A 72,089-nucleotide genomic window follows, 5' to 3' on the forward strand; every position below is an offset into this window, starting at 1 on the left:
TTGGGTTCTTCTGCCTCCAACAGCAGCCAAAACTTCAAAAAAGACGTTACTCTTCTGGACTTTTAGTCTCCTCACCCATAAATGAGGAAGTTAAATTAAATCAATCAATGTTTTCCCAAAGTTCATTCATGTACATAGTCATTTATGGACTGTCTTTATGATTATTGCCATATCCAATCACAACCTCTTTTATTTACTTAATATTTTTTCTTACATCTCATCACTTAAAAATCTATTTGAAAAGAAATCTGTTTTGTGCATCTATAAATGGAAAATCAGCATCACATGATGTAAATTTTAAAAAGGTTATTAATTTACTACATAAAGATTATTGTCTTTACACCAGTGGTAGGTGTGCCACACCCGACACATTGGCATAATAGATGTACAGTCATACCTTGGCATCTGTGGGGGATTGGTTCCAGGACCCCTCTGAGGATACCAAAATCTGAGGATGCTCAAGTCCTTTATATAAAATGAAATTGTATTTGCATATATCCCATGTACGTACTCCCAAATACTTAGTCAACTCTAGATTTCTTGTAATACTTAATACAATGTAAATGCTCTGTGAATAGTTGTAGCACTGTATTGTTTAAAGAATAATGACAAGAAAAACAGTCTGTATATGTTCATTGTAGGTCCAATGACATTTTTCATTTGCAGTTGGTTGAATCCATAGATGAAAACCCCCCGGATATGGAGGGCTGACTGTATTACACTTAACCCTCTAGATTCACTCTTCACCTTTGTCTACTCAGAAGAGCCCAGACAACACTTTCTTCACTAAGGCATTAAGAAATGAAGATTGTAGTTTTTCTCTGTGGGCCAGATATGACAATGAGGGATGCTGCTTCTGAATTTCAATGGGAAAAATAGGAGCCTGAAATAGTAGACAGAGGCCAGAGGGTGGTGCTTATCTTTCAGAGACAAGGATGCAATGACCAATAAGCCACAGGATGGAATGCTAAGCAGCATGTTTTGACCAATAGGGTTCTGTATGATGGCTACTTGATCACAGGTCTATAGGAAAAAATAGATGGACATCCTATCCTACATTGATTGTCCACTTTCCGCTTGACATAAAGGTGCTGCTTGACACAAAAAGACAAAAAAAAAAATTCTATGTTCACTGAGCCTAACTCAAATCGCTGTGGTGGGATTTATAGTTTCTTACCTGGTTTCCAGACTTAAATCTCCTCAACTGAGGGGACATCAGGTTCCTGTGAGGAAGTAACCTGAAACGTGGCCAAATTGTATACCATGACAGTTTCCCTAAGCCACTGCCAGAGGGATCTGAAGCAATTAAGTAGGGAGAATGTGTAAGGTGGGGTGGGGGAAGGGAAATACCCAGACTTTCTGGGGGGTTATTAGGAAGTGATTCTGAACCTTAAAAGCCTTCATAGTTTACTCGGTAAAGCTTATAGAAGTAAGATGAGAGAGAGATTTCTTTTTTTTTTTGAGATGGAGTCTCGCTCTGTCACCCAGGCTGGAGTGCAGTGATGCGATCTTGGCTCACTGCAACCTCCACTTCCTGGGTTCAGGCAATTCTCTTGCCTCACCCTCCTGAGTAGCTCGGATTACAAGCACGTGCCACAAAACCCAACTAATTTTTGTATTTTTAGTAGAGATGGGTTTCACTATGTTGGTCAAGCTGGTCTCAAACTCCTCACCTCAAGTGATCCACCCACCTTGGTCTCCCCAAGTGCTGGGATTACAGGTGTAAGCCACTGCACCTGGCCTTTTTTTTTTTTTAATTGAGACAGGTCTCTCTGTCACCTAAGCTGGAGTGCAATGGCGTGATCCCAGCTCACTGCAACCTCCACATCCTGGGCTCAAATTATCCTCCTGCCTCAGCCTCCCAAGTAGCTGAGACCACAGATAGGCACCACCATGCCTGGCTAATTTTTGTATTTTGTTGCAGAGAAAGGGTTTCACCATGTTGCTCAGGCTGGTCTCTAACTCCTGGGCTTAAGCAACCTGTCTGCCTCAGCCTCTCAAACTGCTGGGATTACAGGTGTGAGCCACCACATCCAGCCCAGGAATAGATATATATGTAATAATCCTACAATGATTCTTATACCAATGGAATGAAAGCTATAGTAGGAAGAGCCAAGTGTAAGGAAGCCCCTGGAACTGTACACCTTCTTCTTCACTCCCAACAAGATAGCAAGTCTTGTAGGGAGAATTGCAGAGATTAGCATTACCATAGAAAAATTGGAAGATATAGAAAAGGTGTCCTACCACCTCCCCATTTAACTCATCTGTCTGACTGGTGGAAAAGCTAAATAGGTCATGAAGAATTACAGTGGATTGTTGCAAACTTAATCAGGTGATGATGCAAATTTATTTCCAGACGTGATAACTTTATTGGAGCAAATCAGCATAGCCCATGGCACCTAGTATATAGCTATTGATCTGGTAGCTGTTTCTTTCTGTTCTAATCGGTAAGAAACATCAGAAGTAATTTGCTTTTAAAAAACAGGAACAATGTAAATTTATATTCTCTTGCCCTAGGACTATGTCAACTCTCTTACAATCTATCGTAACAGTCCTGAGGGTCCTGGATCATCTTTATATTCCATAGAACACCATGCTCATCCAGTACATTGAAGACACAATGCAACAAGATTTGATTAACATGAGGTAGCAAGCCAGACTGTAGAAGATAAACACCAAAACATTCATGGTGCTAACAACATTTCTAGAGGTCTAGTAGCATAAGGCATATTGGGATAGCTAAAGTTGTTTGCAAGTTATTGCATCTTGCACCACCTTACAAAAAGAAAGAAGCACAATTCTTGTTGGACTTCTTTGTGTTTTGAAGGTAAAGTATACCACATATTGTATAACTGAGAAGGCTGGACATTTTGAGCAGACAGAGCATGAAAGGGGTCTATCCTTGTCACTTGGGCATTATGACCCAGAAGACTCAAATGTGTTGGAAGTATCTGCAGCTGTATGAGACTCATGGCAATCCCTGATAGGAGAATAACAGCACAGAACCTTTGGGATTTCTTTGTGAAAAGTAGTTTTTGCCTTGCTACTGGATTCCAGTAGACACAATGTGCCTGACTATGGGATGCCAAACGATTATGTTATTTGAGTTGCCCATCTTGAACTGTGTGATATATGATCAACTGAACTGTAAAATGAAACATAACAACGTTTTATTTTAGATGGAAATATATATGATATCGGGCTCCAGCAGGTCTGGAGGGCTTAGTTAGATTGTACTAGTAAGTGGTTTTGACTTCCATGTACTTCCTCTTGATGAGTATATGCCTGGCCCATGGATTTCTGTATGGTATTCTGGCATTGGCAGAAAGTAGACAATCAATGTACTACAACCCCACTCAATGAGGAGAACTTTAAGTGGAATTTCTGGTTGTCTATTTTGTGTGGAAGGAGATGATGGCCTGTGATACAGATCTACACTGACTCAGGGTTGGTACCAGATGGGTCACCTGGTCAGGGACTTGGAAATAATAAAACTGAAAGATTGGTGATAAGGAGGGTCTAGAAGACAGGTTATCTGGATAGTCTTCTCAGAATGGGACATAGTATGAAGACTTTTTTTTTCTCATGTAAATGCCTGGTAGAAGAAAACCAAAGTAGAGGAAATTCTCAATAATCAATATGGCTTCTTCTGAGAGTGACATTTAGCCTCTTTCCCTGGCCACCTTGGGGTTTGCCCAATGGTCCAGTATTTGAAGTGACAACGGTGGCAGGGATAGATGTTATTCAAGGACTCAACAACATGTTGTCTCCACTGCAAAGTTGACCTGGCTATTGCCATTATTATTATTATTTTTTGAGATGGAGTTTTGCTCTTGTTGCCCAGGCTGGAGTGCAATGGCACGATCTTGGCTCACTGCAACCTCTGCCTCCTGGGTTCAAGCGATACTCCTGTCTCAATCTCCCGAGTAGCTGGGATTATAGGCGCATGCCACCACTCCTGGCTAATTTTTGTATTTTTAGTAGAGCCGGGGTTTCATCATATTGGTCAGGCTGGCCTCAAATTCCTGACCTCAGGTGATCCGCCCACCTTGGCCTCCCAAAGTGTGGGATTGCAGGCGTGAGCCACCATGCCCAGCTGCTATTACCTTTGTTAAGTGTCCAGATGGTCAGTAAGAGAGACTAACTTCGAGCCCCTGCTACAGCAAGACTCATCGGGGAAACCGGCATGTGTGTCTCACAAAAGCATGCTCCGAATTACAAAGAAGGACAAGCAGGGCGATGGTCGGAGTGTTAATGGAAAAACACAAACTCATCAGATAATGGGAACAATTCCATTCTTCCACTGTTGCTGCTGCTATTTTGCTTAATTCTCTTTACCAAAAGGATCAGTTGGAAAAGAAGGAAACTGTTATGATTCAGCAATTTTATCTGTGAGCTTTATCTCATTTCATTCTCATAACAACTCTCCATGCTAGGTCATAGCCCCATTACAGAAATGAAGACACAGGCGCAGAGAGATTAAGTTTCACATCGAAAGTCTCATGGATAATAAGATGTGATACCGAAGTTTGAACGCAGATCTGTTTATATGTATTGTACCATGCTGCTTTTTAGGAAACTGTCTGCGATGCTAAGATAGATCTCAGTGGGTATCTTCTGGCTACTGTGGAGGTCATTCTACCCTCGCACCTTTGCCAGGGACACTCGGGGAGGCAAACTGAAATTTTTCTTCTGTATCTCTCTTTCAGCTGCAGTCAATGGAGTGAGGATGAGCAGAACCCTGCTTGAAGAGAGGGAGGCAATAGGTGGCAGCTACATGCTCCTGGTAAGGCTCCTGAAGTACCCCAGGTTGGGAGGCATCTCAGGGCTCTTTTTCCTGGGTTGCATCTACAGAATCTCCATCAACGGTTGGAGAGAAGTCTGAGTGTCATTGAGTCGAAGACCTGGGTTGAGCCACTTAGGAGAAGGTGAAGAGAAGGGGGTAGGAGCTACTTTGTAGGAGTGACCAAATCTGGGCTGGGAGCCCTTTAATTTAGGTGTATAGCTCTGCTCCATACACACCTAGCTCTGGTGACAAGCAAGGGTCATTTTCTGCATCCCCCTTTCCCACATTATATTTCACAGGAATGAGCTAATTCTCACATGACACCCACATGGCTCTTTTTCTGTTTCTTCCTCTTGGAGAGTGAGACCTCTCACTCTTGAAATCGTTTCTAGAAACTGTTCTGAGACAACTTGTCTGATTCCTCCTAGACCCTCCGATGCCCCTCAGGCTGGGTTAGGTACCTCTTCTCTGTGGCTCCAGGGGCACCCTGTGCTTGGCCTTTTCATAGCACTTTTCACGTGTGCTGTGGGTTGAGTGTATCTATTTTACATTATTGTTGTGGGATAATACATGTAAAGTAATTGAGCTTGGTCTAGGGTTTTGTTATGGTGATTGTCTACTTGTCAGTCATGTTCATCGTAAGCTTTGAAGGAAGGGACTATATCTCTGATACCTTGCACTGCACCCAGGACATGAATATTCAGTAAAGTTCTGATGAAAGAATGAATGAATTGAATACAATGAGTTAAAGAGTAGCAAAGGTAGAGGATGAGTATGCTTTTCTTGAACCATTTAAATATATATAAATAATAAGCATACAATTCCTGAAAATTTCAGTGAGAAAAATTCTTTATTTAAAATAGGCTAGAATTTTTATACTAGATTAAATAAAATACTCTATAAATGAGACTTTTAAATTCAATTATACCAAACCCAGTAATACCAGTCAGGAGTTTTCCACCAATCCCCATTTAATAAAGTTTAAATGAATTAGCTTAGAATTATGAGGATATTTGCCTTTGCTTAGAGAAAAAAGCAGTACCACATTTCCTGAATATAATAGTGTCATGCTAGTAAGAGAAATTCTGTAATGCTTAAGACAGCTAAGAAAAAGTGATGATTAAATGCTGAGACCCTTAGACCCTTGCTCTGATGTTATTAATAGTGTTTCTAAATCACAGAGACAATTGACAGATTTTATTTCAACAAGATATTGAAAGCAAGAAGGGGACCTACACTACTTCTAGCCACTTGTATTTATTAATATATGCTTAGCGCTTTTAATGCCTTTGCTGCAGAAGGGTAATAAGTGTTTTAGCAAAAAGGTACACTGTGGGGACAAAGCTGGGAAGCTTGTGCATACAGAAAGTAGCTAATATCTTAGAGCTGTCAGGGCTCTTGGAAATGCCACGCATCATACATCATCTCGGGCTCCTGGGCTCTGTTTCCTGGCATGGATGTTTGCAGAGAGTTTGGGGCCATTGTGGTATCCATGGTTACTTCATCCTGGAAATCCATGGATGTGGTCATGTCAGCATCGTAGGTCCTATAAACATCAGCTAATTCAGGGGTCATCAGTGGGTCAGCACCTGCTGGGGTGACGCTGGGGAGTCCCTTCATCTTCCCTGAAGGGCTCCTTGGCAGGCTGGGAACATCATCCTTAGGGAGAGCAAGGAGTCCTGCATGGGCAACAGGTTCTAGCTCTGCAAGGAAAGCTGGGTTTTCTGGATCGTCTGGGTTGGCCTCCGGCATAGGGGAGCCTTGTGCACCTCCTTCTCCCTTCTCAGGGCCTTTAGTTGCAGCCACTGGGGAGTCAAATTCCAGAGTGAAGTCACCGCCCATAGCTGGCTTGTGCGGCATTCCCCCCAAGCTGGACCTCATGCCTCCAAATCCTGGAAATATGGCTCCATAGGCCATTGGGTCTCCTCTCCCGCCCTGGAAAAAAGACATTCGTTAAAGATGCCATTATCACATGCTATTAACTATACCATGCAACTCTACCTGGTCACATTCACCAAGGATCTCTAAAAAACTAGTAGAGGATAGGAAGTTGGCTGATAGCTTTGTGTAAGCTCATTTCTCACTAAACTGGCTTTGAAACATAATGAAGAGGATTCTGCACTTATCTGGGTGGATCTTGGCGTGATCTCCACAAGAGGGAGATAACAGGGCAGAAGTAAGACTTGAGGCAAAGTGAGTTTGAATTTAATTTTAAGAAAACGAGTAGTTGAAGTGAGTACTACCATCACAAAACAAATAAGAACTGAAACTCATAACTGCATTTGTTGAGGGAGAATCTTGTCAATGGCATTTTTCAGTGTACCCCAAATGAAGTTCCATGTACGTTTTTTTTTTTTTTTCTTTTAGGGGCCTCATTATATGGCCCAGACTACTGGTCCAGAACTCCTAGGCTCAAGTGATCTTCCTGCCTCAGCCTCCCTAGTAGCTGGGATTACAGGGGCGAGACACTGCACCCAGCTAAGACTTAACTTTTTTTAAAGCACAAAGTTTAAGAAAAAAATTTGGCTTCCATGGAGTAACTAAAATATTTTCTTCCTGTGGACAAACAGAATTCCAGAACTGACCATGTTTCTTTTTCTACCTTTGCTGCCAGAAATATGGGGTCCAAAATCTTAGGCTGTTGGTAGCAATTGAGCAGGACTGTGTGACTTGCATATCTGTATTCTGATTTTCTTGAAATTATGACTCATTTTAAATCCTACCTTCAACTTTTTGGTTATATTTATTGTGTGTTTTTCATAAGCTCTGCAAAATCTTTTGGGAATGAGGCAGAATAGAAATAATTAATATTATATGATGGCAATTAACACTTACTTGAATTTTGAACTTCCAGTGACTTGTATTGGTGTTATATAGATACAATACTCTTTCCTTCTCCTTTCTCCTGACTCTTCATTCTTTCTCAGCTTTCACATCATCTCCTCCAGGGATGATACTGTGAATCCCTGGACTGGGCTAACTGCCCTTCCTCTCTGACTCTTTCTCTGTAATAAAACTGTTATTGCTTTTATCCCACGATTTTGACATTAGATATCTGCCCTTGTACCTATCTTTTCCATTCATTAGACTGTAAGTTCCTTGAAAACAAGATTTTTTTTTTTTTTTTTAAAGCAGGGTCTTGCTCTGTTGCCTAGGCTGGAGTGCAGCGGTGTGATCTCAGCTCATTGAAACCTCTGCCTCCCAGGCTCGAGTGACTCTCCTGCCTCAGCCTCCTGAGTAGCTGCAACTACAGGCTTGTGCCTCTAAACCCGGCTGATTTTTCTATTTTTAGTGGAGACGGGGTTTTACCATGTTGGCCAGGCTGGTCTCAAACTCCTGATCTCAGGTGATCCACCTGCCTTGACCTCCCAAAGTGCTGGGATTATAGGCGTGACCACTGCGCCCAGCCGAAAACAAGAATCTTACCTTGTTTTGTTTATAGTATTTTCCTATGTGTGTGGCACATGGAAGGCACACAAAAATACTGATATGTAATTTTTCTTTCACAGATAATATGTGTGTTTGTTAACTCGAAAGAATCTGTAGTTGACAATGATTTGTTAATTCAATATAGCTTTTGTTTGTCTTGCCTTGTGCTCTAACAAATGTAACAGATAAAAAATTTCTTAGGAAAAGAGTTGTACGACTTTATTGATCTCAAATCCTAAACTTGCATGGATAATGATAACATAATACTAGTATATGCTCATTGACAATGCACGTTGACATTTAAAATAATCACATTTTAAACTTGGTTTTCTTTTGCTTTTTGATCTTTCAATTTTGAGATCTGAAGTACTTGTAATGCTGTTGAATTTGATGTTTTGAGGGACCAAATGGTCCGAGAAAGAACAAGAACTCTGTATGAACCACATGTATCTTTTTGGTTTGAAGTGTTTATAGTTCAACGACGGCCTTTCAAGTGGAGGTTTCTCCTCTGTTCATCTACAAGCAATGGGCAAAACTCTATGCTCAAGAATAGTTATCACCCAGAAATGAAAGACTACATAGGAAACATGATGAAATCTTTGGATACTGCTTCAGACTTAAGCTTAGTTTTTGGAGTGGAAAAATCTGAGTCCTATGCTCATTTGGTGACATTCATGGCAGACGTCTCTTGCAGCCAGTCATAAGTGACTGTTCTTCCCTGGCCACTATTTTAAGAAGAGTTAGAAGACATTACTCACTGCCATTTCTTCTGAACTCATGATGCCAAGTCTGGCAGGGGCATTCTGTTCAAAAAGAAATATTGCATCAAAGTACGAACCAGCTACCTTCTTATCTACTCAAGACAAAGTTAAAAGTTATTTAGTTTTCACTTAAACCTTAATACTAATGCTGTGTACAGAGGTAAAGTGGAGAGGTGAGTCATTATGGAATAAATGTAGTCAACTTGGATAATTCAGATCTAAAATTTATTTTTTCTTTAATACCCTTGTGTGCATGTGTGTGTGTGTGTGTGTGTAGCCAAGATTATCCAAATAGGAAACTTGCCTCCTTAATATTTCAGTTACTAATGTAGGCGTTCAGAGAATGTTTATTTGGAATCTCTTGTGTGAGACCTAGATTTTATAATTGTAGCTCTTAAGATAAAATTTAATTAAAAACAATACTTTTTATAGAATATGGACTTACCAGTTGATTTGCTCCAAAAGGCATGTAAAACATTCCTGGATAAAGCTAAATAAAATATAATCATTATCACAAAATGCATTTTCCAATGGAAAAACTTTTAAGTAAATTGCAAACAGAGATGTGGTATTAAAAAAAAACTTACTGGAGATTGTTTATTTTGTGGCATTGGTCCCCGAGAAATCAAACGGGCTATTTGGAAAATCTTTAAATGGTGGAAAACAGAATAAGTAATTCACACAGGCAAATCCCCATTACAGTAATTTTTGAGTTACATGAAACACATTTTCAGATGGATTAGTATAGAAATAAGTATTAATATTTAAGAAAACAAAGGAATCCATTATACTTCATATTCATGGATTAATGGGACAATGAAAAAATTCACTCTTCTTTTTCGAGATATAGAGACAGTTTTTACGACAAAGTGTCCCATTGAGATCTGTACTTACTGATGGACCTTGTGGATCAGGAAAATCCAATCCTGGGAGCTATGTTACAGATAAATATTAAAATTATCAGTCAAAAAATGAACAAAATAGATAAAAGCAAATAAAAGATAGACAAAGTGAACAAATAAAATAAAAACAAAAAATAGAAGTGTCTCATTGAGATCTGTACTTACTGATGGACCTTGTGGATCAGCAAAATCCATTCTTGGGAGCTATATCATAGGTAAATATCAAAATTATCATAAAAATGAATAAAATAGATAAATACAAATACAAATAAAAAATAGACAAAGTGAACAAATAAAAAAATACAGAAAGTGTCTCATTGAGATCTGTACTTACTGGTGGACCTTGTGGATCAGCAACATCTGCTCCTGGGAGCTATATCACAGATAAATATTAAAATTCTCAGTCAAAAAATTAACAAAATAGACAACGAGAAAATAAAAAAATAGACAAAGTGACATTAAAAATAAAAAAATTGACAAAGTGAACTGATCACATGATTATCTTGTTTGCAATTACGGTAAAACAAAATGAGTTTCATTATTTTACTTTCTTTCAGTGTTTTGGGAGGTATGACCCGAGAGTTTGCAATGGTCTTTTACTAACATTACTCAAATGTACCGGCAGGGGAATGAGGTACATCTATCATGGCTTTGCTATCTCTTGCAGATTAGAAAGTAATGAATTTTGGAACGGGAACATACCTGGTTGGTTTGAACCCTGGCTCTGCCACTTAGTTTTTGTGTACTCCTGGGCCAATTTTGTAACTTCTCAAAATCTGTCTTCCTTTCTTTAAAAAGACTGATAATATGTATTTTTATAGGATTGTAGGCAGGATGATATGGGGGAATGACACATGCCCACAACATACTGGTTACATGGTACCTTCCTTTTCTTTCACCCATTACACTTTTCTCTACATTATTACAAGACACTTTTTGCATAGTTGTCACCTTTCTGTCAGACAGATAATAATGGAAAATCCTACTTGTTATGCTGAGGGATCAATCACTTTTCTCAGTCTTTCCAACACCAAAAAAAGACCAGTGATAGGAAACCTGGACTTCTCTGGGGTTTTATTCTATTTCCTATGGAAGTTTTCATCTTTTGTAACTAAGAAACCCAGTTTTATAGGCACAGGATCTTTTAGAATCCATGCCCTGTCTCTGATGGCAAAAGATAGGAACGGATATTTATGTTTTACTCAAAAAATAAATCTCAGATATGGAAGACTGATTAAGAATATATTTATATCATGTATTATGCCTGAAGGCTACGATTATTTAAAATTGCCCTGCAAATTAGTTTTCTTCTATTAGGTTAGCTGGTGATTCTGATCTGACTTCAAGAGAAAGGAAGTACCTCAGGCTTTGGTGGCTTATCTGATGGTGCCACCTGCTGCTGAACCAGAGGCAGTTCTCCTTCCTGCAAGAGCAGCTGTCCCAGGTGAATTGGAGGCTGAAGTGCTTCTTTCTGTGCTGTGGCCTCGTCGGCGGTTGCCGCAGCGGCCTGGAGGAAAGGTTTCAGTCCTGGCTGTTGAGGCTTCAAGGATGGCTGTGATGGGAGAGGTGGGGGATGCACAGGCAAAGAATATTCATACTGCAGAGAAATTTGAAAAGAGTGTCAGGAAGGGATGGCTCATTAAACAACGGTGCTTAGAATTTCTAAACAAAGGGGCTTGGGGCACTTTCTATCTGGAAGGGAGGCTAGGGGACTTGTCTTGAAGTTGAGTTTACATAGGAAGCACCAGTTAGTGTTAATGTTGTTTGGGGAGGTCTTGCGTGTGCCTCCCCTACCTGCTTTGGGACCACCATTGCTCATGAAAGTGAAGCTACATGAACCTCCTGGTAGGATGAGACATGTCCTTCTCTAAGTTCTCATAGCTGTCTGTATGTATCTGTATCTTTATTTTACCACTTTCTCATTGGATGGTAATTATTTGTTATAAATCTTTGTCCCCCAGTCAATGGAGAGAGAATGATATGTCTTGTTTCTCTTTATAGCCCCTGTACATAACATAGCTCCTAACAAGTGCCTGGCCCATGGTGAGTACCTAGTATATTTTTCAAATTAATGAAAGCATAAAGCATAATTAATTAAAATGCCAATCAAATTCTTGCAACATGGAAATTCACTTTGGAAACAAGTGAAGAAACAGTCACCATTAACATAATTTATTGTCCTACTAAATGGGACCTCGTGGTAATGCTTCTGCTGTGGAAGACCACCTGGAACTAAAATTCCCTGTTAATCTTGGTTCTGAGTCCATATATTAAATGAAAAAATTCCCTGTTAAAATCACCATGTTTTGTTGCTTCTTCTAGAAATTACTTGTGGCGAATGGCTCCCTATTGTTTGTAGAATGATTGCAAACTCCTCAGATCAGCAAGGAAGTCTCACAACAATTCGGGGCTCTGCTTTGCCTCTCCAGTCCTCACCCCTCTCTGAGCTCACATCTCACAAGTCAGCACTTTGAAATATGTTGTCTTGTCCTATCTGAAATTTCACAATCCTTGGAGCCATTCGTAAATATCTTCACTTTTACTACCAAATCACAATTTGGTTTATGTATTTATTAGGCACCTAATCAATAATGGTTAACAGATTGATATATTTATTGACTTCTGTAGGGTTCATGATGTTTTATTTTTTTAAATTTCTTAATTTTTTTTTGAGACAGAGTCTCACTCTATTGCCCAGGTTGGAGTGCAGTGGCACAATCTCGGCTCACTGCAGCCTCTGCCTCCTGGGTTCAAGCGATTCTCCTGCCTCAGCCTCCCGAGAGTAGCTGAGATTACAGGTGCCTGCCGCCATGCCCGGCTACTTTTTGTATTTTTAGTAGAGACGGGGTTTCACCATGTTGGCCAGGCTGGTCTTGAACTCCTCACCTCAAGTGATCCATCCACCTTGGCCTCCCAAAGTGCTGGGATTACAGGCATGAGCCATCGCACCTGGCTATGGTGTTTTAACCAGGATTATTGTCATCATTTGAAATTAGCCTTTGAGTAATTATTTAGGAAATCTTGATTCAAATGAAAATTGTCCAGGGTGTAGCCTGCTTCGATTTTTGAGGATTGTTTGCTGATATCTTTAACATAGGTCTCATATTTTGGAGGCTGTATCTTCCTATTTTAAATAAATATGCAAATAGTTTCAAATTTAAAAATATTTCTTAAACACTAAAAGCAGTTATAGGCTTTGATTTATTTGGCACGAGAATAATTTTTTGTTAATGCTAGGACTTGGCTATTGCTAATTTATCACAACTCAAGGAAGGCAAGTAAGAAGAGGTTTTAAAGCCTGAGGTTTCAAACATATTGACGCTATTCACTCACCTGTTGAGTTTCATGTTCCCTTGGCCTCATCCATGGAGGAGAGGAATGTGGTGGGAGGAGGCCGTGCATCCACAAAGAATTAAATGATTTCCCAAAGCCAAATCTAGAATACTAAAGACATGGATAAAAAAGGCATGCTTATATTTAAATGTTAAATATAACATTGGTTATATTTGGTTTTCTTTTCTTTTCTTTTCTTTCTTTTTTTTGAGATGGAATCTCGCTCTGTCACCAGGCTGGAGTGCAGTGGGCGATCTTGGCTCACAGCATCCGCCTCCTGGGTTCAAGCAATTCTCCTGCCTCAGCCTCCTGTGTAGCTGGGACTACAGGCACGCACCATCACGCCCAGCTAATTTTTGTATTTTTAGTAGAGACGGGGTTTCACCATGTTGGCCAGGATGGTCTTGGTCTCTTGACCTCATGATCTGCCCGCCTCGGCCTCCCAAAGTGCTGGAATTACAGGCGTGAGCCACTGAGCCCAGCCTGGTTTTCATTCTCTAAAAAATCAACAGATAGTGTAAATATAGCAAAAGCAAAAGTGGTGTTGCTTAATTTAAAATGGATAGGTATGGTTGGACATGGTGGCTCATGCCTCTAATCCCAGCACTTTGGGAGGCCGAGGTGGGTGGATCACCTGAGGTCATGAGTTTGAGATCAGCCTAGCGACATGGTGAAATCCCGTCTCTACTAAAAAATACAAAAATTAGCCTGGCATGGTGGCAGATGCCTGTAATTCCAGCTACTCGGGAGGCTGAGACAGGAGAATAGCTTGAACCCAGGAGGCGGAGGTTGCAGTGAGCCGAGATCGCACCACTGCACTTCAGCTTGGGCCACAGAGCGATACTCTGTCTAAATAAATAAATAATAAATAAAAATAAATCAAATGGATAGGTAAACTGTTCCTTTCAATGAACTTAAATTTCATTTTGAGCTAGTCTGCAATATTTCCATAAACTTGTTTGAGATTTAGATTTTTTAAGCACTTATGTTTTGTGCCATATAATAAAATTAATAATGCACAAAAATATTCTTTTTTTAACTAAAGAAAATTCAATACTATTTTTATTTTTCCCTATCACTCTATCTTATTTTGTTTTAGGTTCTCATTTACTTCTTGGTTCTTCCAATATTTAGTATATTGTCTATTCATAAATAAATTTGATGAATTATAATGCTGCTGCTAATATTAACACTAGCACCACCATGAATACTTGCAATAAGAAATATGATTACCTGAGAAAGTGTGTTTAATCCTTGCAGACTTCCCAACTGTCTCATTGTCTATCAAGAAAAAAGTGGGTTACTGTTTATCACATATGCTGTGTTTGACACAACTGATTTCTCGTGATATTTGACATTATCAACACAAAGTTTGATGTGGATCAGTTTAACAAAACGAAAGTAGACACAAATCATCATCGAAAGGTGGAAATATTAAATTTGGTTCTGCCATTGTTATTATTACTGCTATTAAAATAATGCAGTTGCTTTTATCATTAATTAAAGGAGAAAAAGTATTATTTAAGTGGAGGTTACATTGAAACATAGGAAAATAGCTCATTCCACTGAAATATAAATGTAATTGTGAGGAATTTGCTTCATTGACTCTTTTCTCCCCATTTAATTTACTTTGCCCCTTACAAGTTCAGCCAGAAGAGGAATTTGAAACAAACAAATAAATAAAACTTTTACCTCTTTCTCAAACAATAAATCTTTCAAAATATTAAATATAGAAACTATTGAAAGAAATGTTAAGTATCTGGATAGATTATCGAGAATTCCACCATTTCAACAGAAAGTCAATTTCACTTTTTTCATGGGAAGAGATTCAGAACGCTTTGGATTGAGTTTAAGCTAAAAAAGAAAAAAAACCCTCAGTGCAATTAGTTTCCATGTGAAGTAAGCATCTAGCTCAAATAGGTATTGATTGCCCCCAGCTTACCATGACACACGGGAATTTCACAAGACCTTGTGAAAAATTTTTAATCTTATAAATATCTTTCTATATATAACTGTCAATATTTTTCATTGACATGACTAACATTTCAGTTTTGCTGGGGTTTTCTAAACAGAATATATATTACATGAGAACTGCAATAAGACAAATACACTGTACAACTTATACAGGAAGTATCATAGTACAATGTTAATGCTGTTTGCCAGACTTATAAAAAATTAAATTTTGTACAGGTACATTTATTTCATGAGAACTTTGTCATGTAAGATAGTATAAGGAGCAGGACTAAAAATAAACTGTGAGTAAAGAGCAATGTATTTTAATTAATGTAGTAATTTTATTAATATGTATATTCTATATAAGGCATTAAGTATTAATATTGCTTTTGTTTGCATAGAAATAATGTTCTAAAAAGTAAAACACCTGAGAGTTTAAAATTGCAGTAGAATTATAAGACAAAGCTCTAGTAAATGTCATAATTTTTCTAGCACTCCTCAGGATAACAGCCACAAACTTCTGGCTAGGAAAACTGAGAAACACACCACCATATTTCTCCTGTATCGCAAATATACCAATGTAAAGTTAATACGTAAAAAACTCTGGCAATACATACCTCAAGGCTCAAACTAGCCATACCCGGTGTTCCAGTTTGCTGAGGAAAGAACTGAATGAAAATAAGAATAATTTTGAGTCTCATTGGTACAAAACTTCCTTCAATGCCCATTGGGCATAGGATATTGCTCCAGTACATAAGGGCTACCTGAGGGGCCACCATTTTGGTTTATTATGCAAATAACTTGAGTGCTTGGGCAGAATGAAGAAGAGCATAAGTTATTTGGGAGAATCAACACAGTATTTAAAAATTTTGCTCCCACCTGCATCATCTATCCTTTGTCTGCATCTTAATGCTTTGTTGCTTTAAAAGCAAAATATGATTTAAAGTTACACACAAGGAGAAGTAGAATAAAGCAACAAAATAGAAAACTACTAGTATTTTATATTCTTAAAAAATTACCACAGAAAAAAGTAAAGGGGACAAACTCAAGCTGAATTTTCATGTGCTTTTGACAAATCTACATGATTTTGGTTTACCAGATGTGGCATGGGATCATGACATTCAGAAAAATCATATGCAAAATCCAACTTGACTCCCATTCAAAGGACTTCAGCAAATTCTCTATGATTTTTAGTGAAAGATTATTTTATGTATAAACCTACTATATTTTGGGATCATATGAAATATTTATTTTTCCTTAAATAAAAAGCATTCTAGCACAAAATACTATTATACTTAACGTGTTCACTTAAAAGTTGTTCAAAAATATACCTATCTATACAATTAGTTTTTTAAAATGTAAGATATTTTCCTTTCCTTTTTTTTTTTTTTTTCCCCAAGACTAAGTTTCACTCTGTCACCCAGGCTGGAGTGCAGTAGTGTGATCTCGGCTCACTGCAACCTCTGCCTGCCGGGTCCAAGCGATTCTCCTCCCGCGTAGCTGGGATTACAGGTGTGCGCCACCAAGTCAGGTTAATTTTTGTATTTTTAGTAGAGACAGAGTTTCACCATGTTGGCCAGGCTGGTCTTGAACTCCTGAGCTCAAGTGATCCACCCACCTGGGCCTCCCAAAGTGCTGGGATTACAGACATGAGCCACTGCACCTGGCTTCCTTTTTTTAAAAAATAGAGACGGGGGTCTCACTATGTTGCCCAGGCTTGTCTTGAACTCCTGAGCTCAAGTAATCCTCCTGCCTTAGCCTCCCAAAGTGCTGGGATGATAGGCATGAGTCACCATGCCCAGCCTTTTGCATTTTTTTTTTGTTGTTGTTAAAGATATTTTTCTTTAGAAACCAATCGTTATTACTTTACACAAATACCAGTAGAAAACATGGAGAATGGAAGAGTAGGAATTAGAGTAAATTGGATTTTGAGAGTCTCTGGTTCTTCGGATACTCTCACTTTCTAAGACCAAGGGGTTGTAATGCCATCTTTCCTTCAGTTATACCACAAGGATTTATGGAATGTTTACTAAACATAGTGGTATTATTTTTCCTTTATGAGTAAGAAGTTAAAGAATTACACCCCCTGCTTTTTCACCCCCCACCTTTTTCATATAAGTAAAATCCCACCTTCTGGGTCATGGTGATAATTTCCTTACATAATTCAGTTTTGGACAAGAATGGAGGGAAAGGGCCAGGCACGGAGGCTCACGCCTGTAATCCCAGCACTTTGGGAGGCTGAGGTGGGCAGATTATGAGGTCAGGAATTTGAGAACAGCCTGGCCAACATGGCGAAACCCTGTCTCTGCTAAACATACAAAAATTAGCTGGGTGTTGTGGTGGGCACCTGTAATCCCAGCTACTTGGGAGGCTGAGGCAGGAGAATCGCTTGAACCCAGGAGGAGGAGGTGGCAGTGAACTGAGATCTCAGCATTGAACTCCAGCCTGGGCAACAAAGCCAGATTGTTTAAAAAAAAAAAAAAAGAAAGAAAGAAAAAGAATAGAGGGAAAGGCATTATAAATGTGTAACAAATACTCTGGGTAGGAAAGAGGTTAGCTGTATAGACAGGAAGGGTGATTGTGCATGTACGTGTGTATGTGGTGGGTAGCTTGTTGAGAATTTGGGGGAATCGTGAGAGCGGGACTTTCCTCCCCACTATTTGCCAGTGCATAAATAACACATCTTGGATTGAACCACAGAACAAAGTGTACTTTGCTTTCCATCCGCTCTAAGTCATGAATTAAAGAATATTTACACGAATGTATACAGATAGGGGATACATTTCTCATGCAGAATTAACAGGAGAAGAACATCTGATCTGACAAGCAATTGGTTGGCAATAATAAGCAATTGTTCTGTTCCTCAGAGCGGACCCAGTTGATTCAGGTGTGGATCATTACAGGTTCAAAGAACACCAATGTGTTAGACCGATGGTGAATGACTGAGGCTGATCTCAACGTCAGTATCATACAAAGGTAAGCTAGGGTGGCACCCTCAAGTTTTCTTTCATTTAAAATTCACCTTGTGTGATGAAACAGGGACTCTATTTTTATTTGTGGAATTAAGGTTTTCATCATTATAATCAGGTTTCATCCTCTTTCTCCATTTCCATTCTCTTTCACTAAAACACTTTAAGAAAACCAAATAGCTAACCTTTTCTTTCAGGGCATTAAAATATTCTAAAGTTCATTTGAGGCCAACTATGAGCTCCTGGAGATAAGAGATCATGTCTTATTTACTTTAATTTTTCCAATGCCCAGCACATTGCTGGATGCATGGCGGCTGCTCAGTATATATTTGCTAAATGCATATAGCAGCCAAATAAAGTTTTTGTGATAACAGAATTGCATGCTGTTGGCTGGAGTAGTTCAGTGTTCAAAAGATTGTGTTTGTATGAGATCATTTCAGTATATACTAGAATGGATCAGGTGTGGGACTGTAATACACAGTTAGCCCCATCACTATGATATGTTTTGATTTATGAAACTTCAGCTCTCAGTCACACAATTTTTGCTTACAAGGTAAATTTGCTAGTTAATTACTAGCTTCAAATAGAATTATCTAGCTGAGTTTTGTAACCACAGAAATTTGGAGATGGTTCTTTTTGAAATGAAGAAAATGTACTTTTCTTTTTCAGAGAAATTTCCTCTTTCCATTTCAACTTTATACTGATAGCAAGAAGTTGATAATAAAATTTCGCCATGCATTGTACAGACTAAGTCTTTTAACTTTGAATGAGTGGAATAAGATCTAGAAATTGTTTTGGGACTATTTTAAATAACTTTTCCGTAGAAATATCATAAGCCTCACTTACTGCTTTTTTTTTTTTTTTTTTTTTTGAGATGGAGTCTCACTGTGTCGCCCAGGCTGGAGTGCAGTGATGCAATCTTGGCTTACTGCAACCTCCACCTCCGGGGTTCAAGCAATTCTCCTGCCTCAGCCTCCCAAGTAGCTGGGATTACAGGTGCACACCACTATGCCCGGCTAATTTTTGTATTTTTAGTAGAGATGGGGTTTCGCATGTTGGCTAGGCTGATCTTGAGCTCCTCACCTCAGGTGATCCGCCTGCCTCAGCCTCCCAAAGTGCTGGGATTACAGGGGTGAGCCACCAAGTCCAGCTATCACTTACCGCTTTTGGATTGCAAGACTGACATCTGAGCGACTATGGCTTTTGACTCAATGGGACTACACCACTGGATTAAATCAAGTGAGTCTATGCGTGGACTCTCAGTCCAAATCCCTTCAGTGTTGTCTGGAGTCCAACAATCAAGAACCTCTTCTGGGACACACTCTAAAGACTGACTTACCGGCACTGCAAAACTGATTTCCAGGAGGCATAGGATCAGTATCAGGTCCTTCATTTTGAAAAGTGGAATCTAAAACATAATTAAGTTGGAGAATTAAATCAGATTAATTTTTATTCAGAATGGTTAAAAGACAATTTTTGAAAATGAGCCTGAGTCTCTGCTCTTCCAAAAACAATCAGGATAAAGGTTAGAAGAACAAAATAAAAAACTAACTTGTATGTAGTAGTTTCTGAAATAAATTGACAAGCAATTAAAAAATATCTAAGCACTTTTTAAATGGATCTACAGCCTGAATAAATATGTAGGAACAACCTCCATCGATATCCTATAAGTGCTATGTTTCATTTCATAAAGTGAATTATGAATTTAAAAATCCTTCCCGCTAAGTAAAATATTGGTCTACCAGGTATTATTCACAGAAGTTTATACTTTGCTTACCCTTTGGGATACATTTTGAAATGCATGTGAAATGTAATGCACCTAACAGTCATTTTATAACAAACCTTTATTTGCAGGAATAGAGGGTATATCATTGCATGTTTAGTTTAGGTAATGTACGTAACCATTCCAAAACTTATCTTTTCAAATGAGAGTAAATTGGCTATCTTAATTTCCTTTGATGTTAGTGGAAAATATGTTTCAAATTTAGCTTTCCTCTTCCTAAAATGAATTATCTTTTAAAATTTATTCTATAAATTCAAAAAGCTCTTTATTCTTACATGAATAGAGATCTGAATAGCCAAGAAATTTACTCATCTTCTAATATTACAAAAAATTAGGCAGTATAATAAAAAATAGTTAAAAAAAATACAGTCTATAGATAAAAGTCTTTTTTTTTTTTCTTAGTTGAATGGGTGTTAGGCATGTCATCTCTTAACATGCTAATGGATTACAACAAGCAATAATTCAGCTACTGGTGACAAATGAAGATAAATCCTCTTTATAAAAGCTGTCTGGAGATAGGAAAAAAAGAATTTACAGGAAACACACGGAAATCATAAAATCCCATTTTACCTTAGATGCTGACATGCACTGTGCTCTCAGGGCCTGATGATGCCAACCAAGATAGTTCTAAGAAAAGAAGATTAAAATTTTTTTCAGGACTGTGCGTGGGACTTGCTCTGTACTTCTCATTCAGGGAAGATTAGAAACCTTTATTTAAAGTGCCAATCCACCAATCAAAGTGAAGCAAAATGGCTGGGGGGCGGGGGCGGGGAGGTTGGGGGGGCGGGAATCTCTGCTCCTGCAATTAGTCCACAACCTTTTATTGCATGCAGGGACATTGGCCCAGTAGGGTCTCATTATTTTTAATTGTACTGCAGCCCCTGTACTTATTCAGAGAACTTGATAGCAGGGAAGGCAGTAAAGGAATAATGGACATAGGCTCTGAAGACAATTATTTTGGTGAGCTGGGGGAAATATATGTAAAATAGATGCAAAACAAGCCATTATCTGTTTTGTGCTGGTTTTATCTGCAGATAAAGCTAGTGACCCAATGCTAGCATTATTCAGATTTTCACCCTCCTGTTTGTTGCAGTAAAAGTAACTACCCTCCTTCCCCCTCAGCACACACAGAGTCTGAAAGAAAACATTAAAATGTTAGATGGATAATGAATGTGTGTGATTTCTTTCTTGAATTTCCTAGATATTTTCATATCTGGAGATAATTGATTAGAGACAGCCAACCTTTTGTAAGAAACTACAATTGGACCCTCTGCAAGAATCAGGTTTACTTCAGGTAAAACTTTGGTGCATTTAAAAAAAAATTTGTGGGGACAGGGACATAAATCAGAACATTCTCTATGAACCAAATCAATGGGCACAAGTGTCAGTTCACACTTTAGATAGACACATTTCCAGGCATTAGTATCAAGCCAGGTTAATAAGACATATTTCGATCATTTAAAAGGTTAACATCAACACAGACTGGTTTTTCTCCATGAACAGATAATATCTTGAATGTGGATTGTATATCAGCTGCTTTTGTTACTTCTCTGCCCATCCTTGTCTTTCCAAAGTTGTGATTTCAGATATGGTAGGGATAAGCATTTAAGATTAGTTTCTGAAGAAGGGATGAGTCAGTACACTCTTTAGAGAAGCAGGGATCTTGTCAATTACAGGGAACATTGAGGAAGCTGGTATTTTGAGAAAGGTGTATCCATACCCAAATGTAGGCCTAACAGCTTCAAATAATGTTATCTTAGAAGCTGCTCCTGAAAACCTCTGTGTTCCACTGATACCAGAATTATCTTTAGAATAAAAAGAAATGAAGAATGTGAATGTGTTTTGCAAACAGCAAAATGTTATTGTTAATGAAAAGTATTATTTTTGCATGCTCTCTACGGTGCTTGATGCAGTCCCTTAATCTCTTTCTTTCGAGCCCCAGTTTCTTCTTCTGTTATGTACGGATAATAATTAATGACCAGAAGGTTGTCTTTTTTTTTTTGAGATGGAGTTTTGCTCTGTTGCCCAGGCTGGAGTGCAGTGGCGTGATCTCAGCTCACTACAACCTCTGCCTCCTGGGTTCAAGCGACTCTACTGCCTCAGCCTCCTGTGCAGCTACGATTACAGGCCCGCGCCACCATGCCCAGCTAATTTGTTTTGTATTTTTAGTAGAGACAGGGTTTCCCCATGTTGGCCAGGCTGGTCTGAAACTACTGACCTCAGGTGATCCGCCTGCCTCGGCCTCCCAAAGTGCTGGGACTACAGGCGTGAGCCACCACGCCCAGCCTGAGCTTGTCGTAAAGATTGGTGAGATGGTGAAGATGCAGCAGCTGCCATTTATTGGGTGCTGAATGAATGAGTTGATAGTCCTTTTGGTAGGAGAAACTACATGAAATATGAGACCGCAAGAACACTATGTGTGTGTGTGTGTGTGTGTGTGTGTGTGTGTGCATGTGTTGGAGGAGGAGGAGTGCTGGCAGCTAGGTTCATAAGCTCCAATGAGGTAGAGAAGGGACCTGATGGAGGACATTTTCTCTGCGTGGAAGTCGATGCTGAATCCATAGGAACGAGCTTCTTCGTTGGCTACAAAACAGGGAAACTGTGTGTGTATGTCTTCTAAAGTTTATAAACATGATCATGACACACTAATAACGATGTTTTGGTAGGATTCTTATGTTGTGCTTTGCTTTTAAGTCAAATATCCAGTATATCATACACACTGTTGCTTCTTCCTTTGTTAAATGTCACACTCCATTCTGGCTTATTGACTTCCAGGTGTTTATCTGGTAGTTTATTTCTCCTCCAATATCCTGCACACCAACACTAGACTTATCTTCCTAAAATACCGGTTTTGGCATTTCACTGCCCCACTCAAAAACTATGTAAGGATCTCCAAGGCTATCAGATAAAGTTCACGCTCTGTACTTAGACAGTCAATTTAACATTTCAGTTCATCTTTCCAATCTTGTTTCCCACTTTGCATGAGACAGTGTGCATTCATATTGTAATAATGATTGTAATCAGTTGGAGTTGGTTTCATTTCTTCAGCTAATAAACAGTTTTTTTTGTCTGATTTTATGGGATGTATGTTATTGGGAAAGTTGGTAAATATAGTACTAATTTATCCAATGAAAAATTTTTCTATTCCAAGGAAATCTGGAAATTAGTATGAATGTATGAATGACTTTTTGACAGTGATTATAGGTATTAAGGAAATTACCATAGCTGATGGAAACCATGTTATGTTGGCCAAGACCATACCTGTATGAAGAACAATCAGAGAGTCAGTCTTAAGAAAATGCTTGTGTCTGGAGTACAGCGAAATAAAAAAAAAACCTCGAGGTGACAAAAGATGTGAGACACATGAAGAGACATAGGCCGTAGAAAAAGTTACAATGAAAAATTTAGAGCAACAAGATTTGGCAGAATATGTTAGTAAAGTGGTTGAGAGCACAGCTGTTTAAATCCCCTCTGTAATACTCACTGGTCATATGACATTGAATGAGCCACTATATAATCTTCATGTAGTTTTTTTTTTTTTTTAATTTTTTTGAGACAGAGTCTCACTCTGTCATCCAGGCTGGAATGCAGTGGCACGATCTTGGCTCACTGCAACCTCCGCTTCCCAGGTTCCTGCGATTCTCATGCTTTAGCCTCTTGAGTAGCTGGGACTATGGGCACGTGTCACCACACCCAGCTGATTTTTGTATTTTTAGTAGAGGTGGGGTTTCACCATGTTGGGCAGGCTGGTATGGAACTCCTAGCCTCAAGTGATCTGCCCACCTTGGCCTCCCAAAGTGTTGGGATTACAGGCATTAGCCACTGTGCCTGGCCTCCTTTTTTCCATGTGTGTATATATATATATATGGGGGGAGAGAGAGAGAGAGAGAGAGAGAATGAGAGAGAGATGGAGTTTCTCTCTTGTTGCCCAAGCTGGAGTGCAATGGCGCGATCTTGGATCACTGCAACCTTCGCCTCCCGGGTTCAAGTGAGTCTCCTGTCTCAGGCTCTTGAGTAGCTGAGATTACAGGCGTCCACCACCATGCCCAGCTAATTTTTTGTATTTTTAGTAGAGATGAGGTTTCACCATGTTGGCCTGGCTGGTCACGAACTCCTGACCTCAGGTGATCCACCCACCTCGGCCTCTCAAAGTGCTGGGATTACAGGCATGAGCCACTGCACCCAGCCTCATATAATATTTTTATTTGTGAAATGTGGTCTACCATAGGTCATCATTAATTTAATTTAAATACAAAATATAAAGTGCTTAGCACACTAGCTGGTAGCCAAGAAATGTTCAGTGATCATGAGTTATTATCATTCTTGTGGAAATGAAATATGAAGGCTAAAAATCTGCTTCATGTTAAAATATTTTCTCAGCTTTATTGAGGTGTAATTGATATACAATAATTGCACATATTTAATGTTTACATCTTGATGAGTTTAAACATATGCATATACCCTTGATACCAACATTACAACTAAGGTAATAGACATATCCATTACCTCCAAAAATTTCCTTGTGTTCTTTTGTGTGTGTGCGCTTTTTTATTGAGTAGTAAGAACATTGAACAAGAAATCTATCCTCTTAACAGATTTTTAAGTGCACAATATAGTATTGTTAACTATGGGCATATTGTTGTCCAGCAAATCTCTAGAACTTATTCATCTTGCATAACAGAAATTTTATACTCATTGAAGAACAATTCTCCATTTCTACCTTCCCCCAGCCTCTGGCAACCACTATTCTTTGCTTCTGTGAGTCTGACTATTTTAGATCCCTCATATAAGTGGAATCATGCAGTATCTGTCTTTTTGTGACTGGCTTATTTCATCTGGCATAATGTCTTTTAGGTTCATCCAGTTGTCACAAATGGCAGGACTTTCTTCTTTTTAAGGCTGAATAATATTCCATTGTATATATATTTTCCGTTTTCTTTTCCCATTCATCTGTCGGTGGTTATTTGAGTCATTTCCATATCTTGGCTTTTGTAAATAATACTACAATGAACAGGAGGGTTTTGTCTAGACTTTTTTCTTGCCTCTTTATAACTTGTTTTGCAAAGTCATAGTCAAATTTGACCTCTTCGGTGACTCCTTCCCCTACTTTCCTACTTTCCACTCCACTGTGATTTTTCCCTTCTCTGAATTCCAACTATGTGTCATTCATACACTACATTGTGACACCTTGCTCATTAAAGATCTTTAACATTTACTTTGTATGTGGTCTTCTAACTTTTTGGATATGGCTTTCATGTCTAACATTCCTGTGAGGTAGAAACCACCCAGTCTTCTAATTTGCTTCATTTGATGTTCTATGTGCATCATAATATTAATAGCTGATACATGGGTAGCACTTACTGTGGACAGGTGATAATTTGACTGTTTTACATATATTAATTTATTTAATCCTCACAAGAACTTCAGGAAACAGTGATTCTTCCACTTTCTATCCACAATACAACAAAACTATAGAGAGGTAAAGTAAATTGCCTGAAGTGACACAGTCAGTAAGTGCTAGAAGTAGCATTTAGACTCAAGTATCTGGCTTTGAGTCTTTGCTTTTATGCACTATGTCAACATGAATTAGTTACTCACTGGCAAATGACATGGACCAATCAATCACTGACAGATGCAAAGGAGAGTACCACATACACCTTGTCTATAGAGAATTTATCAGAACTGCAGATAATGTTAGAAGACATTGTTTTTAATTAGTTTCCATTTATTTTGTAATAAAGATCAAGAACCAGAAAAACAACATAGTGATGATGATATAAATATAAAAGAAGACAAATTAGACAGAATTTTACTACCTCATCAACCTAAAAAATTATTTTTTCTTACAGTACTTACTCATGTTAAATTCATGTTTAACATAGTTATGATTATAGTGTAAATATGATTTTGTATTGGTCTTTATGTGCTTACCATTATGTCATAAATATTGACATGTTGCTGCAGAGATAAATATTATATTTTTAATTGTCTGGATAATATATCTTCAAGTCGATGCTTAGGACTGCTGTTTTTTTTTTTACTATTACTATTATACTTTAAGTTCTAGGGTACATGTGCACAACGTGCAGGTTTGTTACATATGTATACATGTGCCATGTTGATGTGCTGCACCCATTAACTCGTCATTTACATTAGGTATATCTCCTAATGCTATCCCTCCCCCCTCCCCCCACCCCATGACAGGTCCCGGTGTGTGATGTTCCCCATCCTGTGGCTTAGGACCTTTGTTTTTCAACCTTTGGTTGTTTCTAATTTTTTACAATGAGTTTTTTAATTAGTAAAGATTCAAAACAATTTTTATATTTTGAATTATTTTCTTGGTATAATTTACCATGAATATGATTTCTAGTTAATATGTGTATTTTTATGACTTTTGATAAGTATTGCTGAATTATCTAAGTTTATAGCCTACTAATAATTCATCTATACCAGTTTTACCACAACTTTGCCAGAATTTGTTCATTTAATTAATTTTTCCCCTCATAAATTAATTGGTATTATGCACTATTTCATTGGTGTTTTAATTTATATTTCTTTGATCATCACCAAGGTTAAATATTTTCTTTACATATTTATTTACTAACTATATTTCAATTTTTTTGTAAACTGTTAATGTTTTTGTTTATGAGTCACAAGAGAATTTGTATGTGTTTTCTATATCATTGAGCATATATTATACAACATTTTATGTAACATATGAATGGATCTTTTATCATGTTTGATGTACATTTTTTGATAGACATTAAAATAAAAATTTAAGTTAAAATACCTTCCTTGGAAGGCTTCCTAGTTCACAGTAACTTCTCAGGTAGTATACTTCATAAATACTTCTTGGAGTCAGGCTGATGTCATTTTTTGCCCCTGCTGCCTTTCTTTCATGGTGGATTCCAAAGTCACATACCTGGAAACTCTGACACTGAACAAATCTGGCATTGGTCCTTTACAAACAGAGGAGTTTTTAGCAGAAATGTATGCCATTGATACAGTAGCTCTTGGCGGCTTGTCAAGTAAAACACCCACTTGCTTTGTGTGTTAAAATGATGATTCATTTGTTTCTGTCCTGGATTATTATCTGCTGTTTGTACCTGTAGTAAGCCCATGTAGCAGGACTTTCGGAAGAAAAGAGTTGACCACAAGCCAACACAAAATGACTTCAGCTTTTCACACATGGACCCTTCATGATTACAACAGAATCAGTTTTATAGTAGAAGTGGTATTTGGGTTTGCTCGGCCCAAAAGTTTTTGGTGTAAATAACTGAAAAGCAAGTCAGGCACATGTCCTGTGCTGTCACTTAACTGCTGAGTTTGTTAAAGGAGCATTTACTAAAGGCTATGAAGAGACCATTATATTAAGTTTAATGGAGGTAAAAAGAGAAATTCAGACTCATTAAAAAAATGTTATAGTCTAGTTGGAGAAACAATACATGACATTGACACATGAGCTGTCATGAGACTTATTACGGAAAAAAAGGTGTAAAAGAAGATAGGGTATGAATTGCTTAATTGCTAAGAGCATGAGTTTTGGGGATCAGACTGCTTAGTTGAGATAGAGTGTCATGATTCTCTAGCTGTGTGTCCTGGACAAGTTATTTTATCATGTAGTACCTCAGTTTCCTCATCTGTAGAAGGGTATTAATAAAGGAGCCTACATAGGAATAAATGAAATAATACACTAAAGTGCTTAGAACAGCTCCCGATACATTAGAAGCATACAATTAATGCAAATGATTATTGGTTTAGTATAAATATTGGAAGGGTGTCAAATAAGGAGGTTACTAGAATGAAATAGACTTAATTATAGAAGTATTCTTGTAGAAGGTGTTTTAATACAGGATTGCCAGGGATGAAAAGTATATACTGATATGTATAAGGTAAAAGACTCTTCCATATTGAAGGAATGATCCATGAAAAGAAATGAATTGGATACATAATGGTGACAGAAAAGCAAATTGGCTGAGTTTAAGTGCTAATAGGAATTTAGTGAAAAATGTATCTAATTGGTAGGACATGATACGATCACAATGTCAAACATGCTGAAACCTCAGTTTTTCCTTTTGGAAGATGGATATGGTAATAACTGCCTAGGAGAACATGAAGCAAAGAAGAGTATCTTTACCTTTTTTTTGCATGTAAGCTACATGTAGACAAATAATAGTACCATGAAAATTAAAAGTTTTATTCTAACTTGTGGATTTTTTTGTTTCCATAACGTAAAAATCTGATATTTGGATATATATATATGTGTATAACATATGTAATTTATATGAAAAATAATAGATTGTATTTATCGAGTCTTTTCTATGTTCTAGGACCTGGGCATTTATTTCGCCTAATCCTTACAACAATCCCATAAGGCAAGTAATATCGTTAAATCATACAGCCAGTAAGCAGTCTGGATTCAGCCCAGATCTGTCTGATGATGGAACCAAATTGTACCAAATGGTTTAAAATTTCTCTATGGGAAAAAGCTAAATGTATAAAAGGAATTAATTGGATGTTTGAATTTCGGTACAACTTAAATGAGAAGTAGAAGATCAGTAATGGAGGCCAGTGTGGTGGGAGAGGACTGAATGGGAAAAAGCCATAGGAGATGGAATTGTGTAGAATCTCAGAGGCCACAGTAATGGCTTTGGCTTTTACTCTGAGTGAGGTAGGAAGCCATTGGAGGGTCGTGAGCAGAGGAGGAACATGATTTATCTGACCTAACACTTTATTTACTTACATTTATTTATTTATTTTGAGATGGAGTCTTGCTCTGTTGCCCAGGCTGGAGTGGAGTAGTGTGATCTTGGCTCACTGCAAACTCCACCTCCTGGTTCAAGTGATTCTCCTGCGTCAGCCTCCTGAGTAGCTAGGTTTACAGGCACTGCACCACCACACCCAGCTAATTTTTTTTTTTTTGTATTTCTGGTAGAGACAGGGTTTCACCACATTAGCCAGGCTGGTCTCCAACTCCTGACCTCAGGCAATCCTCCTACCTTGGCCTCCCAAAGTGCTGGGATCACAGGTGTTAGCCTCTGCGCCCCACCGGACCTAACATTTTAAAAGGACCATTCTGGCTGCATTCGATAGACTGAAGGAGATCAAAGGAGGAAGCACAGAGATGGGTTAGGAGGGATTGCAGTGATTCAGCTGAAAGATGATGATGGTTTGGGCTAGAGTGGTAGCAGTGGGAGCACTGAAATATGATTGATTGCATTCTGGATATTTTTTCTAGAATTTATTGATGGAGTATATGTAGGGTGTGAGGGAAAGACAGAACCCAAGGGTGGCATAGTATTTATCAAGTGTGCTTATACGTCACTAGTATGGATGTCATTTATCTTTAAATGCAGCTATCTGGAACATATTCAACTTAGAAATAAGTCTCTGAGAAATAAGCAAAACAAGTCTCTTCAAAGCCAGCAAAACAGAGCGCACATTGCACTAACATTATGTACTCATAAAAGACTTGGTTCCTCTTCATTCATATCTGAGTTACAGTTCAAATTAATGTCATCATTTTATCTTCTCTTATAAGATATTAGAAACAGTAAATCAGAAGGGAAAGAGAAGTGTTTCCAGATTTAGAAAAACTTCTAGTCACCAGAAATAATAGCTGATGCCAAGAATAAAGACAAAAACAACTAAAACAAAATAAAAACATAAAAAGCAGAGAGCCCGAGGATACTCTGTACAGGACCTAATGTTTCTCGCCACCCTAGAAGCCTCTGTTAAAATAGGAATGGGTGTTTGTAATGGTCATTGTGCCATTAAAATCAGGGTAGATTATATTATGAATTTTTTGGTCAAAGAGGCAGGGAGGTAACATTGTATATGTTTTGCCTTTAAAATAATGAAATGTGTTGGAGTTCCTTCCCCTCATCAATTTCTAGGGCAAGCACAGTCAATATTCTGCTAGATGTACAGAGGTCTGATTCTGAATTATGATCTCCTTCTCCACCCTAGAGAGCTGGCTTACAAACCAGAAGAAAGTATAGAGGGCCTTTCCACTTCATTTTCTTTTAAAATTGGAACATAGCTCAAGCCCCATCAATGAATTCTGTTTTCTTTTTTTCTGGAGTCTTTCTTAACACATTCCAAAGGCCTACAGATGCCCCCAAAGCTCTCAATAAGCTTCAAAGACCCCTAAGACCGAATTCCTTCAAATCTTTGTTTTAAGTCAATACTGCAGACTAAAAAGCCATACATTTTATTTTTTTAGTCAGATATTTCATACCATTTATTAAATAATCTATCATTTTTCCAGTGACTTTTTTTTCAACCAAATATTTATTATTTTTTTTAACTTTTAAGTTCAGGGGTACAAGTGCAGGTTTGTTACATAGGTAAATTTGTGCCATAGGGGTTTGTTGTACAGATTATTTTATCACTCAGCTATTAAGCCTAGTACCCATTGGTTATTTTTCCTGATCCTCTCCCTCCTCTCACCCTCCAGCCTCTGAAAGGCCCCAGTGAGTGTTGTTCCTCCCTATGTATCCAAGTGTTCTCATCACTTAACTCCCACTTATAAGTGAGAACATGCAGTATTTAGCTTTCTGTTCCTGTGTTAGTTTGCTAAGAATAATGGCCTCCAACTCCATCCATGCCCCTGCTAAGGACATGATCTTGTTCTCTTTTATGGCTGCATATTATTCCATGGTGTATATGTACCACATTTTCTTTATCCTGTCTATCTTTTATTTTTGAGTCTCACTCTGTCTCCCAGGCTGGAGTGCAGTGGTGTGGTCTTGGCTCACTAAAACTTCCACCTCCCAGGTTCAAGCAATTCTCATGCCTCAGCCTCCCAAGTAGCTGGGACTACAGGTGTGTGCCACCACACATGGCTAATTTTTGTATTTTTAGTAGAGACAGGGTTTCACCATGTTGTCCAGGCTGCTCTCGAACTCGTAACCTCAAGTGATCCACCTGCCTCAGCCTCCCAAAGTGCTGGGATTATAGATGTGAGCCACCAGGCCAGGCCTTTATCTAGTCTACCATTGATGGGCATTTAGGTTGATTCCATGTCTTTGCTATTGTGAATAGTGCTGCAGTGAACATATGTGTGCATATGTCTTTTAATAGAATGATTTATTTTCCTTTGAGTTTATACCTAGTAGTGGGATTGCTGGGTTGAATGGTATTTCTGTCTCTAGGTCTTTGAGGAATCGCCACAATGTCTTACACAATGGTTGAACTAATTTATACTGCCACCAACAGTGAATAAGTGTTCCAGTTCCTCCAAAACCTTGCCAGCATCTCTTATTTTTTTGACTTTTGAGTAATAGCCATTCTGACTGGTGTGAGATGGTATATCATTGTGGCTTTGATTTACATTTCTCTAATGATCAGTGATGTTGGGCTTTTTTTTCATATGTTTGTTGGCCGCATAAATGTCTTCTTTTGAAAAGTGCCTGTTCATGTCCTTTGCCTTCTTTTTTATGTTTTTTTTTTTTTTTCTTGTAAGTTTGTTTAAGTTCTTTATAGATGCTGAATATTAGGCCTTTGTTGGATGCATAGTTTGCAAAAATTTTCTCCCATTCTGAAGGTTGTCTGTTTACCCTGTTGATAGTTTCTTTTGCTAGGTAGACGCTCTTTAGTTTAACTAGATCTTATTTGTCAAGTTTTGCTTTTCTTGCAATTGCTTCTGGTGTCTTTGTCATGAAATCTTTGCCTGTGCTATGTCCTGGATAGTATTGCCTAGGCTTTCTTCCAGAGTTTTTATAGTTTTGGGTTTTACATTTAAGTCTTTGATCCATTTTGAGTTAATTTTTGTATATGGTGTAAGGAAAGGGTTCAGCTTCAGTCTTCTGCATATAGCTAGCCAGTTATCCCAACACCATTTATTGAATAGGGAATCCTTTCTTCATTGCTTGCTTTTGTCAGATTTGTCAAAGATAAGGTAGTTGCAGGGGTATGATCTTATTTCTGGGTTCTCTATTCTGTTCCATATGTGTCTGTTTTTGCACCAGTACCATGCTGTTTTGGTTACAGTAGCCCTATAGTATAGTTTGAAGTCAGGTGATGCCTCCAGGTTTGTTTTTTTTTGTTTAGAATTGCCTTAGCTACTTGGGCTCTTTTTTGGTTCTATATGAATTTTAAAAGAGTTTTCTCTAGTTCTGAGAAGAATGTCAATGGTAGTTTGATAGGAATAGCATTCATTCCATAAATTGCTTTGGGCAGTAAGGCCATTTTAATGATATTGATTCTTCCTATCCATGAGCATGAAATGTTTTTCCATTTGTTTGTGTTAACTGTGATTTCTTTGAGCAGTGTTTAGGAGTTCTCCTTGTAGAGATCTTTTACCTCCCTAGTTAGCTGTATTCCTAGGTAATTTATTCTTATTTTCTCATTCAAGAAACCTCTAATTTAAAATCTTCTGTCTCTAAACCTCTCTAGCTGCCCGTTTCTGGTTCCATCTCTCCTACCAGTGACTATACCCCATACCCCACTGTCTTTTTTTTTTTTTCTTTTCTCAGAGCCTTGCTCTATTGCAGTGTAGTGGTGCGATCTTGGCTCACTGCAACCTGTGCCTCCCAAGTTCAAGCGATTCTCCCACTTTGGCCTCCTGAGTAGCTGGGATTACAGGTGCACATCACCATGCCCAGCTAATTTTTTTGTATTTTTAGTAAAATCAGGGTTTTTGCATGTAGGCCAGGCTGGTCTTGAATGTCTGGCCTCAAGAAGTGATCCACCTGCTTTGGACCTCCCAAATTGCTAGGATCACAGGCATGAGCCACCACACTCAACACCCCAACCTCCCACCCACTCCCGCTCTGAATCGCTAATCAGGCTGTCTACCTTGCTCTGGATTCTGCATGTGGACTTTGTCCTTTCTCCAAATCCTCTTCATTTTTTTCTCTGCTTTCTAATGCTTCTTTCTAAGCAAGGTGAGATAAACGGAGTAGGAAGTAGGGCAACTATAACCTTCATTATCTAGAAAATTCACTTAGGTGGAATAGCTCATTTTCTGACAAGGTAAATGAGTGGAGTATTATTGGTTATAGATAATATATGAAGACAGGTTTCACCTGATTATTTCTTTCAGATTTAGTTTTATCAGCAAAAATAAATTTCACCTATTTTTAGACAAACATGGACTACAGTCGTGACCAGGGAATCTGTATTGTGATTCTCAGATGCTTCATTTCACAGGGTGTTTGAAATGTTGAGTTAAATATCATCTTTTGTTTTTCTTAAAGAATTTCCTGACCATGAGAGTCCTGGGGATGAAGCGATTAGATGATTTTACTGAATTTTAGATAAAGTAAGGTAATGTTTGGTTGATGTTGTAAAAATGTAAGACTCTAAAATCAGCTGAAAGCTGCACGTGGTGGTTCATACCTGTAATCCCAGCATTTTGGGAGGCCAAAGCGGGTGGATCACTTGAGGTCAGGAGTTCAAGATTGGCCTGGTCAATACAGTTAAACCCTGTCTCTACTAAAAATACAAAAATTAGCTGGGTGTGGTGGTGGGTGCCTGTAATCCCAGCTACTCAGGAGGCTGAGGCAGGAGGTTCACTTGAACCCGGGAGGCAGAGGTTGCAGTGAGCCAAGATCGCACCACTGCACTCCAGCCTGGTGACACACACACACACACACACACACACACACACACACACACACAAATAAATAAGTAAGTAAATTGATCTGCCAGTGTAAGAACTTTTCTCAAAAGACAACCAGGAGATTTCTCATTAAGGTAAGGTGAAGACCTTGTCGTTTTCCTTCTGCTGTCTCAGCATTTCTGGCTGGAAGACAGAAGTGCAAAGAGGTACAAAACTCTTCAGGTACAAGCAAAATAATATAGGAAGCACGGATGATGAAGCACATGCATCTGCTCTTTAAACCAGCAGGATGTATTTATCTCTGACTCATTGCACTGTGCTTCCCAGGATATAATAAAATGTAGCATAGAATAAGGGGGCAAAGGGAATAGAAGGGGCTATCTATTAGGTTCTACTTTTACTCTATGCCTGACACTTTCCCTATGTTATTATATTTATTCCTCACAAGAACCCCAGAAAGAAGGTGTTATTATGATCCCCATTGTTTAGGCAGTGAAACAAGCTCTTAGGATCAAAGAGCTTTTACAACTTGCTCCAGGCCACGCAGATGAGCTGCAGAATCAAATTTCCAGTCCAGTCTGGGTTCAAAGCTTATGGCTCTCCCACTACTCCAGTATGCAGGGCTGAAATAGCACTGCACAGCCTTATCCGTTATCCGCGAGACTGCTGGCTTCCCCCCAGCCTCCCCTGAAGGCTTACAGGAACAGCTGTGTGGGAGAACGCTCACAGCTATACTACAGGTCTGCTCTTCCCAAAGCATGACCTGAGCAACACTGCTAGCCTCTTGAGATGTTCCTTGATAAAAAGCTTCTGTGATCAAATACAAACACTGCATTCTATGTCTCCAAGCCCATTACTGGTTCCAAAAAACCTCATAGTAAAGAAACTTTAAACACTTTCCCCCAAACTTAGTTTTCTTCTAACACTTTTAACATGTGGAATTGGTGTTCTGTGGAGCATACCTTAGGAAATGCTATTTAGGATGAATCTATTACAACTTGGGATGTCAGCTCCCTGAGGGCATGGTGTCATCTACTTTCAGTATCTACAGTGACTGTCACAGAATAGGGGTCAATGTTTGTTAAATAAATAACTTTGTGATGTAAACTAATTACATCGCTCACTCCACCTACTCCAGACAGATCTACCTGAGGTGAAGGAACAGCCCATACCTGTGCTTACTTAAGGCCTAAGGGGGAAGATCGTTCATCCTTCAATATACATTGTGTTTAAGATTATGCAAACCATTTCTACTTACCTTGTGAGGCATATGGGAAAGTCATCGATCCTCACATTGTGCTTGGAGAGGGAATGGAAACGAGAAAGCCATTTGTTAAATGTCTACTAAATGCCTTCTACTAAAAGGGAAGGCACCTTTTCTGTGGTATTTTATTTAATCTTCCTCACAGCCTTAACATGTAAGTCTAGTTGTCCCATCTTTAGAGATGATAACACACGCTCAGAGAAATCAAGGAACTAGCCAAGATACATATCCGACCAGCATGTCAGAATTTGAATCCAGGTCAGTCTGACTTCAAAATCCATGTGTGCTCTGCCCTATCATATCCTGCCCCTACGTAGGAAACTGGATTTGAATGGATTACACATTTTTTATTTTGAGACTTTGATGTGCCTTAAATATATTGTGGATATTAATTTGTAATAATTGTTAGAAGGAAGCCCACAGGCATGACTCAATTAGTTTCATTTTGGTTGTGGGTGCTCTATTTTTTTTTTTTTAAACAAAACAAGATAAATTTGTTTCTACCATTCTAAGGCCTGGAGTTGTAAGTTATGTGGAAGTGCTCTGCAGGTGTGTATGTTGTGTTACCATGCTGCTTTTTCAGACACAATCTCCTTGTTCTTTTCTTAGTTGAACTTCATTACCTGTACCAGTCCTGTAAAACAACAAAACTTACTGATTTGGTTTAGAAGGGCTGGTCAGAAATTGTAGTCTCTGATTAAAGACCTAAACCAACTTGGAGAAAATTATACTGTATTCAATGTACAGTTTTGCTTGACAGGCAATGTCTGAAGGTGTGTACGGGGTAATTACCCACAGAAAAGATAGGCTGGAAAAACACGAAAATGAGTTTCTCCAAACCAGAGAAATGAATCATTAGCAGAAAGCAAACCAGATGAGTCAGCATACCTTAAATTTTAAGGTCTTCATGAATCAATTAAGACATCAATTAGAACTAGAGAAGCATTTTAAAGAGCATGATCAAAAAATATTTTTGAGATAAAAATATGTAAAAGAATTAGGAAATGTAAATTTGTCAAGTAGTATCATTTGTCCAGATAATTCCTGTAGATATATACAACTGCTAATGATGACTGTAAATGAATATAAAACTAATAATAATTAATATTAATGAGCTGTTAGAATGTGCTGAGCATACAATAATCACTTGACATGCATTATCTCATTTAAAACTTGGAAGTTCTGTAAAACAATGCAAATATTCTTCTGAATGGCAATTATAACCAAAGCTGGGGAGGAATTTCTCCAGTTATCAGGGCAAGTATCTTCCTTGTTGATCTCACATCTGGCTGACTTCACCAGGTATATGTTACCTGCCTTGCCTGGGTAGGCATTTTGGTTTCTTTTACACCTGACCTAAATCTTAAGTGCTTTTATTTCACTATAACATGCAGGATAAATATGACTAAATTGTCTTCAACTCACAGAGCAGTATGTGGTTTAGACCATTATAAGCTATAAGAACAAAATATGCTCTTAATTAATTAAAGCAAAATAGATGCATTTTCAGGCCTCATGGAGATGGAATGTTATCCAAGACCTTGTGATAGCTCTGGTATCTGCCAGCAGCTTCAGTGACTTAACAGGCACTGTAGCTTTCTTTAGTGACAGCCCCCCTTATGGAGACACAGTTATTCTCTGTCACTGCTTTAAGTGATCCAGCTGTTAGTAACTACCTCTTCCTGAGTCTGATTGTTCTGTTTAGGAAGCCCATATTTGGCAGAGTTTTTGAGTCAGTGCATCTCATGGACTGTTGGCCAGGAAAAGTATCCATCTCTAGTCCAATCAGTTGTGGCAGGAGGGCAGGATGGAATGGTATAAAGCATGATTTAAAAACCTTCTAAAAGCGACGTGGGCCTGGAAGGCATTTTGCAACACCCAGAAATAGGTTTCCACTGTTAGACACCTGTCCAGAATAAGCTTCCTGACACAATGGTTGTATTAAAAAACAAAGTTAAAACTAGATGACTATTTTATTAATTTATAATAAGCAGAGTTCTCTCTCTAGTCAGACTATTCATAATCACTTTAGTATCTCCCTATAGAAAGATCAACATCAATATCAAAATCATAATCATATAATTTTGTGTGAACACAGGTGTTAGATGGCAAAAAAACAAAACAAAACAAAACAAAACAAAAAAACCCCAAACTTAACACATGGCTCATGACAGGGACATATCCTATAGCTCATGATAGGGCTGGATATGCCACTGGTCCTGGAATATGTGGAGTCCCTTGGCTACAATCTCCTGCATCTTTCTCACATTTGAGATGGCCTTACAAATGGTTTGGTTCACTGAAAACAGCTCCTTTAGTGGGTGATGTTTGGCTAGACACTACTAGTGATGGTCTCCATGATTTTTTTCCCCCCAAGAATAGTGTTTTTTTTTTTTTTTTTTATTTTATTATATATATATTTTTTGAGATGGAGTCTCTCTTTTTCACCCATGCTGGAGTGCAGTGGTGCAATCTCGGCTCACTGCAACCTCCGCTTCCCAGGTTCAAGTGATTCTCCTGCCACAGCCTCCTGAGTAGCTAGGATTACAGGTGCCCGGCACCATACCCAGCTAACTTTTGTATTTTTTAGTAGAGATGGGGCCTCCCCATGTTGGCCAGGCTGATATTGAACTCCTGACCTCAGGTGATCTGCCCGCCTCAGCCTCCCAAAGTGCTGGGATTACAGGCGTGAGCCACTGTGCCCGGCCTAAGAATGGTGTATTAATCAGGGTTTTCCAGAGAAACCAATAAAGGTATAGTTATATATAGAAAGACATTGAATACATGTAGAAAGGAATTGGCTCACTTCATGATGGAGGCTGACAAATTCCAAGTTCTGCAGTTTGCAATCTGGAGACCCAGGAATGCCCATGGTGTAGTCCTAGTCTCCAAGCTGGGCAGGCTTGAGACCCAGGGGAGCTGATGTCTCAGTTGAAGTCTAAAGGCAGGAAAAATCCAATGTCCAGCTAGAAAATAGGCAGGAGGAGTTTTCCTTTCTTCTCAGATGTCAGCCTTTTTGTCCTCGTTAGGCCTTCAATTGATTGGATGAGACCCACTCACATTGCAGAGGGCAATTTGCTTTACTCAGTCAACTGATCTGAATGTTAATCTTATCCAGAAACACCCTCACAGACACACCCAGAATCATGTCTGACCCTGGTGTCCAGTCGACATGCAAAATTAACCATCACACATGGTGTTTAATGTTTTAATTTATAGCTAAATAAATGTTAATTTTTTTCAAAATAAAAATATCTTTTTTTATTATAAAAGTAACATATGGCCTTCTTTGGTACTTCCAGTCACAAGCCTTTGCCCAGCCCAGCCCAGCTGAGTCTCTGGTTGTTTATAGTGCCATCGTGGTTGTGGGACCCGAGGTATAGTGCATGTGCAAATTTTTGTCCCCTAGGACTGTGACACAACCACAGCCAAGACCAGCATTCCAGGGTCTACCCGGGAGGGCAGGACCAATATGGAGCTCTTAAAGTGTATGAAGCAGAATCCAGAATCTGCATCTGAAGAAAAGGTCTATTAAGATTTTCTCATCTACATGCCGTCCTGTGGGGTGGTGGTTCCCAAAGTGTGGTCTATGAACTCGCGGAGGTCCCTGAGACTCTTTTGTGGGTCCTGAGGTCAAAATTGCTTTTATAATGATACAGTTGATCTTTGAGCAACATGGGTTTGAACAGTGTGGGTCCACTTATTAGTGAATTCTTTTCAATAAAGATATTGAAAATATTTTTTTAGGGGAGGTGACCAAGATGGCTGACTAGAAGCAGCTAGTGTGTGTGGCTCCATGGAGAGGAGTGGAAGCGGCGAGTAAATACAGCACCTTCAACTGAACCATCCAGGTACTCACATTGGGACTAATGGAAGAAACAACTTGACCCACAGAGAATGGAAAAAATCAAGGCAGGACGACAGCCCACCCAGGAGCAACATGGAACCAAGGGAACCTCCCCTCACTCAGGGAAGTGGTGGGTGAATATGCCACCCTGAGAACCCACAATTTTCCCATGGATCTTTGCAACCCTCAGGTCAGAAGATCCCCTCATGAACACACTTCACCAGGCCCTTCAGAGCTACGTGGAGTTTTGGCATAGCAGCTGCTCAGGCACTTGTGGAGACCTGTGAGCCTTAGATACTTGGTCTCTCCAGGCTTCCTAGCAAAAAAAACTGCAACATTGGCAAACGGGGAGGTTAGACCCCCGTAAAACCCCTAGGAAAGAGGCCGAATCCAGGGAGCTAAGCAGCAACAGTCTGTAGGCCCCACTTCCACAGCACCTCACAGGCTAAGACCCACTAGCTTGGAATTCCAGTTAGCCACTGGTAGCAGTGTTGCACTTCCCTGGGACAGAGCTCCCAGGGGGAAGGGTGGGCCATCGTCATCTTTGTTGTTTGGGCAACTTAGCCATTCCAGCCTTCTGGCTTTGGAGAATCCAAGCTGACCAGGGGTGGAAGGGATGCCCCAGCAGAGCGCGGATGCTCCGTGAAAACATGGCCAGACTGCTTTTTAAAGCGCGTCTCTGATTCTATTCCTCCTTACTGGGCAAGACCTCTCTACCATGGTTGCCAGCATCCCCTGCCAGTGCTTTCTGGCCAACAGAAATTTGAAACCTCCCTGGGATGGAGCTCCCAGAGAAAAGGGTGGACTGCTATCTTTGCTGCTTGGGTGACTTAACTATTCTGGCCTTCAGGCTTTGGAGTGTCTGAGGTGACCAGGGGCTGAAGTGTACCCCTAGCACAGCATAGCTGCTCTACAAAAATGTGGCCAGACTGCTTTTTAAAGCAGGTCCTTGATCCCATTCCTATTCTGTGGGTGGGACCACACAACTGGAGTCTCCATCCACCTCCTACTGGTGTGCTCAGGCTGGCAACAGTTCTGTACCTGGGATAGAGCTGCCAGAAGGAGAGGCACACTGCCATTTTGCTGTTTCACAGCCTTCAATGGTGATAACTCCAGGTACTGGAAAATCCGAGGTGACTAGGGACTGGAGAGAGCCCCCAGTGTGCTGCAGCAGCCCTGTGGAAAAGTGGTCAGGCTGTTAGATGGGTCCCCGTTCCCATATCTCTTCACCAGGCAGGTCTTCCAGGCCTGAACCTCCAGCCATCCCTCACCAGAGCTACTGAGCCGGTATCAACTCAGTAACTCCCTGAACAGAGGCTCTGGGGAAACTGAAAGCCTCTTTGCCACTGCCTCTGCAATGAAACGGCCCTTGATACCCTGGGACTCGTGAAGAAGCAAAGACCCTAAGTGCCATATCCATACCTCCAACAAGATGCAGCTGACTCAAGGAGAGGAGGTCAGTTCATCTCCCATGGGTTCCACACCCCCCACTGCTTGTCACCAGAAAGGGAACACCTGGCTTAGGCCTACAGTACAGACCTTTCATCCTGGGTTGGTTGCACTGAGTGATTATTGACCTGCATCTCTGTAGTATGGAGCCCCCAGGAGACAAGAAAAAGATGCTTGGCCACAACCACTACTAAGGTCCCTTCCTCTGCTGCCTCCAAGTTGGGGAAGGAATATAAACACTGAGATTGCTCCAGAGCTGTAGTGGGTAGCCAGGAGTGCCAAACCATGATCTACAGCTAGCGCTCAAGGGAGAGAGGAACTCACACTTTCAGAGCATCGAGAGGGAACGCAGCTGCAGCTGTGAGGAAACATAGGGGAACCACACAACAGAGCTAGAGTCTACCAACTGACCAATAATCCTATATGCCACCTACTGGATCACACCCCAAAGCTTCAACACTAAAAATACCTTGCTAACATACCCGCCTCTGAAACCAGAGACAAGAAGTCAGTTTCATATAAAGACCCTGTACAAAGCCTTAGCCTGGTGAAAACATCTAGGAAAGAAGTCTATTGACTGTACTCAATTTACACTGCAGTTAAAGAACTCCCATATGCAGAGATGAGAAAGAACCAATGCAAGAACTCTGGTAACTCAAATGGCTAGAGTGTCTTGTGTCCTCCAAATGACTGCACCAGTTCTCCAACAAGAGTTCTTAACCAGGCTGAACTGGTTGGAATGACAGAAGTAGAATTTGAAATACAGATAGGAACAGATTCAGTAGGACGGCAAAACCCAATCCAAGGAAAACAAGCATCACAATAAAGCAATACAGGAACTGAAGGACAAAATAGCTGGTATAAAAAATAACTGAACAGGTCTGACAGAGCTGAATAACACAATACAAGAATTTCACAGTGCAATCACAAGTATTAACAGCAGAATAAACCAAGCTGAGAGAAGAATCCCAGAACTTGAAGACTGGGTCTCTGAAATAAGATAGTCATAAAATGGAATGAACAAAAACTTTGAGAAGTATGGAATTATGTAAAGAGGACAAATCTATGAACCATTGGCATCCATGAAAGGGAAGGGGGAAAGAAAACAAATTGGAATACATATTTTGGGATATCATCCATCATGAAAACTTCCCCAACTTTGCTAGAGACACCAACAGTCAAATTCAGGAAGTACAGATTTCTACACAAGAAGAACATTCCCAAGACACATAATCATCAGATTTTTGAAGGTTGACATGAAAGAATGTTAAAGATGGGTAGAGAGAAAGGGCGGGTCACCTACAAAGGGAACACTATCAGGCTAACAGTGGACATCTCAGCTGAAATCCTACAATCCAGAAGAGATTGGGGGCCTATAATCAACATTCTTAAACAAAAAAAATCTTCAACCTAGAATTTCATATCCAGCAAAACTAAGCTTCCTAAGCAAAGCAGAAATAAGATCCTTTACAGATAAGCAAATGTTGGGGGAGTTTGTTACCATCAGAACTGCCTTACAAGAGATCTTGAAAGGAGCACTAAATATAGAAAGGAAAGACTGCTACCAGCAAATACAAAAACACACTTAGTCACACAGACCATTGTCACTAGAGAGCAACCACACAAATAAGCCAACATAATAACCACCTTACAACACAATGACAGGATCAAATCCACACATATCAATACTAACCTTGAATGTAAATGGGCTAAATGCCCCACTTAAAAGGCACAAAGTGGCAAGCTGAATAAAAAAGCAAGACCCAAAGGTATGCTGTCTTCAGGAGATCCATTTCACATGAAATGACACCCATAGTCTCATAATAAAGGGATTCAGGAAAGTCTACAAAACAAATGGAAAACAGAAAAAAGCAGGGAATGCAATCTTAATTTCAGACAAAAAAGATGTCAAACCAACAAAGATCAAAAAAGACAAAGAAGGGCATTACATAACAGTAAAGGGGTTAATTCAACAAGAAGACCTAACTATCCTAAATATATATGCACCCAACACAGGAGCACCCAGATTTATAAAGCAAGTTCTTAGAGACCTACAAAGACACTTAGATTCCCACACAATAATAGTGGGAGACTTCAACATTCCACTGACAGTGTTAGACAGTTCATCGAGGCAGAAAATTTAACAAAGATACACAGGACCTGAACTCAACCTTGGACCAAATTGATTTGATAGACCTTTACAGAAGTTTCCACCCAAAAACAACATAATATACATTTTTCTCATTGTTAAATGGCACATACTCTAAAATTGACCACATAATTGGGTACAAAACAATCCTCAGCAAATGTAAAAGAACTGAAAGCATACCAAATCCACTCTCAGACCACAGTGCAATAAAAATAGATGTCAAGACCAAGAAAATTGCTCAAAATCATGCAATTACATGGAAATTAAACAACATGCTCCTGAGTGGCTTCTGGGTAATTAATGAAATTATGGCAGAAATAAAGAAGTTCTTTGAAACTAATGAGAACAAAGATACAACGCAGCAGAATCTCTGGGGGCACAACTAAGGCAGTGTTAAGAGGGAACTTCATAGCACTAAATGGCCACATCCCAAAGTTAGAAATATCTCAAATTAATAACCTAACATCACAATGGAAAGAATTGGAGAAGCAAGAGCAAACCCACCACAAAGCTGGCAGAAGACAAGAACTAACCAAAATCAGAGCTGAAATGAAGGAAATCAAGACACAAAAAACCATTCAAAATATAAACAAATCTGGCTGGGCACAGTGGCTCACACCTCTAATCCTAGCACTTTAGGAGGCTGAGGCAGGTGGATCATGAGATCAGGAGATTGAGACCATCCTAGCTAACATGGTGAAATCTCATCTCTACTAAAAATACAAAAAAAATTAGCCAGGCATGGTGGCGGGTGCCTATAGTCCCAGCTACTTGGGAGGCTGAGGCAGGAGAATGGTGTGAACCTGGGAGGCGGAGCTTGCAGTGAGCCGATATTGCACCACTGCACTCCAGCCTGGGCGACTGAGCAAGACTCTGTCTCAAAAAAAAAAAAAAAAAAGTGTATATATATGTATATATATGTGTGTGTGTGTGTGTATATATATATACACACACACAAATCCAGGAGTTGGTTTTGTTAAAAAATTAACAAGATACATAGGCTGCTAACTAGACTAGTGAAAAAGAAAAGAGGGAAGATCCAAATAAAGGCAATTATAAATTACAAAGGGAATGTTACACAGAAATAAAAATAGCCATCAGAAACTACTACAAACACGCTTATGCACACAAACTAGAAAACATAGAAGAGATGGATAAATTCTGGGACACATACACACTCCCAAGACTGAACCGGGAAGAAATCGATTACCTGACCAATAACGAGCTCCAAAATTGAATCAGTAATAAATAATCTACCAGCCAAAAAAAAAAAAAAAAAAAAAAGGAAAAGCCCAGGACCTGGTGGATTCACAGCTACATTCTACCAGATGTACAAAGAAGAGCTGGTACCATTCCCATAGAAACTCTTCCAAAAAGTTGAGGAGGGGGACTCCTGCCCAACTCATTCTATGAGACCAGCATCATCCTGATACCAACACTTGGCAGAGACACAGCAAGAAAAGAAAACTGCGGGCCAATATCCTTGATGAACATTGATGCAAAAATCTTCAACAAAATACTTGCAAACTGAATCCGGCAGCATATCAAAAAAGTGAATCCACCACAATTAAGTAGGTTTCATCCTGGGGATGCAAGGTTGGTTTGACATATGCAAATCAATAAATGTAATTCATCACATAAACAGAGCTAAAGACAAAAAACAAATGATTATCTCAATAGGTGCAGAAAAGGCTTTCAATAAAATTCAACACCCCTTCATGTTAAACACTATTAATAAACTAGATATTGAAGGACATACCTCAAAACAATAAGAGCCATCTATGACAAATCACAGCCAACACTATACTGAATGGGCAAAAGCTGGAAGCATTCCCCTTGACAACCAGCACAAGATGCCCGCTCTCACCACTTCTATTCAACATAGTATCGGAATTCCTGGCCAAAACAGTGAGACAAGAGAAAGAAATAAAGGGCATTGAAATAAGAAGAGTGGAAGTCAAACTATCTCTGTTTGCTGATGACATGATCCTATATCTAGAAAACCCCATAGTCTTGGCCCATAAGCTCCTTCAGCTGATAACTTCAGCAAACTTTCAGAATACAGAATCAATGTACAAAAATCAATAGCATTCTTATATATCAACAATAGCCAAGCTGAGAAATGAAATCTTGGCTTTCTGAAATCAGAAAGGGAATTCCATTCACAATTGCCACAAAAAGAATAAAATGCCTATGAATACAGTTAACAAGGAAGGTGAAAGATCTCTGCAATGAGAATTGCAAAACACTGCTCAAAGAAATCAGAGAAGACACAAACAAATGGAAAAACATCCCACGCTCATGGATAGAAAGAATCAATGTCATTGAAATGGCCATTCTGCCCAAAGCAATTTACAGATTTAATGCTATTTCTATCAAACTATCATTGACATTCTTCACAGAACTAGAAAAAACTATTTCAAAATTCATACGGAACCAAAAAGGAGCCCAAATAACCAAGGCAATCCTAAGTAAAAATAACAAAGCTGGAGGCATCATGCTACCTGACTTCAAGTTACAGGCTACAGTAACCAAAACAGCATGGTACTTGTACAGAAACAGACACATAGACCAATGGAACAGAATAGAGAGCCCAGAAATAAGGCTGCACACTTATGACTACCTGATCCTTGAAAAGGCTAACAAGAAGCAATGGAAAAAAGACTCCCTATTCAATAAATGGTGCTGTGATAACTGGCTAGCAATACGCAGAAGACTGAAGCTGGACCCTTTCTTTTCCCCAATACAAAAATCAACTCAAGGTAGATTAAAGACTTAAATGTAAATTCCAAAACTGTAAAAACCCTGGAAGACAACCTAGGCAATACCATCCCGGACACATGAACAAGCAAGAATTTCATGATGAAGATACTAAAAGCAATTGCAACAATAGCAAAAATTGACAAGTGGGATCTAGTTAAACTTAAGAGCTTCTGCACAGCACAAGAAACTATCAACAGAGTAAACAGACAACCAATAAAATGAGAGAACATATTTGCAAATTATGCATCTGACAAAGGTCTAATATCCAGTAGATATAAGGAACTTAAATTTACAAGAGAAAAACAAACCCCATAAAAAAGTGGGCAAAGGACATGAACAGACACTTATCAAAAGAAGACATATATATGGCCAACAAGCATATGAAAAAAACCTCAATATCACTGATCATTAGAGAAATACACAATGAGATACTATGTCACACCAGTCAGAATGGCTATTACTAAAAAGTCAAAAAATACCACGCTGGTGAGGTTGTGGAGAAAAGGGAACACTTATAAAAGGTTGGTGGGAGGGTACATTAATTCAACCATTGTGGAAAGCAGTATGGTGATTCCTCAAAGAACTAAAAGGAGAACGATCATTTGACCCAAGAATCTCATTACTGGGTATATATCCAGAGGAATATAAATCATTCTACCATAAAGACACATGCATGCAAATGTCCCTTGCAGCACTGTTCATGATAGAAAAGATAGGGAATCAACCTAAATGCCCATCAATGACAGATGTATAAAGAAAATGTGGTATATACACCATAGAATACTATGCAGCCATAAAAAAGAATGAGATCATGTTTTTTGCAGGAACATGGAAGGAGCCGGAGGCTATCCTCAGCAAACTAATGCAGGAACAGAAAATACTGCAAACACCGCACATTCTTACTTATAAGTAGGAGCTAAATGATGAGAACTTATGAACACAAAGAAGGAAACAACAGACACTGGGGTCTACTTGACGGTGGGGGATGTGAGGAGGGAGAGGAGCAAAAAAGATAACTGTTGGGTACTAGGCTTAATTCCTGGATGATGAAATAATCTGTACAACAAATCCCCATGACATGAGTTTGCCTATGGAACAAAACTTCAAAACTTCACATGTACCCCTCAACCTAAAATAAAAATAAAATTTTTTTTTGAGATTTGTGATATTTTGAAAAAGTTTGCAGATGAATCATGTAGCCTAGACATACTAAAAAATTAAGAAAAAGTTAGGTGTGTCATGAATGCATAAAATATATGTAGATACTACTCTATTTATGTGTTACTTGATTAATTATGTTATTGATAAGGCTTCCAGTCAACAGTAAGCTAGTAGTAGTTAAGTTTTTGGGCATTTAAAAATTACACATGAAGTTTTGACTATTCAGGGTTGGCACCCTGCATTGTATAAGGATCAATTGTACTAAGAAGTTATTTGCTCTTTTTATTCTTATTCTATCACGATTGCATAGCGGTTTTCCAGAGGCTACATGATGTGTGACACAGCAAGAGAATGAGTGCAGAAGCAGATATGAGAATCTACCTATCTTCTAGGTAGTCAGACAGTAAAGAGAGTTACAAATACGTAAAAACAGTGCTACAATTCTTACTAAAAATTTTGTGTTTTTTTGTAAAGTAATTTTGTTTTGTTTTGAAAATATGTAATTTTTCACGTAAATAGTTTATGTTAACATGTATTTGGTTTATTGTTATTTTTAAGAAGTTAATTAAAATGTTAAAAAATTTGGCCAGGTGCCATGGTTCATGACTGTAATCCCAGCACTTTGGGAGGCCAAGGCAGGCGGATTACCTGAGGTCAGGAGTTTAAGACTAGCCTGGCCAACATGGTGAAACCCCATCTCTACTAAAAATACAAAAATTAGCTGGGCATAGTGGTGCGTGCCTGTAGTCCCAGCTACTCGGGTGGCTGAGGCAGGAGAATTGTTTGAACCCAGCAGGCGGCGGAGGTTGCAGTGAGCAGAGACACTCCAGCCTGGGCAACAGGGTGAGACTGTCTCAAAAAATATATATATATATAAATAAATAAATAAATAAATAAATAAATAAATAAAAAATAAAAAAGTTAAAAAAATTGCTTTAATCCAAGCCTGAGGTACTGCTCTTCACACGAGGGCATTAGCTGCGGGGATCTACCCGCAGACTTTGACCTAAACGACGAATGAAAAAAACATACACTGTCACACAGATATTCTGCTTTGCCTGTCCTGCTGAGTGTCCAACTGCCTGCACACCAAAAGAGGTTTGTCACTGCAGCTGACCTTGAGCATCTCGCACTTCAGGCATTTATTTAGTATATAATTAACAACAGAAACTTTGAGTAAAAACACTTGTGGGAGGCTGAGGCAGGAGAATGGCGTAAAAACCCGGGAGGCGGAGCTTGCAGTGAGCTGAGATCCGGCCACTGCACTCCACCCTGGGCGACACAGCGGGACTCCGTCTCAAAAAAAAAAAAAAAAAAAAAAACACTTGTGGATAATTAACATCTTTAAGAGAGTAGTTCTAGGAATGATTAAAGCTCAGGTACTGTGGTCTGAAGTAAATACTATTAGGGGGCAATATCTTTGGTCAATCTCTGACCCACCTGCTACCCAGGGCCATCTGGCTCAAAGGCTAGTTAATGGAGGTAGGGTAAACAGACTTAACTGGGGGAGCCTCTGTTGTCTTTAATATTTACCTTATGATAATGCTCTAAGGTAAGAACTGGCTGCCTGCAGCCTGTTCAATTATTACGAGCTATGTAACCTTTTGGCCTTCTAAAAGGTTTGTGAGTATTCTTTATAACTTCCCTTAATATTTCCTTTTAATATTTCTGCCACCATCCTGAGTGAATCACAACAAAAGCCCTTTGGGCTCCTTGGTCATTTTTAAGAGTGTAAAAGCGTCCTGAGACAAGGACGTTTGAGAACCTATGTAATAGAATTTTGTTTTAACCAGTGATATAATGTAACATTGGAGAAAACACCTAGTTATGTTATGTGATTCTAATTCTGTAAAATCATAGATATACAGATGCATAGAGAAGAGACTGAAAAGAAATATATAAAAACAGTAATCATGTTTGTTAGAATTATGGATGATAAATTTTGACTACATTTCTTTTTAACATTTCTACAATGGATGTGAATTCTTTTATTATTAAGATGAAATAGGCTGCTCTGCCTATGGAGCAGCTATTCTTTCATTCCCTTACTTTCTTAATAAATTTGCTTTCACTTAAAAAAAGATGAAATAATATATTAGATGTCATTTAAAATATAGCACATGCTAATTCTGTGGTAATGTGTATGTGGTAAAATAGATTAGAATGAATTATTTTAGATATTTGAGATTATTTTCAACTCTATGCAATTTAGTCCTTGAAAACAATTTCTCCCATTTCAAAGAAGGGTAAAAATCTGTCTAACCTCAGGATGAGCTTACCTCTATTTTCTCAGAACTCTTTCAAATGATTCCCTTGTAGAGAAAATTTCTGCAGAGAAGAGGACTGAAAATTAGACATGAGGTCGGAACAAAATGATAATGCAAATCTGAAGATAAAATTCTGGGAACCTCCGTTCTGGGGTTTCTCATGTTGCAACTCATGTAATTGCATTCATTCCTACTAGGTTGTTGCCATGTCATTGATAGTTACATTGGAATGCACAAATTTAATTAATAAATCCTTTTAGTCATTTCTAAACACATACTGGATGATTTTTGTTAGTATGCTCAGATGCTGAGATTACAAAGGTGAATAATCACGGCCTCTTTCCTCAAGGAACGTACAGTTTGTGAGAGAATCAGACATATAAAGAACCAGTTAAGGTTTGGTCTGACAAGTGTTATAGTAGAGAGATGTGTCAAGAACTATACTATTATATAAAGTTTATAAGTTAGTTTATTTACACAACCAGAATTTATTAAGTTCTAACTTTGTGCAGAGTATAGTGGTAGGGGGTACAAGATCATGGCAAATAATTTTGCCTCCTAGAAGTTTACACTCCAGTTGAGGAGACATTTATGCACACACACACACACCACCCCCCCAAATCCACAGTGGTAGTTCAAGGCTAAGGGCTAATTACTTATAGTAAATAGAGCCATAGGATTTTACGGAAGAGACCTTTAGGGGCAGGAACAGTTGCAAAGCCTAATTGCAAATGACCTTGAATGAACCTTGAAGAGGAGCTAGAACTGCAGGTCAGAGAGGAGGGAGACAATGTCCGAGGCTGGGCGGGGCGGAGTGGGGGGTGGTGGGGCGGGGCAGTAAAATAATATACACTTTTTGTTCTCTTCAGACTTGAAGCCCCTTTCTAAATAACAAATATTTCCTTTTCTGAAGTTAAATTTATGGCAAAACCCATCTGCACATATAATTTAAATAATACATTACATTAAATAAAAATATGTTCTTATTATAACTTAAAGGAGAAAGAAAAATGTAATAGAATGTACATTTTAATATATAATGCTTGAGCATGACTACAGAAGTAGCCAAAATGAAATAGATGTTTGCACCTACTTGTAATGACCAAGGCAGAACTTAGAAGCAGCTAAATTAAAAGCCATGCTGAATATAAAGTAGAAGAAAATGAAAGAGCAGAGGTACAGAGGATACCAGGATAAAAACTATTGCTAGGATAAGTAATGACAGTCTAGACCTGTCTATATATATGAGAAAGAGATAAATAACCTTACCTGCAGGAGGATAACATGTCAAGACAAACTACAGATTGTTGAAGTGAGAAAATGAGGAAGTATAATATTCTTGCAAATGACCTGGACCTTATTTATGAGTGTGTGTTAAAATGATTCCCTGTGTTGCATGGGATGGAGACAAGACAGAATATTTCAGAAAACAAATGCTATCTTGAAGCCACATGAGGAGGTATACATTCTGTCTTGAGTATCTCAAAAGACCACAGAGCTCATGTGCTTTGATAGTCAACAGGAACTTAGCTATTGAAAAAAGGAATAGCAGTACAGGGGACAATAGAGAAGTTTCGTGGCAGATCTCTGAGACTGGACGATTGAAAAGATAGGAAAAGACTGAAGAACAACAGGCAATTTCAAATAATAATTTTTATGACGTAGATTTCTTATCATTATACCACAAAATTAAAATAACAGATGTTAATAAAATGCGATGAGATCATTACATTTCATGTCTATCAATTACTATTTTTTTTTTTTTGAGCTGGAGTTTCAGTCTTGTCGCCCAGGCTTGAGTGCAATGGTGCGATCTCGGCTCACTGCAACCTCCACTTTCCAGGTTCAAGCAGGCCTCCTGCTTCAGCCTCAAGACTAGCTGGGATTACGGGCATGTGTCACCATGCCCAGCTAATTTTGTATTTTTAGTAGAGACAGGGTTTCACCATGTTCGCCAGGCTGTTCTCAAACTGCTGACTGCCTATCAATTATTATTAATGGTGTCTTAATTTTTTACTGAGAAGTATTTGCATCAGCTACAAACGCCAGTGATGTAAGCGTGTGCTATTGGCTCAAATGCCATGAGTGGTGCTGCCTGTAGGGACATTTCCACAATGTGAAGAACTCTTGGAAAAGTTTGAACAAAAACAAAGTACAACATATGCAAATCGATAAATGTTATTCATCTTCCCATGATTAAGATGAGGAGATGAACTTAAAATATTTTGCTTGTGTTAACACTGAGCAAGAAATATATATTGTGTTATAGATAAAAAAGAATTAGATTCTAGGCTCCGATAAACACATTGTTTTATTTACCTGCATGAAAATCTGGTGGGGCATTTGAAAGTCATGCCGGGTATGAACCAAATATTCCTAGTCTGGCTCTTCTCTATGCATTATGAGACATCTAGCAGCACACATCAATAGCACCTCAAATCATTGGCACAGACAAACATGCTCATAAAAGTTGCCAAAATTCCTCCCAGGAGTGTCCAATCTTTATTATGAGGTCCTACACGGCAGTGAAAAAGACTTGGGTTAAGTGAAGTTACACTGTTAAACTAATTCATTATAGTGGATTTGAAAGAAGTGATGTGTTCTTTTTTTGGGTAGAGTCAACTGGTGGAGACAAATGCCAATGTAGATTTTGTTCAAAAAGTATTGAGAAGCAGTTAGAAGGTTCTAATGTCTTATTGCACACCGGGGCCTATCATGGGGAGGGGAGAGGGGGGAGGGGGGAGGGATTGCATTGGGAGTTATACCTGATGTAAATGACGAGTTGATGGGTGCTGACGAGTTGATGGGTGCAGCACAGCAACATGGCACAAGTATACATATGTAACAAATCTGCACGTTATGCACATGTACCCTAGAACTTAAAGTATAATAATAATAAAAAATAAATTTAAAAAAAAATTCACACCTTTGTAGTTTCTCATGTTTCTGTAATTTTTATACTGTCACAACTCAAAAGGATCAAACTTCTTGGATACAAAAACAGTGAGTCCTGCTGCATTCACTGCAAAGCAAAAGAAAAAAAATTACAAAACAAAAAACAATGAGCTTGCAAGTTGTACTGACCCACTAGTAGATGTTTAAGCAGCTCTCGAATCCCAGCTGTCTGCCATACATTTCTGGTTAAAGTATCAATTGTAGGCAATGTTTATTTTAGGGATGTTATTCCTGGAATATCATGTTTGCTCACCACATCAAGTAGATAACTACTAGTTGTGTAATAATGGGGGTAGAAATGAAGTGTCTGCTAGAATTTTGTTTTCTGAAATTTTGTAGTTTGCAATGATGTGAATATTTAAATCATATCTAAGTTAGGAAAGAATCAAGAATGTACCTGACTTTTCTGAAGACAACTGACCACATTTGTACTTAAGTTTTTGGGTCTTTTTTCTCCTTTAGTGTTAGCTCTCTTACTGTATATTGTATACTGACTGTAGCGTATTACAGAAATTTGAAGTTTAAATGTTCAGTATCTTCCAAAGGACATTGTATCCTTTCATTAAGGATAGATGTTATTTTCCTGTTTTTTAATGGAGAAAGAAGTTATTTTCATAGTCCAACATGAATACATACCAATCATCCTTTCTTGCAAGAGTTGGTGCTTTTTCTTGAGTTCAGGCCCAAGAAATGTTCTGAGACTTGGTAATTTCCTGGAAAAAAGTATAGAGTGATTTCAAGGACACAGATTACATCTTATATCTTTTGTATTTCCAGCTATAGTGTCTAGCATATAATAGGCAAACAGTGAGTGTCTTTTGAGTGAAAGAATCAGGGAAAAATACATGTGTAGAGACAGTGGTCACTGCGCTGTGATTTTTCTTGGTTTATTTTCACTAAGTCTTTTTCTGCTGATGTTGTCTGGCCAGCAGAGGGCATTCAAGGTCCACCTTACAATTAGGGAACGCCCTGGGGAAAGGAGAACATGTCTAGCTACAGAAATTCAACTGTCAGAAAAGGAAACTGATGAATTTGAAATGTCAAGAGGGCTTAATTTAAGTCTTCCAGTATAAGATTACTTTTATAGTGCTAACTAATCTTGACACCATGTGAATAATACATTAGAGGAAAGTGTTTATTTTTATTTGATTTTGAAATGTGGAAATACCAGAAAGTTTAAAGGAGAAAATAAAAATTGCCCAGAACTAACTTTGGCTCACATTTGGCTGTATATCTATTTTTATTTTTAGATACATAATATATAGAATATAAGTTCCTCAAGGAATGGGATTTTTGTATTTACTGCATTATTCCAAGTGCGGTTTGAAGTGTATGGAAACTCACCGTGCTATCTTTCCAATGCTTTTATAAGTCTAAAATTATTCCCACATAAAAGGTTAAAACATAAAAAACTGTTTATGTTGCAAAACAAAAAGTTTAACTATGCCTTTCATCTTGATTCAGTTCTTAGCATATGACTGCAACCCTAACCATCTTCATGAAAAAGAAGAAATAAAAAATATAAATGTAAATCAGATTTTCTTTTGTTAAGAATGATAATTTTATTACAGAATGCAGAAGCAGCCTTGGCGATCTACTGTGAAACCTTAACCGTCACAAGGTCTGTAAAGCATTGTTCTTGTGAGGTGAAAACTATATTTTCTGCCTTTTTTTTTTTTTTTTTTTTGCGACGGAGTCTTGCTCTGTCACCCAGGCTGGAGTGCAATGGCGTGATCTCGTCTCATTGCAACCTCCACCTCCGGAGTTCAAGCGAGTCTCCTGCCTCAGCCTCCCGAGTAGCTGGGACTACAGGCACCCACCACCACGCCCGGCTAATTTTTTTGTATTTTTAGTAGAGACAGGGTTTCACCATATTGGTCAGGCTGGTCTCAAACTCCTGACCTCAGGTGATCCACCCACCTCGGCCTCCCAAAGTGCTGGGATTACAGGTGTGAGTCACTGCACCTGGCCTGAAACTTTTTTGACATAGGCATTTCTGAAACTTTTTCTTGGATTCAGTGGAGGTTTTTGTTTGTTTATTTTTTATTTATGTATTTTTTTGAGATGGAGTTTGGCTCTGACGCCCAGACTGGAGTGCAGTGGTGCCATCTCGGCTCACTGAAAGCTCCGCCTCCCGGGTTCACGCCATTCTCCTGCCTCAGCTTCCCGAGTAGCTGGGACTACAGGCACCCACCACCACGGCCGGCTAATTTTTTTGTATTTTTAGTAGAGACAGGGTTTCTCCATGTTAGCCAGGATCGTCTGGATCTCCTGACCTCGTGATCCACCAGCCTCGGCCTCCGGGAGTGCTGGGATTACAGGTGTGAGCCACCGCGCCCGGCCTGCATTTTCAAGTATGTCATGTGTGTAGTGTCAACTCTGCAGTATGCCCACTATTTGACTTCTTTAAAGCATCTAGAATAATTTCAAAATTTTAATGTGCTTACCATTGTAATGGTTTAAAGACAGATTTGATCAGATCTGAGAACGTAAGCTCATAACTTTCAGCAGTCATGTAGTAGTCACTTGTTTGGCATGGTGTAAAAGCTTCCCTAAGCATGTTTCTGAAGACTGCATTGGTGTAACCAGCTTCAGTTAGTCTGGTGAGACATTTCTTTGAAAAGCAAATCAGATTACAATTACACTGTGTAGGGCAGACAGAACGTGGAGGTGAGTGAATGATTGGTAATTAACTAGAAGAAACTTGCTGACACAACGTCTGATTTTTAGCAGTGATATAGATGCATGTTGGTGCTTATAGACGTGAATTTTCCTTTTCTGTTACCCCACAACTACATCTTTCCGAGTGGTAGAGTTTGGGAAGAAATAGGACATAATTAAGCAATCTTACACTAGCTGATCAATCACACAAATAGTGCCCACAAAAACATACAACACAGTCCTGGTCAGAGTCATATCTTGCAACTCATATAGATCCCTCAGGGGCATGGGTGCAATTGGTCATCCTCACTGGCTACTCACAGATAAGAGTTCTTCCATCTCTCATAGAAATAACAGTTTAAGTTTATATATTACTCTATACAGCAGAGGGGAACAAAGAAACCTTCCCTTTGGATTCACGCATTTTCCATGGCTGCTAGATTATTTTAGTTTAGGCCCCACACTTTATTTGTCCCAGGCTTCCAAAGCAAGTAGTCATTTCTATCTGATTACCCATTGGATAGGGCTGATGGAGGGGTCTCATTCCATTGATGGAGTGCATATGAGGTGGTTAGATCTTTCATACTGCTAAGACGGAGCACCTCTTAGCTTGTCTTCCATTTGATATTATTCTAACAACTCTCTCTTCCCTTCTTTTTCTTCTCTTACCAAATGCCCCCTCTGTTATCCTTGGGAAATATCATGTTGCTGCAACAGAGAGTGACAAAGAGAAAAAAACAAATTATCTGAATGATTCCAGTTTACAGGAAGGGATAAAGAGTAAACAATTCACAATGATAGGAAATTCCAACTTAATTTTTTATATGTTTAGATCAACAGAGACAAAACTTTTTTTGCTACAAAAATGTCTTTTTTCTTCAGACACATTATGGTTTATTACTATCATGTAATATTTGGCAACTATCTTTCTTTTTAAAATTTTTTTTATTATACTTTAAGTTCTGGGATACAAGTGCAGAAGGTTCAGGTTTGTTACATAGGAATTCATGTGCCATGGTGATTTGCTGCACCCATCAACCTGTTATCTACATTAGGTATTTCTCCTAATTCTATCCCTGCCCTAGTTCCCCACCCCCCGATAAGCCCTGATGTGTGATGTTCCCCTCCCTGTGTCCATATGTTCTTATTGTTCAACTCCCACTTATGAGTGAGAACATGCGGTGTTTGGTTTTCTGTTCCTGTGTTAGTTTGCTGAGAATAATGGTTTCCAGCTGCATCCATATCCCCGCAAAGAATATGAATTCATCTTTTTTTATGGCTGCATAGTATTCCATGGTATATATGTGCCACATTTTCTTTATCCTGTCTATCATTGATGGGCATTTGGGTTGGTTCCAAATCTTTGCTATTGTGAACAGTGCTGCAATAAACATACGTGTGCACGTGTCTTTATAATAGAATGATTTATAATCTTTTGGGTATGTACCCAGTAATGTGATTGCTGGGTCAAATGGTATTTCTGGTTCTAGATCCTTGAGGAATCACCACACAGTCTTCCACAATGGTTCAACTAATTTATACTTCCACCAATAGTGTAAGAGTGTTCCTATTTCTCCACATCCTGTCCAGCATCTGTTGTTTCCTGACTTTTTGATGATCGCCATTCTAACTGGCATGAGATGGTATCTCATTGTGGTTTGATTTGCGTTTCTCTAATGACCAGGGATGATGAGCTTTTTTTCATATGTATGTTGGCCGCATAAAAGTCTTCTTTTGAGAATTGTCTGTTCATATCCTTTGCCCACTTTTTGATGGGGTTGTTTCTTTCTCGTAAATTTGTTCAAATTCTTTGTAGATTCTGGATATTAACACTGTCAGATGGATAGGTTGCAAAAATTTTCTCACATTCTGTAGGTTACCTGTTCACTCTGATGGTAGTTTATTTTGCTATGCAGAAGCTCTTTAGTTTAATTAGATCCCATTTGCCAATTTTGGCTTTTGTTGCCATTGCTTTTGGTATTTTAGTCATGAAGTCCTTGCCCATGCCTATGTCCTGAATGGTATTGCCTAGGTTTTCTTCTAGGGATTTATGGTTTTAGGTCTAACATTTAAGTCTTTAATCCATCTTGAATTAATTTTTATATAAGGTGTTAAGGAAGGGATCCAGTTTTGGCTTTCTACATATAGCTAGCCAGTTTTCCCAGCACCGTTTATTAAATAGGGAATCCTTTCCCCATTGCTTGTTTTTGTCAGGTTTGTCAAAGATCAGATGGTTGTGGATGTGTGGTGTTATTTCTGAGGGCTCTATTCTGTTCCATTGGTCTGTATCTCTGTTTTGGTACCAGTACCATGCTGTTTTGGTTACTGTAGCCTTGTAGTATAGTTTGAAGTCAGGTAGCATGATGCTCTAGTTTTGTTCTTTTTGCTTAGGATTGTCTTGGCTATGCAGGCTCTTTTTTGGTTCTATATGACATGTCAGTAGCTTTTTTTCTAATTCTGTGAAGAAAGTCAATGGTAGCTTGGTGGGGATAGCATTGAATCTATAAATTACTTTGGGCAGTATGGCCATTTTAATGATATTGATCTTTCCTATCCATGAACATGGAATGTTTTACCATTTGTTTGTGTCCTCTCTTATTTCCTTGAACAGTGGTTTGTAGTTCTCCTTGAAGAGAACTACACATCCCTTTTAGATCGTATTATTAGGTATTTTATTCTCTTTGTAGCAATTGTGAATGGGAGTTCACTCATGATTTGTGTATCTGTTTGCCTATTATTAGTGAATAGGAATGTTTGTGATTTTTGCACATTGATTTTGTATTCTGAGACTTTGTTGAAGTTGCTTATCAGCTTAAGGAGATTTGGGGCTGAGACAATGGGGGCTTTCTAAATATACAATCATGTCATCTGCAAACAAAGACAGTTTGACTTCCTCTCTTCCTATTTGAATAAACTTTATATCTTTCTCTTGCCTGATTGCCCTGGCCAGAACTTCCAATACTATGTTGAATATGAGTGGTGAGAGAGGGCATCCTTGTCTTGTGTCAGTTTTCAAAGGGAATGCTTCCAGCTTTTGCCCATTCAGTATGATATGGACTGTGGGTTTGTCATTAGTAGCTCTTATTATTTGGAGATACATTCCACCAATACATAGTTTATTGAGAGGTTTTTTTTTTAGTATGAAGGGGTGTTGAATTTTATGGAAGACCTTTTCTGCATCTACTGAGATAATCATGTGGTTTTTGTCATTGGTTCTGTTTATGTGATGGATTATGTTTATTGATTTGCGTATGTTGAATCAGCCTTGCATCCCAGGGTGAAGCTGGCTTGATCTTGATGGATAAGCTTTTTGATGTGCTGTTGGATTTGGTTTGCCAGTATTCTATTGAGGATTTTTGCATCAATGTTCATCAGGGGTATTGGCCTGAAATGTTCTTTTCTTGTTGTGTCTCTACCAGGTTTTGGTATCAGGATGATGCTGGCCTCATAAAATGAGTTAGGGAGGATTCCCTCTTTTTCTATTGTTTGGAATAGTTTCAGAAGGAATGGTACCAGCTCCTCTTTGTACTTCTGGTAGAATTCAGCTGTGAATCTGCCTAGTCATGGCCTTTTTTTGGTTGGTAGGCTATTAATTACTGCCTCAATTTCAGAACTTGTTATTGGTCTATTCAGGGATTTTATTTCTTCCTGGTTTAGCCTTGGGAGGGTGCATGTGTCCAGTAATTTATCCATTTCTTCCAGATTTTCTAGTTTATTTGTGTAGAGATGTTTATAGTATTCTCTGATGGTAGTTTGTATTTCTGTGGGATCAGTGGTGATATCCACTTTATCATTTTTTATTGTGTCTATTTGATTCTTCTCTCTTTTCTTCCTTATTAGTCTGGCTAGTGGTCTATTTTGTTAACCTTTTCACAAAACCAGCTCCTGGATTCTTTGATTTTTTGAAGGGCTTTTCATGTCTCTATCTCCTTCAGTTCTCTCTGATCTTAGTTCTTTCTTGTCTTTTGCTAGCTTTTGAGTTTTTTGCTCTTATTTCTCTAGTTTTGTTGATGTCTATTAGGTCCACTTGGTCCAGAGCTTAATTCAAGTCCTAGATATTCTGGTTAATTTTCTGTGTCATTGATCTAATATTGACAGTGTGGTGTTAAAGTCTCCCACTATTATTGTGTGGGAGTCTAAGTCTCTTTGTAGGTCTCTAAGAACTTGCTTTATTAATCTGGATGGTCCTCTGTCTCTTTATTTTGAGCCTAAGTGTGTCTTTGCACTTGAGATGGATTGTAAACGTGCACTGGCACCTGTGAGATGTGCAGAGGACTTGAGAGGTTTTCTCAGAGCTTGTCAAGATGTGGGATCTGAGCTTCATTGCTCTGCAGTATTGACTTAGGCAATGGCTAATTTGGTAGCTGACAGATCTAAAAGAAGCCAAGGGTCAAGCCCTAAAGTGGAAAAGTTTTATAAGTGTAGAAAAATTGGGCATTTCAAAAGAGACCACCACCAGATCTCTGGGAAAAAGAGGTCTTGTAACAGAGTTCCCATCTTAACAACAACAACAAAACACCAGGACTTTGCCCTTGTTACAATAAAGGAAATCACTGGGCTAATCAATGCCACTCAAAATTTCATCAAAACAGCAGCCCCTGTCAGGAAGTGAGAAGGCAGCCTGGACCCAGGCACCTCAAACTATGAGGGCATACCCTGTCCAGGCCACATCTCCGTTTCCGGGGTGGGTTTCCCGAGGCACATTGATTCTCTCCCCCCAGGAACTCCTGGAAGTGCAGGATTAGATCTCCCAGTTAGAGAACAGGGTACGTTAATTGGAAGAAACAAACTCACTAAGATTCACACTTGTATTTGGAGATCTTTGCCAACAGGATATGTGGGATTAATTTTGGGTAAAAGTCATCTTAACTTACAGGACATTGTAGTACCAGGAGTTGTTGATTCGGATTGTGAAGGAGAAATTCAGGTGGTGGTAATATCACAAGATCTTTGGGTTTTTGAACCGGGAGAATATATTGCTCAACTGTTGCTTATTCCCTGTAAATTGCAGCCTTCTCTATGTGAGAAGTGAAGAGGTCAGGGATTTAGAAGGGCAACTAGGAGAGAGATTTATCTATCACAACCCATAGCATCTCACAGACCCACTTGTGCAGTGTAGATTGAAGAAAAGAAGTTTTGTGGGCTTATGGGTACGGGACAAGAGACTGGTCTCTCATGGTAATAGATCTTGAGGATTGTTTATGAGAGGGATGAGCCTTGATTTGCTTTCTCTGTCTTCTGTTAATCAGAAAGAGCCTGTCTTTCATTATCAATGAAAAGTTTTACCCGGGGGGCAATTAACCAAAGAGGGAGAGGCTGAGTCACAGCTTGTAGAACAAATGCTCAGCAATGGCATGCCTCCCGGCTATATCCACAAGAGCCTTTGCTTTTATTTCAGTAGATTTATTAATGTGGGGACGAGGATATGCTTGTGTCTTTACAGAAGATGAACAAACCTTGGGGGTGCCCTCAAGATGTGTGCGACCGTGGAGACTGGAGGGACCCATGGATTTCAACTACAGTCCTGGTTCCCCCAGTACGAGCCATGAGCCAGTTGAATCTGAATGCGAAGACGGAATGAGGACTGAGCGGAGTCACGCTGACATCAACCTTCATAGCATGGGGACAGATCACAAAAACTAAACAGGAAGCTGAGAAACTGTGGAGCGCCAGTGTTTCACCTTTTGCTGGAACTCAGAGGTACAATAGATGTTTAATGGATCAATACTTTCTGACTGAGCTCCTCTCTGAATACAAGACACCCTAATAGTTAGGCAGGAATATTATCGCCCCTATTCTGCATGAAGAAGTTGCAGAAGACGGACCTTCATCCTTCTGCAACCCTTAGGATTAAAGGTCCTTTTGTAAAAGGGAAGTGGGGGATATGTAAGAAGCAATTCAAACCAGAGTGGCTCCATTTTGAATAAGGGCTAAAAAAATGAAGCTGGATTACCAATTGGCAATTAAGGGCTGCACAGCCTGCAATTGTCTTGCTCAATTAATTTAAAAACAAAAAGGAGGAGATGTTGGAGGCCACACAAGTGTTTCCTATGATTGTGCATGATTGAAGCCTGTTAGTAACAATAAGAACCTGTGATCAATTGAGCAGCTGATCAATCGTTACCTCCTCCTCCCTGCTTTTGTTACCCAATAAATACAGGGGGTGGCCTTTGCTCACTAGAAGCAGGGAGTTCTCTTCTTTTTCCCCATGCTAACTTTTCCTTAAAACAGTTTCTTTTTTCCTTGGTTTTCATTTCTACGTTCGTGCCTTCATTCGACTGTAATGATGGTCTCAAGCAGTAACAGTAGTAACTGCTATAGTGATGGTCTCAAGTAGTAACCATAGCAGTCAGCCACAAAGAGGTCCTTTACATCCCTTGTAAGTTGTATTCCTAGGTATTTTATTCTCCTTGCAGCAATTGTGAATGGGAGTTCACTCATGATTTGGCTCTCTGTTTGTCTGTTGGTGTATAGGAATGCTAGTGATTTTTGCACATTGATTTTATATACTGAGACTTTGCTGAAGTTGCTTATCAGCTTAAGGAAACTTTGGGCTGAGATGATGGGATTTCTAAGTATACAATCATGTCATCTGCAAACAGAGACAATTTGACTTTCTCTCTTCCTATTTGAATGCACTTTATTTCTTTTTCTTGCCTGATTGCCTTGGCCAGAACTTCCAATACTATGTTGAATAGGAGTGGTGAGAGGGCATCCTTGTCTTGTGCTGGTTTTCAAAGGGAATGCTTCCAGTTTTTTCCCATTCAGTATAATATTGGCTGTGGGTTTGTCATTAGTAGCTCTTATTATTTTGAGATACGTTCCATCAATACTTAGTTTATTGAGAGTTTTTTAGCATGAAGTGGTGTTGAAGGCCTTTTCCTCCTTTTTATGGAAGGCCTTTTCTGCATCTATTGAGATCATCATGTGGTTTTTGTCATTGGTTCTGTTAATCTGATGGATTATATTCATTGATTTGCATATTTTGACCCAGTCTTGCATCCCAGGGATGAAGCCAACTTGATAGTTTTCAAAAAACCAGCTACTGGATTCATTGATTTTTTTTTTTTTTTTGAAGGATTTTCATTTGTTCTACAAGCTGTAACTCAGCCTCTCCCTCTTTGGTTAATTGCCCCCAGGTAAAACTTTTCATTGATAATGAGAGACAGGCTCTTTCTGATTAACAGAAGACAGAGAAAGCCAATCAAGGTTTATTTTTTGAAGGATTTTTCAGAACTGAAGGAGATATCCTTCAGTTCTGCTTTGATCTTAGTTATTTCTTGTCTTATACTAGCTTTTGAATCTGTTTGCTCTTTCTTCTCTAGTTCTTTAAATTGTGATGTTAGGGTGTCTATTTTAGATCTTTCCCACTCTCTCCCGTGGGCATTTAGTGCTATAAATTTCCCTTTAAACACTGCTTTGGCTGTGTCCTAGAAATTCTGGTAAGTTGTATCTTTGTTCTTATTGGCTTCAAAGAACTTATTTCCTTCTTAATTTCATTATTTACCCAGTAGTCATTCAGCAGCAGGTTGTTCAGTTTCCATGTAGTTGTGAGGTTTTGAGGGAGTTTCTTAATCCTGAAGTGTAATTTGATTGCACTGTGGTCTGAGAGATTGTTTGTTATGATTTCTCTTCTTTTGCATTTGCTGAGGAGTGTTTTATTTCCAATTATATGGTCAATTTTAGAATAAGTGTGATGTGGTGCTGAAAAGAATGTGTATTCTGCTGACTTGGGGTGGAGAGTTCTGCAGATGTCTATTAGGTCTGCTTGGTTCAGAGCTGAGTTCAAGGCCTGAATATCCTTGCTAATCTTCTGTCTCATTGATCTGTCTAATATTGACAGTGTGGTGTTAAAATCTCCCACTATTATTGTGTGGTAGTCTAAGTCTCTTTGTAGATCTCTAAGAACTTGCTTTATGAATGTGGGTGCTCCTGTATCGGATGCATATATATTTAGGATAGTTAGCTCTTCTTGTTGCATTGATCTCTTTACCATTATGTAATGCCCTTCTTAGTCTTTTTTATCTTTGTTGGTTTAAAGTCTGTTTTATCAGACTAGGAATGCAACCCATGCTTTTTCTGGCTTTCTGTTTGCTTGGTAAATCTTCCTCTGTCCCTTTATTTTGAGCCTATGTGTGTCTTTATACGTGAGATGGGTCTTGACTCTTTATCCAATTTGCAGGTCTGTGTCTTTTAATTGGGGCATTTAGCCCATTTACATTTAAGGTTAATATTGTTAGGTATCAATCTGATACTGTCATTATGATGGTAGCTGGTTATTTTGCCTGTTAGTTGATTCAGTTTCTTCATAGTGTTGATGGTCTTTACAATTTGGTATGTTTTTACAGTGGCTGGTACTGGTTTTTTCTTTCCACATTTAGTGCTTCTTTCAGGAGCTCTTGTTTGGCAGGCCTCTTGGTGACAAAATCTCAGCATTTGCTTGTCTATAAAGAATTTTATTTCTCTTTCCCTTATGAAGCTTAGTTTGGCTGGATATGAAATTCTGGGTTGAAAATTCTTTTAAGAATGTTGAATAATGGTCCCCACTCTCTTTGGCTTGTGGAGTTTCTGCAGAGAGATCCGCTGTTAGTCTGATGGACTTCTCTTCGTGGGTAACCAGACCTTTCTCTCTGGCTTCCCTTAACATATTTTCCTTCATTTTAACCTTGGTGAATCTGACAATTATGTGTCTTAGGGTTGTTCGTCTCGAGTAGTATCTTTGTGGTGTTCTCTGTATTTCCTGAATTTGAATATTGGCCTGTCTTGCCAGGTTGGGGAAGTTCTCCTGGGTAATATCTTGAAGAGTGTTTTCCAACTTGGTTCCATTCTCCCCATCACTTTCAGGTATGCCAATCAAATGTAGATTTGATCTTTTCATATAGTCCCATATTTCTTGGAGGATTTGTTCATTCTTTTTCTTTCTTTTTTCTATAATTTTGTCTTTATGCTTTATTTAATTAAGTTGCTCTTCAATCTCTGATATCCTTTCTTTCTGCCTGATTGATTCAGCTATTGATACTTGAATATGCTTCATGAAGTTCTCGTGCTGTGTTTTTCAGCTCCATCAGGTCATTTATGTTCTTCTCCAAATTGTATTCTAGTTAGCAATTCCTCTAGCCTTTTTTTCAAGGTTCTTAGCTTCCTTGCACTGGGTTAGAACATGCTACTTTAGCTCGGAGGAGTTTGTTATTACCCACTTTCTGATGCCTACTTTTGTCAATTTGTCAAACTCATTCTCTGTCTAGTTCTGTTCCCTAGCTGGCCAGGAGTTGTGATCCTTTGAAGGAGAAGAGGCATTCTGGTTTTTGGAATTTTCAACCTTTTTGCGCTGGTTTTTCCTCATCTTTGTGGATTTATCTACCTTTGGTCTTTGATGTTGGTGACTTTAAGGTAGGGTTTCTGTGTGGATATTCTTCTTGTTGATGTTGATGCTATTCCTTTCTGTTTGTTAGTTTTCCTTCTGATAGGCCTCTCTGCCCCAGGTCTGCTGGAGTTTGCTGGAGGTCTACTGCAGACCCTGTTTGCCTCAGTATTACCAGTGGAGGCTGCAAAAAAGCAAGGATTGCTGCCTGTTCTTTCCTCTGGAAGCTTTATCCCAGAGGGGCACCTGCCAGATGCCAACCAGAGCTCTCCTGTATGAGGTGTCTGAGGGGCACCTCACACCAGAGGGGCACCCTTGCTGTGAGGTGTTTCCCAGTCAGGGGGCATGGGGGTCAGGGACCCACTTGAGGAGGCAGTCTGTCCCTTAGCAGAGCTTGATTGCTTTGCTGGGAGAGCCACTGCTCCTTCAGAGCCAGGAGGCAGGGGAACATTTTAGTCTGCTAAAGCTATTCCCACAGCTGCCTCTTCTCCCAGGTGCTGTGTCCCAGGGAGATGGGAGTTTTATCTATAAGCCCCTGACTGGGGCTGCTGCCTTTCTTTCAGATGCCCTGCCCTGTTGGGGGAAGTCAGGGACCCCAAATGGAAGGACTGGCTGGAGCCATGGCAGAGGAAAATTGTGAAGATTTCATGGCCATTTATCAGTTCCCAAATCATACTTTTATAATTTCTTATGCCTGTCTTTACTTTAATGTCTTAATCCTGTTATCTTTGTAAGCTGAGGATGTATGTCACCTCAGGACCACTGTGATAATTATGTTAACTGTACAGATTGATTGTAAAACGTGTGTTTGAACAATATGAAATCAGTGCACCTTAAAAAAGAACAGAATAACAGCGATTTTTAGGGAACAAGGGAAGACTACCATAAGGTCTGACTGCCTGCAGGGTCAGGCAAAAAGAGCCATATTTTTCTTCTTGCAGAGAGCCTATAAATGGATGTGCAAGTAGGAGAGATATCGCTAAATTCTTTTCCTAGCAAGAAATATTAATATTAATACCCTGGGAAAGGAATGCATTCCTGGGTGGTGGTCTATAAACAGCTGCTCTGGGAATGTCTGTCTTGTGCAGTTGAGGTAAGACTGAGATATGCCCTGGTCTCCTGGAGTACCGTCAGGCTTACTAGGGTTGGGAAAACTCAGTTCTGGTAAATTTGTGGTCAGACCTGTTCTCTGTTCTGGAACCCTGTTTTCTGTTGTTTAAGATGTTTATCAAGACAATACGTGCACCACTGAGCATAGACCCTTATCAGTAGTTCTGGTTTTTCCCTTTGACCTGTTCCCTCGGAAGCATGTGATCTTTTTTAGACCCTTATTAGTAGTTCTGCTTTTTGCCCTTTGAAGCATGTGATCTTTGTACCTACTCCCTGTTCTTACACCCCCTCCCCTTTTGAAACTCTTAATAAAAACTTGCTGGTCTGAGACTCAGATGGGCATCATGGTCCTACCAATATGTGATGTCACCCCTGGTGGTCCAGCTGTAAAATTCCTCTCTTTGTACTGTCTCTATTTCTCAGCTGGCCGACACTTATGGAAAATAGAAAGAACCTAAGTCGAGATATTGGGGGTGGGTTCCCCCAGTACTGCCAGAGAGGAGGAATCTAGAGAGGCAGTCTGGCTACAGTAGCTTTGCTGAGCTGCAGTGGGCTCTGTGCAGTTTGAACTTCCCAGCAGCTTTGTTTATACTGTGAGGGGAAAACTGCCTGCTTAAGCCTCAGCAATGACAGACGTCCCTCCCCCCACCAAGCTCGAGTATCCCAGGTCAACTTCAGACTGCTCTGCTGGCAGTGAGAATTTCAAGCCAGTGGATCTTAGCTTGCTGGGCTCCATGGGAGTGGGATCCACTTAGCTAGACCACTTAGCTCCCTAGCTTCAACCCCCTTTCCAGGGGAGTGAACGGTTCTGGTCTTGCTGGTGTTCCAGGTATCACTGGGGTATGGAAAAAAAATCTCCTGCAGCTAGCTGTGTGTCTGCCCAAACGGCCTCCCAGTTTTGTGCTTGAAACCCAGGGCCCTGGTGATGTAGGCATTTGAGGGAGTCTCCTGGTCTGAGGGTTGTGAAAACCATGGGAAAAGCGCAGTATCTGGGACAGGTTGCACCATCCCTCACAGCACAGTTCCTCATGGCTTCACTTGGCTAGGGGAGGGAGTTCCCCAACCCCTTGTGCTTCCCGGGTGAGGCGATGCCCCACCCTGTTTTGTCTTGCCCTCCGTGGGCTGCATCCGCTGTCTAATGAGTCCCAATGAGATGAGCAGAGTACCTCAGTTGGAAATGCAGAAATCACTCGCCTTCTGCATTGATCTGGCTGGGAGCTGCAGACTGGAGCTGTTCCTATTCGGCCATCTTGCCAGCTACCTCCAAAATTTCTTTAAGAATGTTAGGGAATTGGTGCATAATTATGGTTTATCAATAAAGAAGATGCAATTTAGTCATTAAAATCATGTTTAATCAGAATAATGACATAAAAAATATGTGAATAGTAGCGTGATGGCCTCTGTGACATCCCTTCTGTTGTCTCCAGCATCAGCCGCTATCCTTTCCTTTATCCCCAGGGTGCCTCTCCAGTCTGTGGTCATGACCAGTGCAGTTTCCCCTGCAGAGTTCACCCCCAAACAGGTCACAATCAAGCCTGTGGCTACTGCTTTCCTCCCAGTGTCTGTTGTGAAGATGGCAGGATCCCAAGTCATTGATTTGAAGCTCGCTAACAGCACCAGGGTGAAAGCCATGGTCATATCTGCTGCCTCTGTTCAGAGTGCCAGCAGCTCCATCATTAAAGCTGCCAACGCCATCCAGCAGCAAACTGTCACGCCAGCATCCAGCCTGGATGATGCCAAACTCGTGCCAAAGACAGTGCACCTTGCCAACCTTAACCTTCTGCCTTAGGGTGCCCAGGCCACTCTGAACTCTGCCAAGTGCTAACCAAACCTCAGCAACAAATAAAGCAGGCAATAATCAATGCAGCAGCCTCCCAACCCCCAAAAAAGGTGTCTCGAGTCCAGGTGGTATTATCCTTGCAGAGTTCTGTGGTGGAAGCTTTCAACAAGGTGCTGAGCAGTGTCAATCCAGTCCCTGTTTACATCCCAAACCTCAGTCCTTCTGCCAATGCAGGGATCATGTTACCAATGCATGGGTACAAGTACTTGGAGTATGGGGACTCCTTCGCACTTGAAAAGAGTCTGACCCCAGCACTGCGACAGATGGAGTGTGTGCATCGAAGTAACATGCAACCTTTGTACAAAGAACCTCTTATTTTTTATTTTTTTATTTTTATTTATTTTTATTTTTTATTTTACAACAAATGTAGCCTCTTTTCCCATGCCCATGGGCATAAGGAGAAAGGGGTGGTAATGCAATGCTCCCACTTAATTTTAAAGCTAGTCCCAGCAGATCAAATGAGTTTCTCTGTCAAGTAATACTTCTACTTCAACTTCCACTCTTCAGAGCCTTGTGGGAGCTGGCACACACACTGTCACAAAAATTCAGTCTGGCATAACTGGAACAGTCTTATCGGTTCCTTCAAGTACTCCCATCACCCCAGCCATGCCCCAAGATGAAGACTCCTCCAAACTGTGTAGACATAGTCTAAAAGGTTTGGAGTGTAATGAAGTCTTCCAGGACGAGATGTCACTGGCTACACATTTCCAGCAGGCTGCAGATACGAGTGGACAAAAGACTCACTAGCTGCCAGATGCTGCTTCCTAACCGGTGCAGTTATGCATCACACCAGAGAATCCATCAGCACAAATCTCCCTACACCTGCCCTGAGTGCGGGGCCATCTGCAGGTTGGTGCACTTCCAGACCCATGTTACCAAGAACTGTCTGAACTACAAGAGGAGAGTTGGTTTTCGATGTGTGCATTGCAATGTTGTGTACTCTGATGTGGCTGTTCTGAAGTCTCACATTCAAGGTTCTCATTGTGAAATCTTCTACAAGTGTCCTATTTGTCCAATGGCATTTAATTGTGCCCCAAACACACATTCCCACGCCTATACACAGCATCCTGGCATCAAGATAGGAGAACCAAAAATAACATGTAAGTGTTCCACATGTGACACTGCATTCACCCTGCAAACCTTGCTGTATTGCCACTTTGACCAACACATTGAAAAACACAAAGTATCTGTTTTCAAGTGTCCAGACTGTTCTCTTTTATATGCACAGAAGCAACTTATGATGGACTATATCAAGTCTATGCATGGAACATTGAAAAGTGTTGAAGGGCCTCCAAACTTGGGTATAAACTTGCCTTTGAGCATTAAGCCTGTAACTCAAAATTCAGCAAATCAGAACAAAGAGGACACCAAATCCGTGAATAGGAAAGAGAAATTGGAAAAAAACCCTCCATCTCCTGTGAAAAAATGGAAACCAAGAAAGTGGCCAGTCCTGGGTGGATGTGTAGGGAGTGTGACCACCTGTTCGTGCAGAGAGATGTGTACGTATCCCATGTGAGGAAGGAGCACGGGAAGCAAATGAAGAAACACCCCCGCCGCCAGTGTGACAAGTCTTTCAGCTCCTCTCACAGTCTGTGCCAGCACCACCGGATCAAGCACAAAGGCAACAGAAAAGTGTATGCCTGCTCGCACTGCCCATACTCCAGATGTACCTTTACCAAACGGTTGATGCTGCAGAAGCACGTCCAGCTGATGCACGGCATCAAGGACCCTGACTTGAAAGAAATGACGGATGCCACCAGTGAGGAGGAAACAAAAGAAGACACCAAGGTCCCCAGTCCCAAGTGGAAGTTAGAAGAACCAGTTCTGGAGTTCAGGCCTCCCTGAGGAGCAATCACTCAACCACTGAAAAAGCTGAAAATCAATGTTTTTAAGGTTCACAAGTGTACCCTGTGTGGCATCACCACCGAAAACCTGCTGCAGTTCCACGAACACATCTGTCGTCACAAATAGGATGGTTCTTCTTACCAGTGCCAGGAGTGTGGCCTCTGCTACACGTCTTATGTCTCTCTGTCCAGGCACCTCTTCATTGTACACAAGTTAAAGGAACCTCAGCCAGCGTCCAAGCAAAATGGGGCTGGGTAAGATAAGGAATAAGAGAACAAACCCAGCCACGAGAATGAATCCCCTGATGGTGCCGTGTCAGACAGAAAGTGCAAAGTGTGAGCAAAAACTTTTGCAACTGAAGCTGCCTTAAATACTCACATGTGGACATACGGCATGGCCTTCATCAAATCCAAAAGGATGAACTCAGCCGAGAAATAGCCACAGATGGTCCATGAAGAAAATCCCTGTCCACATTAGAATAAAAAAGACATTTTTGTTACAAAATGTGAATAGTAGGATATATGGCAGTATATACTACTGCAGTATAAACCCAACTTTGTGAAAACATACATATAATATGCATAGAAAAAAGTTAATGGAAAATATTCATCAAAATGTTAATGGTCGGAACACATGAGTGGTAGGATTTGAGTGACCCCTTTTTTTTTTTTTTTTTTTTTTTAGACAGAATCTTGCTCTGTCACCCAGGCTGGAGTACAGTAGCATGATCTCAGTTCACTGCAACCTCTGCTTCCCGGGTTCAAGTGATTCTCACTTGATTCTCCAGCCTCAGCCTCCCAAGTAGCTGGGATTCCAGGTATGAGCCACTACACCTGGCTAATTTTTTATATTTTTGGTAGAGATGGCGTTTCGCCTTGTTGGCCAGGCTGGTCTTGAACTCCTGACTTCAAGTGATCCGCCCGGGTTGGCCTCCCAAAGTGCTGGGATTACAGGCATGAGCCACCATGCCTGGCCTGAGGGACTAATTTTTTAAATAATTTTCTGTATTTAGAAAAATTTGTATCTGCTTCTGTTTTAAAAAACGAAGTCAAAGTAATCAGTTGGTGACCATAAGTCTCATTATTTGATATGCTATACCAGCTTGACAAAATACCATGGGCCAAGGGGGAAGGTTGGGTAAATGTTGGTCAAAGGGTACAAAATTTCAGAGAGAAGGAATACGTTCAAGAGATCCATTGTACAACATGGTGATTATAGTCATTAACAATATATTATTTTCTCAAATTGCTAAAAAGAGTAGATTTTAGGTGTACTCATCACAAAAAAGTATGTGAGGTAATGTATATGTTAATGACCTCAATTTACCCATTTCACAATGTACACATATTTCAAAACATTATGTTGTAAATGATAAATATATATAATTTTTGTCAACTAAAATAAGTAAATTAATTTTAAAAAATAGTACATATTTTATAGTAGTGGTATAATTGTTTTACTTTTTAAATGAAAATATTTATACATATTCAAAGTAAACACAAAGATGACTAGAGTGATATTCTGGAGTCCATTATGCATATGCACAAACACACTCATATGCCTTCCTTATAGAGTTCTTGTTAATGTTTTCTTCATTCAGGAAGGAGAGAACTGTTAATGTTAATTTTTGAGAATCGCAGATGTACTGTATTTTAAAATAATCACTTATTTGATATAGGGTAGTATGAGACACCATGTGGAGTTGTTCGTACTTCATCAGAATTAGTGACTAAACTCAAATGGGAACAACAGGGACTGAGTCTCCACATTCTTTGTTTCAGGAAATCATCAGGTGTTAGGACCAGTAACCTTCTTATGGACTCTGCACCTATTGATTGGTAATAGATCTTCTTGCCAAAGATACTGTGGAAAGGGGTTAGGAGCAATGATCAGGAATGGACTTCTAGTTTTAATAATGCTAGATTGAGTCATTTGGATGAATTAGCTGTGTTCAATACAATTAAAAAGCTGAATGATGTGTTAAAAAAACTGAAAACTATCGTAGAGTTAATAAGATAGTGAGGAATTACTAGGTCAAGATTGGGGAGAGTATGGAAGTCTAGAAAGGGGAGCCCAGCATAGGGAGAATCAATATTGTGAGAATGGCCATACTGCCAAAGGTAATTTATAGATTCAATGCCATCACCATCAAGCTACCAATGACTTTCTTCACAGAATTGGAAAAAACTACTTTAAAGTTCATATGGAACCAAAAAAGAGCCCGCATTGCCAAGACAATCCTAAGCAAAAAGAACAAAGCTGGAGGCATCATGCTGCCTGACTTCAAACTATACTACAAGGCTACAGTAATCAAAACAGCATGGTACTGGTACCAAAACAGAGATATAGACCAATGGAACAGAATAGAGCCCTTGGAAATAACACCACACATCTACAACCATCTGATCTTTGACAAACCTGAGAAAAACAAGAAATGGGGAAAGGATTCCCTGTTTAATAAATGGTGCTGGGAAAACTGGCTAGCCATATGTAGAAGGCTGAAACTGGATCTCTTCCTTAACACCTTATATAAAAATTAATTCAAGATAGATTAGAGACTTAGACCATAAATCCCTAGAAGAAAACCTAGGCAATACCATTCAGGACATAGGCATGGGCAAGGACTTCATGATAAAAGCACCAAAAGCAATGGCAACAAAAGCCAAAATTGGCAAATGGGATCTAATTAAACTAAAGAGCTTCTGCACAGCAAAAGAAACTACCATCAGAGTGAACAGGCAACCTACAGAATGGGAGAAAATTTTTACAATCTACCCATCTGACAAAGGGCTAATATCTAGAATCTACAAAGAACTCAAACAAATTTACAAGAAAAAACCCCATCAAAAAGTGGGCAAAGGATATGAACAGATACTTCTCAAAAGAAGATATTTATACAACCAACAGACACATGAAAAAATGCTATGCTCATCATCACTGGCCATCAGAGAAATGCAAATCAAAACCACAATGAGATACCATCTCACACCAGTTAGAATGGCAATCATTAAAAAGTCAGGAAACAACAGGTGCTGGAGAGGATGTGGAGAAATAGGAATGCTTTTACACTGTTGGTGGGACTGTAAGCTAGTTCAACCATTGTGGAAGACAGTGTGGCGATTCCTCAAGGATCTAGAACTAGAAATACCATTTGACCCAGTCATCCCATTACTGGGTATATACTCAAAGGATTATAAATCATGCTGCTATAAAGACACATGCACACGTATGTTTATTGTGGCACTATTCACAATAGCAAAGACTTAGAACCAACCCAAATGTCCATCAATGATAGACTGGATTAAGAAAATGTGGCACATATACACCATGGGATACTATGCAGCTATAAAAAAGGATGAGTTCATGTCCTTTGCAGGGACGTGGATGAAGCTGGAAACCATCATTCTGAGCAAACTATCACAAGGACAGAAAACCAAACACCGAATGTTCTCACTCATAGATGGGAATTGAACAATGAGAACACTTGGACACAGGGTGGGGAACATCACACACTGGGGTCTGTTGTGGGGTGGGGGGAGGGGGGAGGGATAGCATTAGGAGATATACCTGATGTAAATGATGAGTTAATGGGTGCAGCACACCAACATGGCACGTGTATACACATGTAACAAACCCGCACATTGTGCACATATACCCTAGAACTTAAAGTATAATAAAAAAACATAAAAAATAAAAGAAAGGAGAGCCCAGCATTTGGGACCATTTTTGTCCCAGAGCTGGTTGGTGATCTGGAAGTGGTTAAACTGTATACTTGATAGGCTAGCTGGGCTAGAGGGTCTAAAGTCAGAGTTCAGAGCCCACCAAGGTGAGAGCCCTGAAAAACTGTGACTTGCAATAGACTAGGGAACTCTAGGGGTGAACCAGAAGTCAGTTAGCCTTCACAAGGACTGCAACCTAACTTTCTGTTGTTTGC

General features: G+C 39.4%; 1 protein-coding gene and 1 pseudogene across 1 annotated transcript; one reads left to right on the forward strand and one right to left on the reverse strand.

Annotated features, from left to right (window-relative positions):
- Window positions 1–5,617: 5,617 nt before the first annotated feature.
- AMBN (ameloblastin) lies at window positions 5,618–20,602 on the reverse strand. The gene is made up of 13 exons (XM_025386185.1): window positions 20,487–20,602; window positions 19,473–19,541; window positions 15,782–15,832; window positions 14,445–14,492; window positions 13,212–13,322; window positions 11,239–11,475; window positions 10,213–10,251; window positions 10,044–10,082; window positions 9,871–9,909; window positions 9,564–9,623; window positions 9,422–9,466; window positions 8,974–9,018; window positions 5,618–6,721 (listed from the first exon to the last, which is right to left on the reverse strand). The coding sequence occupies exons 1-13, from the start codon at window positions 20,499–20,501 to the stop codon at window positions 6,176–6,178; spliced, it is 1,344 nt and encodes a 447-aa protein (XP_025241970.1). The 5' UTR covers window positions 20,502–20,602; the 3' UTR covers window positions 5,618–6,175.
- A 32,289-nt stretch (window positions 20,603–52,891) lies between these two features.
- Window positions 52,892–67,997, forward strand: LOC112624316 (annotated as a pseudogene).
- The last annotated feature ends 4,092 nt before the right edge of the window (window positions 67,998–72,089 follow it).

This window comes from Theropithecus gelada, chromosome 5 (genome assembly GCF_003255815.1).
Source record: "Theropithecus gelada isolate Dixy chromosome 5, Tgel_1.0, whole genome shotgun sequence".
Taxonomy (NCBI): Eukaryota; Metazoa; Chordata; class Mammalia; order Primates; family Cercopithecidae; genus Theropithecus; species Theropithecus gelada.

Excerpts from the sequence above, each read along its gene's own strand:
- AMBN (XM_025386185.1), bottom strand. Across the intron at positions 13,323-14,444 it reads GATTAAACACACTTTCTCAG|TATTCTAGATTTGGCTTTGG; the intron begins GTAATCATATTT and ends CCATGTCTTTAG. Across the intron at positions 6,722-8,973 it reads TGAGTTCAGAAGAAATGGCA|GGCGGGAGAGGAGACCCAAT; the intron begins GTGAGTAATGTC and ends TCTTTTTTCCAG.